Here is a 72,089-nt window from a genome sequence, read left to right on the forward strand (position 1 = left end):
CCTCGTGAAGCATGGCAAGCCGCACATATCTTCGTCATTAAGCTCCGGAGATTGCCGATGATCCCGTCTGCTTTGCCGCGCTCTGTCGACCCTTGCTTGTGCTGCTGTGTCTCTTGCTCCACTTGTTCCTTCAGGTGCTGCCGCTGTTGCTGCTGCAGGTCGTGGACTATTTTGCCGTGCCGCTCCTTCGGGAGGCGTTGATACAAACGCTGTCCCCATAGCTCCAACTCCTGCTACCGCCATATTGTATAGTGTCTCCCTTGGATCACCTGGAGGTGGTTTAGATGCGAGGATAAAAGCATGTGTCGCCATATACCCAGCCTCTGGTGTCTTAGGGATGATGTTTCCTCTTGTATCTATCGACATGAAGGACATGTTGAGGTTTTGGACCAAGTGTTCTCTTTCTGCTTCGGGTATATGTTGCAACCTTGATCTTGCTCTGTTCCGCGCCTCTCTGTGGCTATCACCCGAAGTTCTAGATTGTCGACTTAGATCTGCCCTCCTCCTGCTAGATGCAGAAGCTGCTTCCTTTCTTCTGTTTAACTCAGCTGTCTGTTTTTCCAATTCTCTTGCAGCTCGTGCGAGTCTATATTGATATGCTTGCAATTCCTCTGGTGTGGCTGTGGTGGCCATTGGTTCTGAACCGTTCATAGCTCTCGTGGCTCTATCCCACGCTGCTTGCGAAAGCTGAACTCTGTCTCGCGGCTGCGGCCCGACGTATTTATTGCCCAGGCCTTGTCGCAGATTGGAGGGATCGACGTATGGATTTCCCAGATCGTCGAAAGCCTCAGATGTTTCCTCTTGATCTTCAATGGCATAAATCTGATGATACTTTGTACTCAGATCTATGTTGGGTTTGGTGACATCATCGTTGAGATTGATGAAGACCTTGCCCACTGTGATAGATTTGTCGATGAAGTCGTAACTGTCGACATCGCTTGAGCCATCGCTTATATATGAGTCCGCAGATGACTCAAACGACATGTCGTTGAAGATCTTGGCGAGTTTCTCTCTTGCTCTGGTGCTGACGTAGCGTGTCGACGAAGTTTCTTCTTCTCCTGACTCGGTTGACGATGTATAGCTTGAAAAATCGGAATCGACCGCCGATGATCCCGATGAAATCGGAATTTCGACACGATACGATCCTTCCTTCTCGACGCGAAAGTGAAACCTTCCGAACGTCATCTCCATGGGTTCCGCCAGATACGCATATGCATCCAAACGGGAGGGTGGGTGAGGAACAAAATCGACAGGACCAGCAGCGATCTGTTTACCTCGATCCATAGCGTTGCTTGCGGTTGACGATGTCGAAGATCTTGAACGTGCCATCGAGATCAGATCCTTACGCCTCTAGTTCCCACAGACGGCGCCAATTGACAAGGTATCAACTTGTCAATGCCTATGGATTGTAGGCTAGGGTTTAGTTAGAAGTAGAGGGCAAGTAGATCTCGAAGGTTTCAGCCGAAAAGTACTCGACGATTATGAAAACTAGGGTTTGTAACAATGATTCGATGATCTCTTCGTGCCTCGACTCCCCCTTTATATAGGAGGCGGAGCCGAGGGTTTCGTTTTGTACAAGTTACAGAGTCCGGGACGGTTTCTAACTCATCCCGCCAGATTACAAATAACACTTCCTATTACAACTCTAATTTCCTTAATATATCTTGGGCTCCCGAATCTTCTTATTCGTCGGGTAGTGGGCCTTTAATAAACCCCGGGTACTATCTTTGGCAGGCCCATTTGGGATGCCTATGTCACCAACCTTCCATGGTGATTTCTTCCGGAAGGTTCTAGAACATTCTAGCGCCTTCCATAAATGCACCGGATCATTTCCAAACTTGGAAAGTGACTTCCTATATATGAATCTTATTCTCCGGACCATTCCGAACCTCCTCGTGATGTCCTGGATCCCATCCGAGACTCCGAACAAACATTCAAACTCCATTCCATATTCCATATCTACTTAAACGACATCAAACCTTAAGTGTGTCACCCTACGGTTCGTGAACTATGCAGACATGGCCGAGACTCTTCTCCGACCAATAACAAATAGCGGGATCTGGAGATCCATAATGGCTCCCACATATTCAACGATAACTTAGTGATCGATTGAACCATCTACATACGATACCAATTCCCTTTGTCACGCGATATTTTACTTGTCCGAGGTTTGATCATCTGTATCTCCATACCTAGTTCAACCTCGTTACCGATAAGTACTCTTTACTCGTACCGTGGTATGTCATCTCTTGTGAACTAGTCACATGCTTGCAAGCTAATCAGATGACATTCCACCGAGAGGGCCCAGAGTATATCTATCCGTCATCAGGATGGACAAATCCCACTATTGATCCATATGCTTCAACTCACACTTTCCGAATACTTAATCCCACCTTTATAACCACCCATTTACACAGTGGCGTTTGATGTAATCAAAGTACCCTTCCGGTGTAAGTGATTTACATGATCTCATGGTCGAAGGATTAAGTAACTATGTATCGAAAGCTTATAGCAAGTTGAACTAAATGACTTGATCTTATGCTACGCTTATTTGGGTGTGTGTCCATTATATCATTCAACCAATGACATAACCTTGTTATTAATAACATCCAATGTTCATGATCACGAAACCATGATCATCTATTAATCAACAAGCTAGTTATACAAGAGGCTTACTAGGGACTCCTTGTTGTTTACATAACACACATGTATCAATGTTTCGGTTAATACAATTATAGCATGGTATGCAAACATTTATCATAAACACAAAGATATATTATAATAACCACTTTATTATTGCCTCTTAGGCATATCTCCAACAATTTTACTTATCCGAAGTTTGATCATCGGTATCTCCATACCTAGTTCAACCTCGTTACTGATAAGTACTCTTTACTCGTACCGTGATATGATATCCCTTGTGAACCAGTCACATGCTTGCAAGCTAATTGGATGTCATTCCACCGAGAGGGCCCAGAGTATATCTATCCGTCATTAGGATGGACAAATCCCACTATTGATACAAGTGCCTCAACCCTATACTTTCCGAACACTTAATGCCACCTTTATAACAACCTATTTACGTAGTAGTGTTTGGTGTCATCAAAGCATCCATCCTGTGTAGGTGATTTAACAAGATCTCATGGTCGAAGGATTAAGTTACTATGCATATTAAAGCTTGAAGCATAAAGAACTAAATGACTTGATCATATGCTATGCTTACTATGGGTGTATGTCCATCACATCATTCACCTAATGATATGATCTTGTTATTAATAACATCCAATGTTCATGATCAGGAAACCATGATCATCTATTAATCAACAAGCTAGTTTAACAAGAGGCTTACTAGGGACTCCTTTATGTTTACAAAACACACAAGTATTAATGTTTCCGGTTAATACAATTATAGCATGGGATGTAAACATTTATCATGAACACTAAGATATAACAATAAACACTTTTATTATTGCCTCTTGGGCATATCTCCAACAGTATTCAAGGGGCACTAGAGTCAATAATCTAGTTTACATTTGTAAAGATATAACACCTTCGCCTTCTGGTGCTTATCATGTTTGCTTATGGGAGAGGTTTCAGTCAACGAATCTAACATTCTCAGAAACATATGTATTTTGTAATTCATTTGCGTCTCCACGCATCACTCATTTTCCAAATGAGTCGGCATTAATCGTATATGTTTAGTCTTCTGGTGGAACCTTAATTCCGCGGTCTGAAATATGTCACCAATATTGTCACATACAATATAGCTTCATAGTTCTGACACTACCGGAACTATACCAAGTTCTCAAAGAACTTCTCGACTAAAACATCCTCGGTCATTGTCAAAACAATGAAATACTCTACCTTCATTTGTAGAATCCGTCACAATATTTAGAACTTATCTAAATCTAGCATAGACTCTTTCTAGCCCATTGTGCTACCTTTTAATGAACACATTAGCCTAATTGAGATTGAAATTTATTTTATATGTGACCAAACTAATATCGGTGTAACACTTTACAGCAATTCGTTTGTCATTACGCCATATAAAACTATATATATATCCTCGGCTCTGACAAAGCACTCAGGGATATTCTTACTGTTTGTCCAATGATCATCATATGAATCATTCTAATATATGCTCGGACACCTTAGAGCATAGGACATCTGATTGTGTACATATTATTTGTGATCTAAAATCACTCATGTGTTTTTACTCATTGAGTGTCAAATACACTCAAGTCTTGTTTAAACCTCCACATGGAAAAGAACACTTTCTTAACATTTTATATTGAACTACTTCAATATTCATTCTATGTACTTTGACTTAAACTTATTATGCGTTTCAATATATCTTCATAGATCTTGACGCTAAATATGTTTTTAGTCCAGATCCTTTCATTGAAGTTAATTTTCAATAAAATCATCTAATCACATCAAGTACATGATTACATTATTTATAATCAACGATATGTCATCTACATAAAGTATTATTAATATGTCTCAGCGCTCCCACTTAATTTCTTGCAAATGCAAGCATCTTCATCGTTTCTGATGAAATCAAAAACTCTTTGATTATTTCATCCGGTGAAGATTCCAACTCCGTGATACTTACTTCACCCAGTGAAGTTTGTATACCTTTCTAGTATTCTACGGACTAGCAAAACTCTCAGCTGTAACTTGTATACATCTTTAATACACACTTCTGTTAAGGAATGTATTTTGCCATCCTACTAACATATCTCATGAAAGAAATATGTAGTGATTACTAGAACAATCCGCATAGATTATAAGCATCGCTGCTGAAGATCTAATCTTATCGCAGTCAACTCTTTGAACTTTTTCGTAAACAATCTTTTGACAAGTCGAGCTTCTTCAAGGATATTATATCCAAGTCTATTAATTTTATAGATCCATTTACTTTCTAAAAGTATTTATTCCTTCAAAAGGTTTACCAAGCTCCAAGCTTGATTTTAGATACTATCTTGGATTTCATAGCTCTTAGCCATTTTAACGGAGTTAGGGCCCATCATAGCTTCTTTGTATGTAGTTGGTTTATCATTGTTCAAAATCAATCATTTGTTCACAAATCATTTATTTGATCATAAATTAAACCATACCTACAAGGTTTAATAGGTACTTCGATCTCCATGACTATAACACTTTGTAGACATGGGAGCCATGATCATCGTGGTCGCTTATGGAACCATTTCCGATGATGCGCTACTCTGATCATCATGCTCAAGTTTATCAAACTTATCAAGTTCCATTGTCGTCCCACTCAAATACTTCACTAGAAACAATTTCTCGGAAATAAGCAAGTAACATCGACAAACACTTTTGTCTTTGACTTCATAGTGGAAAGAATTCCCATTTTGTTCTCTGGGATAACCAACAAAGACATTCATCCGATTTTGGTTGTAAACTCATTTACTTATGCTATACATACCAACATTTAAGAAAGGACTATTAGGGTTTATACCCATGCCATAACTCATATGGTGTCATTCCAACGGATTTATGATGACGCTCTATTTAGTGTAAAAGTGGTAGTCTCTAAAGCATAATCCACAAAATATAATGGCATTATTTTATTTTATCTCATCATTAATCCAACAAAGTTTGGATACGTCTTTCGAATACTCCATCATGACTATGGTGTTCCAAGAAACGTGAGTTGTGGAACAATTTCGTAACTCTCTTAGATGTTCGCTAAAACTCGTAATTCAAATATTTCCACCATGATCCAATCATAGATATTTGACTTTTCTATTACAATGATTTCCACTTCATGCTGAAATTTATTTGAATCTATTCAAATGTTTCAAACTTCTTCCTTATCGAATAAGTATATCCATATATATACACTCAATTCATTGTTGGAAGTTTTCATGAAGTAGAAGAATCTTCCGCACACAACTATGCCCAATGAACCACATACATCATCATGTATGTTTCCACTAAGTTAGTTGCCCGTTCAACTCTTGGCCTATGAACGGTATTTCAGTCATTTTATTTAGAAAAGATTTGCAAGTGCCAAACGATTCAAAAATCAAATGACTCCAAAAATCCATTTGCATGGAGTTTCTTCATGCGTTCCTTTCTAACATGACCTAAATGGCGGTTCCACAAATAAGTGGAATTCAAATCATTTGCCTTATGGCATTTTAGCGTCAGTGTTATGCATGTGTGTTTCACCATTAAGATTTATAATAACTTATCCATCGTACATGGAGTACGGTCATAACTTTGAACAACTCATTGTTTTTACTTGACCAGAGCTAAATAACAATTATTAAGTTATTTATTATATATCTGAAGGGCTAGGTAGAATGCCAACGACGAACATAATAACACTTTATTTTGTTCCAGACATGCATTATTACCACATTCCTTATCAGTCACTTAGGCCATTGTATTCTTGTATTGCGTTGTGTTGTATGACATCTCATACCAACCAATATGGTACAAATACCCAAGAACTTCATTCTGTGACCTGATACGTCTCAAACGTATCTATAATTTCTTATGTTCCATGCTGGTTTTATGACAATACTCACATGTTTTATATACACTTTATATCATTTTTATGCATTTTCCGGTACTAACCTATTAACAAGATGCCGAAGCGCCAGTTCCTGTTTTCTGCTGTTTTTGGTTTCAGAAATCCTACACAGGAAATATTCTCGGAATTGGACGAAACAAAAGCCCACGGAGCTTCCAGAAGACCGAAGAGGATACGAAGTGGGGCCACGAGGGGCCGACACCACAAGGCGGCGCGGCCAAGGTGGGGCCCGCGCCGCCCTATGGTGTGGGGCCCCCGTGCCTCCTCCGACTCTGCCCTTCCGCCTACTTATACTCTCCGTCGCGAAAACCCTAGGACCGAGAGCCACGATACGAGAAAAGTTCCAGAGACGCCGTCGCCGCCAATCCCATCTCGGGGGATTCAGGAGATCACCTCCGGCACCCTGCCGGAGAGGGGAATCATCACCGGAGGACTCTACATCATCATGCCCGCCTCCGGATTGATGCGTGAGTAGTTCATCCTTGGACTATGGGTCCATAGCAGTAGCTAGATGGTTGTCTTCTCCTCTTGTGCTATCATGTTTAGATCTTGTGAGCTGCCTATCATGATCAAGATCATCTATTTGTAATGCTACATGTTGTGTTTGGTGGGATCCGATGAATATGGAATACTATGTCAAGTTGATTATTGATCTATCATATATGTGTTGTTTATGATCTTGCATGCTCTCTGTTGCTAGTAGAGGCTCTGGCCAAGTTGATACTTGTAACTCCAAGAGGGAGTATTTATGCTCGATAGTGGGTTCATGCCTCCATTGAATCTGGGACAGTGACAGAAAGTTCTAAGGTTGTGGATGTGCTGTTGCCACTAGGGATAAAACATCGATGCTTTGTCTAAGGATATTTGTGTTGATTACATTACGCACCATACTTAATGCAATTCTGTTGTTTGCAACTTAATACTGGAAGGGGTGCGGATGCTAACCCGAAGGTGGACTTTTTAGGCATAGATGCATGCTGGATAGCGGTCTATGTTCTTTGTCGTAATGCCCTAAGTAAATCTCATATTAGTCATCATGATATGTATGTGCATTGTTATGCCCTCTCTATTTGTCAATTGCCCACCTGTAATTTGTTCACCCAATATGCTATTTATCTTATTGGAGAGACACCACTAGTGAACTGTGGACCCCGGTTCATTCTTTTACATCTGAAATACAACCTACTACAATCATTGTTCTCTGCTGTTCTTTGCAAACAAACATCATTCTCCACACCATACGTTTAATCCTTTGTTTTCAGCAAGCCGGTGAGATTGACAACCTCACTGTTAAGTTGGGGCAAAGTATCTTGATTGTGTTGTGCAGGTTCCACGTTGGCGCCAGAATCCCTGGTGTTGCGCCGCACTATACTCCTTCACCAACAACCTTCACGTGGCCTTCATCTCCTACTGGTTCGATAAACCTTGGTTTCTTACTGAGGGAAAACTTGCTGCTGTACGCATCACACATTCCTCTTGGGGTTCCCAACGGACGAGTACTTTACCGTCACAAGGAAGCTACTGTCACACGTCAGAAGCTATATTTTCTGGCGCCGTTGCCGGGGAGATCAAGACACGCTGCAAGGGGAGTCTCTCACATCCAATCTCTTTACTTTGTTTATTGTCTTGCTTTACTTTATTTTATTTTCTGCTTTGTTTGTTTTCTCTATATCAAAAACACAAAAAAAATTAGTTACTTGCTTTACTTTATTTAATTCAGTTTGCTTTACTTATTTACTACTGTTAAAATGAATACTCCTGAGAACACTAAGTTGTGTGATTTCACTAGCACCAATAATAATGATTTCATATGCACACCTATTGCTCCACCTGCTACTACAGCAGAATTTTATGAAATTAAACCTGCTTTACTAAATCTTGTTATGAGAGAGCAATTTTCTGGTGTTAGTACTGATGATGCTGCTGCCCATCTTAATAATTTTGTTGAACTTTGTGAAATGCAAAAGTATAAAGATGTGGATGGGGATATTATAAAACTGAAATTGTTTCCTTTCTCCTTAAGAGGAAGAGCTAAAGATTGGTTGCTATCTTTGCCTAAGAATAGTATTGATTCATGGACTAAATGTAAAGATGCTTTCATTGGTAGATATTATCCTCCTGCTAAAATTATATCTTTGAGAAGTAGCACAATGAATTTTAAGCAATTGGATAATGAACATGTTGCCCAAGCATGGGAAAGAATGAAATCTTTGGTAAAGAATTGCCCTACCCATGGACTGACTACTTGGATGATCATCCAAACCTTTTATGCAGGATTGAATTTTTCTTCAAGGAACCTATTGGATTCAGCTGCTGGAGGTACTTTTATGTCCATCACTTTGGGTGCCGCAACAAAACTTCTTGATGATATGATGATCAACTACTCTGAATGGCACACTGAAAGGACTCCACAAGGTAAGAAGGTAAATTCTGTTGAAGAAACCTCTTCCTTGAGTGATAAGATTGATGTTATTATGTCTATGCTTGTTAATGGTAGATCTAATGTTGATCCTAATAATGTTCCTTTAGCTTCATTGGTTGCTCAAGAAGAGCATGTTGATGTGAACTTCATTAAAAGTAATAATTTCAACAACAATGCTTATAGGAATAATTTTGGTAACAACTATAGGCCATATCCTTCTAATAATAGTAATGGTTATGGTAATTCTTATGGTAATTCTTACAACAATAATAGGAGTGTACCCTCTGGTCTTGAAGCCATGCTTAAAGAATTTATTAGTACACAAACTGCTTTTAACAAATCTGTTGAAGAAAAGCTTGGTAAAATTGATGTTCTTGCTTCTAAGGTTGATAGTCTTGCTGCTGATGTTGATCTTTTAAAATTGAAAGTTATGCCTAATGAAACTAAAGATATTAAGTCATTTGCTACAGCAAACGCTATCCAAGTTCGAATTAATGAAAATATTAGATTGATGGCTGAATTGCATGCTAGGTGGGAAAGAGAAGAAAAACTAGCTAAAGAGAATAATGTAGCTAAAGTTTGGACTATTACCACCACTAGTAATGTTGATGCTTCACATGTTGCTAAACCCCCTACTATCAATGGTAAAATAATTGGTGTTAGCAATGTTTCTACTCCTAATGCAAAGCGTGCAAAACTGCCTGAAACTGCTAAAACCGCTGAAACTGTTTGTGATAAAACTGCTGAAATTTTTCAGAGTATTGGGGACAATGATCCCATTGCTTTAGATCATAATGGTTTAGATTTTGATGATTGTCACATCTCTGAAGTTATAAAGTTCTTGCAAAAACTTGCTAGAAGTCCTAATGCTAGTGCTATAAATTTGGCCTTTATAAAACATATTACAAATGCTCTCATTAAAGCTAGAGAAGAGAAATTAAAACTTGAAACTTCCATTCCTAGGAAGTTAGGAGATGGTTGGGAGCCCATCATTAAGATGAAGGTCAATGATTTTGATTGTAATGCTTTATGTGATCTTGGTGCAAGTATTTCTGTTATGCCTAAGAAACATTATGATATGCTTGACTTGCCACCATTGAAAAACTGTTATTTGGATGTTAATCTTGCTGATAATTCTGTAAAGAAACCTTTGGGGAGGATTGATAATGTTCACATTACGGTTAATAATAACCTTGTCCCCGTTGATTTTGTTGTTTTGGATATTGAATGCAATGCATCTTGTCCTATTGTTTTGGGAAGACCCTTTCTTCGAACTGTTGGTGCTATTATTGATATGAAAGAAGGAAATATTAAATATCAATTCCCTCTTAAGAAATGTATGGAACACTTCCCTAGAAAGAGAATGAAGTTGCCTTTTGATTCTATTATTAGAACAAATTATGATGTTGATGCTTCTTCTCTTGATAATACTTGATTTACACTTTCTGCGCCTAGCTGAAAGGCGTTAAAGAAAAGCGCTTATGGGAGACAACCCATTATTTTATTTCTGCAATTTTTGTTTTATATTTGTGTCTTGGAAGTTGTTACTACTGTAGCAACCTCTCCTTATCTTTACTTTATTGCATTGTTGTGCCAAGTAAAGTCTTTGATAGTAGAGTTGATACTAGATTTGGATTACTGCGCAGAAATAGATTTCTTGCTGTCACGAATTTGAGTAGCCCCTTCTGTAGGTAACTCAGAAAAATCTGCCAATTTACGTGAATGATCCTCAGATATGTACGCAACTTTCATTAAATTTGAGCTTCTTCATCTGAGCCTGTTAAGTGCCTCGGAAAAATTCGTCTTTACGGACTGTTCTGTTTTGACAGATTCTGCTTTTTATTTCACATTGCCTCTTTTGCTATGTTGGATGGATTTCTTTGTTCCACTAACTTTCAGTAGCTTTGTGCAATGTCCAGAAGTGTTAAGAATGATTATGTTACCTCTGAATATGTGAATTTTTGATTATGCACTAACCCTCTAATGAGATTGTTTTGAGTTTGGTGTGGAGGAAGTTTTCAAGGGTCAAGAGAGGAGGATGATATAATACGATCAAGAAGAGTGAAAAGTCTAAGCTTGGGGATGCCCCCGTGGTTCATCCCTGCATATTTCAAGAAGACTCAAGCATCTAAGCTTGGGGATGCCCAAGGCATCCCCTTCTTCATCAACAACTTATCAGGTCACCTCTAGTGAAACTATATTTTTATTCCATCACATCTTATGTGCTTTACTTGGAGAGTCTGTGTGCTTTTATTTTTGTTTTTGTTTGAATAAAATCGGATCCTAGCATTCTTTGTGTGGGAGAGAGACACGCTCCGCTGTTGCATATGAACACAGGTGTTCTTAGCTTTACTTTTAATGTTCATGGCGAAGGTTGAAACTGCTTCGTTCATTGCTATTTGGTTGGAAACAGAAAATGCTTCATGTGGTAATTGGTATATTGTCTTGAATAATTTGATACTTGGCAATTGTTGTGCTCAAATAGATCATGTTTAAGCTCTTGCATCATGTACTTTGCACCCATTAATGAAGAACTACCATAGAGCTTGTTGAAATTTGGTTTGCATGATTGGTCTCTCTAAAGTCTAGATATTTTCTGGTTAAGGTGTTTGAACAACAAGGAAGACAGTGTAGAGTCTTATAATGCTTGCAATATGTTCTTATGTAAGTTTTGTTGTACCGGTTCATACTTGTGTTTGCTTCAAACAACCTTGCTAGCCAAAGCCTTGTACTGAGAGGGAATGCTTCTCGTGCATCCAAAATCCTTGAGCCAAAAACTATGCCATTTGTGTCCACCATACCTACCTACTACATGGTATTTCTCTGCCATTCCAAAGTAAATTGCTTGAGTGCTACCTTTAAAATTCCATTCCTTGTCTTTGCAATATATAGCTCATGGGAAAGTAGCTTAAAAACTATTGTGGTAAAGAATATGTCGCTTATGTATCTTATTTCTTATAAGTTGCTTGTTGAGCGGTAACCATGTTTCTGGGGACGCCATCAACTGTTACACTTTTGTTGAATATCATGTGAGTTGCTGTGCATGTTCGTCTTGTCTGAAGTAAGGGTGATTTGCCATGAGTTGTATGGTTTGAGTATGCATATTGTTAGAGAAGAACATTGGGCCGCTAACCAAAGCCATGTATCATGGTGGAAGTTTCAGTTTGGACATTAATCCTCAATCTCTTATGAGAATATTACATGTTGTTGAATGCTTAAGCATTAAAAGAGGAGTCCATTATCTGTTTTTTATGTTGTCCTGGTATGGATGTCCTCAAGTTGAGATCTATCAAAAACGAGAAATCAAATGCGATCTATCTCCTTGGACCTTTGTACAGGTGACATAGAGGTACCCCTTTGTGACACTTGGTTGAAACATATGTAATGCAATGAGAATCCATGGAAATCCAAGCTAATTAGGACAAGGTGCGAGCACTATTGGTATTCTATGCATGAGGCTTGCAACTTATAGGATGTCTTATGCATAACACATATGAATTATTACTACCGTTGACAAAATTGTTTCTATGTTTTCAAAATAAAAGCTCTAGCACAAAAATAGTAATCCATGCTTCCCTCTGCGAAGGGTCTTTCTTTTACTTTATGTTGAGTCAGTTTACCTACTTCTTTCCATCTTAGAAGCAAACACTTGTGTCAACTGTGTGCATTGATTCTTACATACTTACTTATTTGCATTCATCATATTACTTTGTGTTGATAATTATCCATGAGATACACATGTTGAAGTTGAAAGCAACTGCTGAAACTTATATCTTCCTTTGTGTTGCTTCAAAACTTTCTACTAAGAATTTATTGCTTTATGAGTTAACTCTTATGCAAGACTTATTGATGCTTGTCTTGAAAGTACTATTCATGAAAAGTCTTTGCTATATGATTCAGTTGTTTAGTCATTATCTTTACCATTGCTTTGAATCACTTCATTCATCTCATATGCTTTACAATAGTATTGATCAAGATTATGATAGTAGCATGTCACTTCAGAAATTATCCTTGTTATCGTTTACCTACTCGAGGGCGAGTAGGAACTAAGCTTGGGGATGCTTGATACGTCTCAAACGTATCTATAATTTCTTATGTTCCATGCTGGTTTTATGACAATACTCACATGTTTTATATACACTTTATATCATTTTTATGCATTTTCCGGTACTAACCTATTAACAAGATGCCGAAGCGCCAGTTCCTGTTTTCTGCTGTTTTTGGTTTCAGAAATCCTACACAGGAAATATTCTCGGAATTGGACGAAACAAAAGCCCACGGTCTTATTTTTCCACGGAGCTTCCAGAAGACCGAAGAGGATACGAAGTGGGGCCACGAGGGGCCGACACCACAAGGCGGCGCGGCCAAGGTGGGGCCCGCGCCGCCCTATGGTGTGGGGCCCCCGTGCCTCCTCCGACTCTGCCCTTCCGCCTACTTATACTCTCCGTCGCGAAAACCCTAGGACCGAGAGCCACGATACGAGAAAAGTTCCAGAGACGCCGTCGCCGCCAATCCCATCTCGGGGGATTCAGGAGATCACCTCCGGCACCCTGCCGGAGAGGGGAATCATCACCGGAGGACTCTACATCATCATGCCCGCCTCCGGATTGATGCGTGAGTAGTTCATCCTTGGACTATGGGTCCATAGCAGTAGCTAGATGGTTGTCTTCTCCTCTTGTGCTATCATGTTTAGATCTTGTGAGCTGCCTATCATGATCAAGATCATCTATTTGTAATGCTACATGTTGTGTTTGGTGGGATCCGATGAATATGGAATACTATGTCAAGTTGATTATTGATCTATCATATATGTGTTGTTTATGATCTTGCATGCTCTCCGTTGCTAGTAGAGGCTCTGGCCAAGTTGATACTTGTAACTCCAAGAGGGAGTATTTATGCTCGATAGTGGGTTCATGCCTCCATTGAATGCGGGACGGATGAGAAAGTTCTAAGGTTGTGGATGTGCTGTTGCCACTAGGGATAAAACATCGATGCTTTGTCTAAGGATATTTGTGTTGATTACATTACGCACCATACTTAATGCAATTGTCTGTTGTTTGCAACTTAATACTGGAAGGGGTGCGGATGCTAACCCGAAGGTGGACTTTTTAGGCATAGATGCATGCTGGATAGCGGTCTATGTTCTTTGTCGTAATGCCCTAAGTAAATCTCATATTAGTCATCATGATATGTATGTGCATTGTTATGCCCTCTCTATTTGTCAATTGCCCACCTGTAATTTGTTCACCCAACATGCTATTTATCTTATTGGAGAGACACCACTAGTGAACTGTGGACCCCGGTCCATTCTTTTACATCTGAAATACAACCTACTGCAATCATTGTTCTCTGCTGTTTTTTGCAAACAAACATCATTCTCCACACCATACGTTTAATCCTTTGTTTTCAGCAAGCCGGTGAGATTGACAACCTCACTGTTAAGTTGGGGCAAAGTATCTTGATTGTGTTGTGGAGGTTCCACGTTGGCGCTGGAATCCCTGGTGTTGCGCCGCACTATACTCCTTCACCAACAACCTTCACGTGGCATTCATCTCCTACTGGTTCGATAAACCTTGGTTTCTTACTGAGGGAAAACTTGCTGCTGTACGCATCACACCTTCCTCTTGGGGTTCCCAACGGACGAGTACTTTACCGTCACAAGGAAGCTACTGTCACATGTCAGCATGACCAATCAAAGAATACATTCATAACATGTATATCATCTATATACACCTGAGCTAGACTTTCTAGTCTTTTCTTTCTTTCTGCCAAAATCCATTTGTAGTTTCTCTTTCGACTTCCTCATATTTCTGAAAACACTTCAACATCCATAACTTCTAGGCTTGTTGGCAAATACCAATAACCTTGAGGTTCGCACTTTGAAGTTGATCATCACATGACAAGTGTTCCGGATTTCACTATTAATAACTTTTTAATGTGATGAACAATTTCACTCATAATTTTACCCATCAAATCATGACAACTTCATCATGAAGCTACTATGGCTTACATGGATATGCGAATAACGTTAGTGCCCAACTAGTTGGAGGATCAGGACGCATAGCATCTTCAACCTTCGTACATTCCCATAAAACTTATGAGTTTATGTAGTCTCACTAAATAATATTCTATTATCTTGTAATAAGGTCTTAGATATCACATATATCTCACACCTTGCTTATTTCTGAAAACAAACTTTTCAGCTCCTTACTTTTCAAACGGATTTGAACATCAAGTTTCATGGAGACAAGATAATTTTAGATACTAATTGAAACCATTGCTTTCGAATAAGCAATTTAAGGATTACCAAAAGTTTGAAATAGGACTTAATCATTTCTTGATTCTTTAACGATACGGTACTAGTCCGTAAAGTTACTTGTCAGATTTAACAGTATTTCTATCTCAATTACAAGACTAGCGCAAAGTAGAAAACGGATGCCAATTCTATAAAATTTAATTCAAATACAATTTAGACTATGTTCAGGATAAATTGAGTTTACTATTAATTCTTAAATTAACTAGGTGAACTCCCACTCAAAACAATATCCCTCGCATTGTCTTAGTGATTACACAAACCAAATCCACTACACCAAGTCCGATCATCACGTGAGATGATGTAGTTTCAATGGCGACCATCAACATGTTCATCATATCATCTATATGATTCATGCTTAACCTTTCGGTCTGTCATGTTCCAAGGCCATGTCTGTACATGCTAGGCTCATCAAGTCAAACCCTAGTTTCCGCATGTGCAAATCTGGCTTGCACCCGTTGTATGCACACGTTGAGTCTATCACACCCGATCATCACGTGATGCTTCGAAACAACGAGTCTTAGCAACGGTGCTAACTAAGGACGAACACTTTATTATCTTGATTTTTAGTGAGAGGGATCATCTTATAATGCTACCGTCGTGATCTAAGCAATATAAGATGCATAAAAAGGATTAACATCACATGCAATTCATAATGTGATATGATATGGCCCTTTTGTCTTTGCGCCTTTGATCTTCATCTCCAAAGCACGGACATGATCTCCATCATCAACGGACATGATCTCCATCATCGTCGGCATAGCGTCAAGGTCAATGGCGCCGTAATCATGGTTGTCCACCACGTTTAGCAACTATTACAACTACTTTGAAATAATACTACTACATGAAATATAAAGACAACCATAAGGCTCCTGCCGGTTGCCACAATACAATAATGATCATCTCATACATATTCATCATCACATCATGGCCATATCACATCACCAAACCCTGCAAAAACAAGTTAGACGCCTCTAATTTGGTTTGCATATTTTACGTGGTTTAGAGTTTTCGAGTAAGATCCAATCTACCTACGAACATGAACCACAACGCTGATACAAGTGTTGTCAATTGAAATAGTAAATTGAATCTTAACTATGGTGAGAGAGATAGACACCCGCAAAGCCACTTATGCAATACAAGTTGCATGTCAAGCGTGGAGCAAGTCTCATGAACGCGGTCATGTAAAGTTAGCCCGGGCCGCTTCATCCCACCATCCCGCAAGATGCAAAGTACACATAACAAGAGACAACAAAAGCATCAACTCCCACAAAACCATTGTGTTCTACTAGTGCAACCAATCTATGCATAGACACGGCTCTGATACCACTGTAGGGATTCGTATCATAGAAAACAAAAAAATTCCTACCGCAAGAACGAATAATAAGCCAAGATCTAATCTAGTAGATGGTAGCAACGAGGTGAAGATCAACATACCCTCGAAGATCGCTAAGCGTTAACGATATAAATCTCGTGGTGGATATAGTCGATCACTTGCCGCTTTCAAAAGCGCGTAGAAGATCTTGACGGTGCCACAATCGGGCAGCACCTCCGCACTCGGTCACACGTACGGTGTTGATGACGATGTCCTTCTCCCCGTTCCAGCGGGCAGCGGATGTAGTAGATCTCCGTGGAATCCAGCAGCACGACAGCGTGGTGGTTGTGGAGGAGAAATTTCTGCAGGGCTTCGCCAAGCCGGCGCAGATTGAGGAGGGAGGAGAGGGGCGGCTAGGGTTTGGGCGCAGGGTGGTGCTGCGACTTGGGGAGCTAGGGCTGCAACTTGAGGTGCCCTTGGGGTGCCCCTTGGTCCCTTTAAATAGGTGGCCAAGCCCCTTGGGTCGTCCATAAACCTGCCCCCAAGTTTGACGGAGTTCCGATAGGTTTCCGGTTCCGAAAACCTAGTCCTACTCGGACTCTTTTGCCAATTCCGAAATTGCATTAAGGAAAGACTCCTTTTCCCTTAAGGCAACGTGGTTGCATCTATTATGGAACCCTCCGGACTTCCTTAGACATCCCGGGTCGTCCCGGACACTTCCGAAACCTTCCATAATATTCCGAACTATTCCGGTCCTTCCAAAACCTTCTAGAAGCTCCGGTCAAAACACCGGACTTTTTCCGAACCCCGGAAAATGACTTCCCATATATGAATCTTATTCCCCGGACCATTCCGAACCTCCTCGTGATGTCTCGGATCCCATTCGAGACTCCGAACAACATTCGAGCTACATTCCATATTCCATATCTACTTATAACGACATCAAACCTTAAGTGTGTCACCCTACGGTTCGAGAACTATGCGGACATGATCGAGACTCCTCTCCGATCAATAACTAATAGCGGGACCTGGAGATCCATAATAGCTCCCACATATTCAACGATGACTTCGTGATCGAAATAACCATTCACATAAAATAACAATTCCCTTTATCTCGCGATATTTTACTTATCCGAAGTTTGATCATCGGTATCTCCATACCTAGTTCAACCTCGTTACTGATAAGTACTCTTTACTCGTACCGTGATATGATATCCCTTGTGAACCAGTCACATGTTTGCAAGCTAATTGGATGTCATTCCACCGAGAGGGCCCAGAGTATATCTATCCGTCATTAGGATGGACAAATCCCACTATTGATACAAGTGCCTCAACCCTATACTTTCCGAACACTTAATGCCACCTTTATAACAACCCATTTACGCAGTAGTGTTTGGTGTCATCAAAGCATCCATCCGGTGTAGGTGATTTAACAAGATCTCATGGTCGAAGGATTAAGTTACTATGCATATTAAAGCTTGAAGCATAAAGAACTAAATGACTTGATCATATGCTACGCTTACTATGGGTGTATGTCCATCACATCATTCACCTAATTATATGATCTTGTTATTAATAACATCCAATGTTCATGATTAGGAAACCATGATCATCTATTAATCAACAAGCTAGTTTAACAAGAGGCTTACTAGGGACTCCTTATGTTTACAAAACACACAAGTATTAATGTTTCCGGTTAATACAATTATAGCATGGGATGTGAACATTTATCATGAACACTAAGATATAACAATAAACACTTTTATTATTGCCTCTTGGGCATATCTCCAACAGTATTCAAGGGGCACGAGATTTTCAACTTGTGATTTGTCAGGCATATAACTCATATTTTCCTTCATTAACTTTAACCATTCAAGATGCTTATGATAGGGGCAATGAGAGCTCAAATCTAATGAGTATCATACTTTTTGGAAGGTTTATAAAACTTGTTAATCTCGCTTACTCTACAAAGAGTCTTTATTTTACTTTTATGTTGAGTCTTCATCTTCTTCTTTATGCACCAATTAAGAGAGCATAGTTGTAATTCTTAGTGCAATGTGGATAGTCCCAAATTATTATTGATTGATTCATGATTATGCTATTGCTTATTCTTAAATTATTTGTATCTAGTCACCCTTTGAACTTTGAAGGTGTCAACCTAGCATTTATGTTTTGCTACTTCATAAAGGACATGATGAGTACCACTTTGCTATGTTTTCTCTATGCTCATAAACAAACAATTGCTTTCAATGCACTATTATTCATGATCCTTTGTTTGAGTTACTTCTCATGTTATAACATAGTTGCTAAGTTCTATTGTTAGAATTATATCTATCATGCCTATGTTTAGAGTACTTTGATCCCAGCTCACAATGCTTTACAATAACTTGATCAAGATTGTGTTGGCTTCATGTCACCTCAAAAATTATTTTGTTATCACTTACCTACTCGAGGACGAGCAAGAGTTAAGCTTGGGATGCTTGATACGTCTCAAATGTATCTATAATTTTTGATGCTCCATGCTTGTTTTACACCAATTTATATATGTTTTGCTCATACTTCATTGCACTTTTATATATTTTCCAGCACTAACCTATTAACAAGATCCCACAGTGCCAGTTCCCTGTTTTCTGCTGTTTTGTATTTCAGAAAAGTTGTACAGGAAATATTCTCAGAATTGGACGAAACAAAAGCCGAAGTCAATATTTTTCCGTAACGAAGAACGGGTCCAGAGGGGGGTCGAAGAGGAGCCATAGGGCGGCCATGCCATGCCTTGGCGCGGCCAGGCCTGGGCCCACGCCAAGGGGTGGTGTGGGTCCCCCTAGCCTCCACCGAACTCGCCCTTCCGCCTATTTATTCACGATCTCGGGAAAACCTAAATACCCGAGCCTCCATCCACGAAAAGTTCCGTCGCGGCCGCCATCACAGACCCTAGCTCGGGAGGGTTCTGAAGATCTTCCCGGCACCTTGCCGGAGGGGGAGATCATCACCGGAGGCCTCTACATCGCCATGCCCGCCTCCGAAGTGATCCGTGAGTAGTTCATCCATGGACTATGGGTCCATAGCAGTAGCTAGATGGTTGTCTTCTCCAATTTGTGCCTCATGTTTAGATCTTGTGAGCTGCCTATCATGATCAAGATCATATTTATGTAATGCTACACGTTGTGTTTGCTGGGATCCGATGAATATTGAATACTATGTTGAGATCGATTATATACTTGTCATATGTTATTTGTGATCTTGCATGCTCTCCTTTGCTAGTAGTTGCTCTGTCCAAGTAAATGCTTGTGACTCCAAGAGGGAGTATTTATGCTCGATAGTAGGTTCATGCCTCTAGTTTTCTGGAAGAGTGACAATAACTTCTAAGATTGTAGATGTGTTGTTGCTACTAGGGAGAAAACAACAATGTTTTATCTAAGGGTAGTTCTATTGTTTACTTTACACACATTGGTTAATGCGATAATCTGTTGCTTGCAACTTAATATTGGAAGGGGTTCGGACGATAACCGGAAGGTGGATTATTAGTCATAGACGCCGTTGGATTACGGTCTATGTATTATGTTGTAATGCCCAAACGAATCTCATAGTAATCATCTTGTCATGTATGTTCTTTATTCTCTCAATTGCCCAGCTGTAATTTGTTCACCCAGTATGTTATTTATCTTTATGGAGAGACACCTCTAGTGAACTGTGGACCCCGGTCCTTTCTTTACACTGATAAATTCATCTACTGCAATCATGTTCTGTTTACTTTCCGCAAGCACTGTTCTCTTTAATTACTGCAAACATCCCTTTCCACTCGATACGTTTAATCCTTTGTGTTCAGCAAAATCGGTGAGATTGACAACCACACTATAAGTTGGGGCAAAGTATTTTGGTTGTGTTGTGTGCAGGTTCCACATTGTTGCTGACGCCGGTAGTGCGCTCTGCCACAAGTCAGCTAGCAACACCTTCAGAAGTCACATCTTTCTCCTACTAGTTGATTAAACCTTGGTTTCTTACTGAGGAAAAACTTGCTGCTGTGCTCATCATACCTTTCTCTTGGGGTTCGCCAACGGTGTGAAATCTACGCTACGTCAAGCACCATCAATTATTCACAATGGACTTATTCCAATTTTGCATACAACCCCCCACCTCTTAATAATTAAGTTGGGATTGCCTTCTTCTCGCCTTGTTCTATCGAACACGGTGTATCTAGTTGTCAATCCCAACCTAATTATTAAGCTGTGTGAATAAATAGCACGCAAAACTATATTGTGTCGAAAGCCGGGAGCATCATGCTAGTACACCTCCTATATTGAGTCACCTTGTAGATATACCAACAAGTGCATCACTACTATATGAGAACATCATGGCAATACATAGAAAATACACAACACTACCATATGAATTTTATCTAAACCCATGTATGATCATTAACTATCATCATGTAATCTTAGTAGAAATAACAAAGGCAAACATACTCACCAAAATTCACTAATCAAGCATAACATATCAAAACCTAAAATCTAACTAGCAATTCTCTAACACATGGAACATGCGATAGACATGAGATCCGCTTGAGAAAAAATGACATGGAATGGTAACCACCTAAACATCACTGATAAACAAAAATATTCCCTTTGTCTCCAAACATAAGGTATGCACGGTTAGGCAAAAGTAAAAAATCTTCTAAATTTGATCAAGTTTATACAAAAAATACGAACATCTAGAATAGTAAATCAATATCGATAGATTCATCATAATTTTTTTTTCAATATTATAGATTTTTGTATTTTTCTGTAAAATATTTGGTCAAACTTAGTAGGGATTGACTTTTGAATAAACTTATACGCCTTATATTTTGGGACGGTGGGAGTAATATACTAAATTATACTACAAGCATGACTTATAAATAGCAATACAAATATAATCTCATGCATAAAGCAGCTAGCTATGCAAAAAAAAATCAAAGCTATTTTTTGGCGAATGAGATGAAGCTCTATATTCATTCAATTCCAACATTACAAAAAGATCTCTCACAAAATAATAAGACACAATCTAGTTCTTGGAAGTTTTCCATGTGCTCCATCCAATACAATTCTTGCTATCGTTATTACAAAAAAAAGCCCATACTTAATAATAAATACTATTCTAAAACAATCATAAATCATGGTTTTCTATAGATAACAAAATATGACTTCAACAAGTAAATCATACTCACATGCATTTGAATTTCTTATGTAACCTAGAAAATTACAGAGACCGAACCCAGCTCACGTGAAAATTTCTATAACAAAGATAAAAATGCAATACTCTAATTAACTAAATACAGTAACAATTCTCCAAAACTAATTAAGTTATTAGCTCACGAAAAAGGAATGTATCACTGCTAAGCAAAAAAACCATTCACCACTTTTAGTTAACCTAATTCACTCATATTCATGCATGGCTAATAGCATATACTCTTTTCTGAAAGTGAAACATTTTCAAATTTGACCAAATTTTTACATAAAATAGCAACATATATGACATTAAATCACTATATTATTGTATCACATGTCAAGATGCATGTAGAGATATTAATTTAGTATCATAATTTTTTTAAGAATTTGGTCAAAATTAATAAAGTTTAACTTAGGAGATGTTAGGGCATCTCCAACGGGGCGACGCATATCGGACGCCCAAAAGTGGTCGCGCGCGTCCGTTTGCGTCGCCGCGCGGACATATTTTGACCGCGCGTCCGTTTGCGTCTGGGTGTGCTCCTAGCGGGGAGACCCATTTTTTGATTTGCAATTATATTTAAAAAGCAGGTACTACAAACTATACAAACTATAGTTGGTCCAAGCCTAGACTACTTGCTGCCCGACGGCCCGGCCCCGTCGTTGCGTCCCTTCCTCGTCTGCTTCTCCGCCGCCAGCCGTGCGGCCTCTAGAGCTCGGTGCGCCGCCGCGTCCTCAAGCAGGCACCGCCACAGCGTCTCGTTCGTGGCATCCTCGGCCTTCTTCAGTGTCTCGAAGGATTCGACTAATGCCCTCTGCTCCACCGCCTTCTCCTCCGGGGTAGGCGCATCAGGGTCATCAGAAGACCATGAGATGTCGGAGGAGTTGTCCTCTGCGGCGGCCGCCACCTTGCGGCGTTCCATCTCGGCGCCGAACGCCGCGTGGGCCGCCCGCTCCTCCTCTGTTTCCTTCTCCGCATCAGCCAGGAACTTCGCGTCCCTGACCGGGTTGAGGAGGTCGTCGGTGCTGTCATCATCTTTGCCGCAGACTGCTGAAGTGACGTCTCGGCGCCAGTACTGGCGCGCCTGAGAAGACGCATCGACCCTGGGTCACTGCTAGGCGTGCCATACGAAACGTCCGCTAGACGCGAGCGGACACTTTGCACGTCCACGCAACTTTCGCACAGACGCATCTGAGACGCATATTTGAGCCAGGTTTGCGTCGCTGCGGACGGCCCGGTCACTATGCGTCGCCCCGCTGGAGCTGGTTCCTGGCGCATTTTCGGCCCGCGCGAACGCAAACGGTCGCTCAGCGTCGAGATGCCCTTAAAGGTAGTATGGGGCCTTGTCACAATAAATAATAAACGTAGTACGGGCCGAAACCTAGGAAAAAAGAGTAGATAAGGCTTTTGTCCAAGAATCGCCCGAATTGGTTTCTTGTGATTTGTTGTTGGCGGCGGTGGTGGTGAATGGCGCGTTGCTCCATCGCGAAGCCGCTCGGCGGCACCACCACCGCGGCTCCTCACCGCTGCGGGCAGCTGCCCACTAGCGCCGCCGCCTCCCCGACCATCACAACAAGAACGCGGCGGTTGTCGGCCATATCGAAACCGCCTAAACCACCGTCACCGCCTCTCTTCCCGCGCCCAAAGCTCCCCATACCCACCACCTCCAATGACGCCCCCACCAACAGCAAGCAAGACAACAGCAAAGAACTATCGATGAATACAGTGTCCTGTCGGTCGTCCTCCGGCGCCGGCGACGTGCTCCGCCTGATGGACGTGCTCTGCGTCGCGCCCGGCGAGGACGTCTACATCTCCCTCCTCAAGGATTCCGTCGACGCCTCCGAGGTGGCCGCAGTGCACGCCCACATCAAACGCGCTGCGTTTCCCCTCCCCCTGCCGCTAGCAAACCGGCTGCTGCTCACGTACGCGAGCCGTGGGGACACAGCGGCCGCCCGCAAGGTGTTTGACGAAATGCCCGTCAAGAACGGCATCGCGTGGGCAACCATGGTATCGGCCTACTCCGACGGATCCCTTCATAACGAAGCGATAAGGCTCTTCTCCTGCATGCGTCACGAAGAGCTCGCTGCTGATTTGCGCGATTGTTCCATCGTAGCGGTGCTGCGGTCATGCGCTCGGTTGGGCGAACTAAGCTTTGGGGAGCAGGTGCATGCGCTCGCCATCAAGGCAGAGAGGGTGTGCGGCGATACCGGTAGTTCGCTGCTGCAGTTGTACTGCGAGAGTAACCGGCATGCCAGCGCGCGGCAGGTGCTTGAGACGATGATGAGGTGTTCTTCCCGGGAGCAGCCGGTGCCCGAGGCAGCCTGGACCAGCTTCATGACAGCTTGCCACCGAGACGGCTTGCTGGACGAGGCCTTCCACGTCTTCAGGGACATGGTGTCCTCCGGTGATGCCAGGAGCGGTTTCTCCCTGTCGACCATCCTCGCGGTGTGCGCAGGATCAGAGAAGCACGGGTGCTTCGGACAGCAAGTGCACGCCGACGCCGTCAAGCATGGCGTGGAGACAAACCAGTTCGTCGTTTCTGGGTTGGTCCACATGTATGCCAACCATGGGAGGCTTGCCGATGCAGCAAGGGCGTTCGAGGCAGTCGGCGGCGAGCCTGATGCGGTGTGCTGGAACGCCATGGCCATGGGGTATGCCCGTGGCGGATGGTATAGAGAGGCCGCCAGAATGATGTACCAGATGAAAGCTGCTGGAATTGATCCTCCTGGAGTAAATGTGGTCAGGATGGCCTGCTCCAGATGAGCTGAAGAATGAGATCCTTGGCTGCACATCTAAGGTGTGATCTCTGTTAAAAAGGGTGTCCCTTAGAGAGGACTTGTGACCTTACTTACTTTATTTTTATTTTTAAAGAGATATGTATAAACTAGTAGTATCAGCATAATCTCCACAAACCACCAATTAGCATTTAGTTAGCTCTTTGCATTATTTGTCTGTATATAATATAACTTCTACTTCACAAAAGTGTGTTTTGGCATTTCGTTATCCAACCATTGAAACGATAATCAGTTGCTCGTTACATAGTGTTGATAGGTCAAACACAAAATCCTTTCGCTTTCCTTTGTGTTAAAATTCTGTCTTCGCTATGATGACAGAGATTGGGGTAATAAGTTCACAAACCATGTTCAGTAGGCACCTGCCTGGTGTTCCCACCTGTCCAGTCCATATGTTGCACATTTAGCTGACACCTTCAGTCGTACTGTCACCTGAGCATACATTTCCCAAAAACATGAAGATGCTCGAAATTTGAAATAGAACCAAGTACTGCATGATACATTTCTACATTGCATTCTAGGACAAACCCTTGCACAACCCATTTACATCCCAACGAATATACATCGCCATACAAGACAACATCCAGATGAATATACCTTACCATACAAGACTTGATCATTGTTTTCTTAGATCAGGAATTGCAGAAACCTTAGAAGGGTGATCAGACAAGTCCACATTGCGCAAGTTAAAAAAGATGTATTGTTTGGCAGAGGTAATGGTTTCGTCCACAACTTGAGAGGGCATGGTTTAAAATTACAGTACATACCTTTCCTGTAATAAAGAACGCATTGGGCTTATGAAAGTCCTTACTCATATGGATCTACTTCATCATGCCTAAAGTCCCGTGAATTGGAACTGAATCCAACCATGATGGGGGAGCGTTCTACCCAAGTTATAGACAATCACAAGTTCCGTTCCTGCTGCAAAGTATTGCATACTTTTAAGTGATGTCAGCCTACTTTGCTCCAAATGCTTCTCTTATAGTGTTTTTTCTTTGTGTTGGTTTCTTGCTTTTTTGCTCTGGAACTGTAAGTTGATTTTCGTGGCTTTTAAATTGATTTTTAGGAAAGAGATTATACGATTACGTCTTGAGATGATTGTTTTTTTATGATCTAAATATTTGAAAATGTGACTGAACTTACAAAATGAGACTCCACGTACTGTATATAGCAATTCGTATTGCCAGGCGTCTACCACTGGAACAAACAAACCTACATCTAAGTGAACTGATGCAGAGTGGCCTGATAACTTTGATCACATGTCATGAAAGAACTTGTAGGTCTTGATGTCGAGCACAATTGCTCTGATGGCGCCGATGCATGCCAGAGCTCCAACGACAGAGAACAATACGGCGACGGTGGATCCAAGGGCCTTGGCAGCGTGCCGCAGCCCCGGGTTTTTGGGCAGCTTCCCAGCCTTCAGAAACGCCAAGGCTGGCAGCACAAAGTCCAGAGGGGTGAATCCAACCGCTCCACAAACTGATACAAAGTCCCCAAAGAAAGGCATTGCCGTCGCAACGAGGGTGATCGCCGCCATGTACACAGAGGTATACATCAGCCGCCACACCCATGCTTTGCGCCTCATGTTCTTCGCCTGAATGCGCTCTTCAAAGTATGCATATGTTGGCCTGCAGTATATCTTTGGAAAGAAGCACAGTCAGTTACTGGGTTGCTGCCGAGAAATTCCTGGTGGAATTTAGAGGTTCGCCAGTTACCTGAAAGCAACCTGTGATCTGAATCACTGCAAATAGGTTTGCCATTACAATTGCCCATGCTGGAGCAGTCAGGGAGGACAGGATGTATGGCTGGACTTCAGATCCGAAAGACCAATAGCCGCTGAACGCCAGTGTCCAGTAGGACATGACGATTAACAGGTACGCCGTTGAGACGCCCTTGTACATGTTCCTCCTGACCGGTTCTCGGATAGTGCTCTGTGAATGATTTCAGCCAATTTAATTTACAGAAGAATTGCTGGTGTACTAACAAGTCAATATGAAACGTCTGACGATGGAAACCTGAATTTCTGGCAGCATCGCATCACCAAATGAGAACGCTATTGTGCCCAGTGCATTGAAACCTCTGAAGATCTTAGTTGCGGTGGTTCCTTGCAGGCTGTAGCCAACTTCCTTCCGGTCAATCCGATGTCCTGCAGAAGAACATGATTTCCATATCCTCAGGAATTTCAGTACTTGATGCAAAATTATTATTTGCTGATTTTTTACCATCATATAGTGTGACGCTAATGGCTGTCACGGCAAATCCAATGGTGCTAGCGGTGCAGGTGGCATTCACCCACCGCAGCGAATGTATGTCAGGAAGCTGGGAGAGGAACATCTCGAATGCGCCAAACAGAAGGATGAAGTGTTGCAGCGTGACCGCGGCGCCATCGTCGGCGGCGTAGTAGTGCCTGTAGACAGCCTTGAGGCTGCTGCCAGCAGCAATCTGGATTGCGACGTTGTTGCCAATTGACGCCACTTGCTGGAAGAATGACACGTACCAGTAGCCCCAGGGACCTTCAACAAAGTGCAGCTTCTTGTCATCACTCAAGGTAAATCTTTCATAGACTTCTGGGATGTTAATAATCACTTGGTCGATGCATAAGGGTATCATAGGTGAGATATTACTACTAAATAAATCATAAACAAGAACTATTTTCACATACAGTATTGTCACTTGGAGAACTATTCTCTTTTAGGCAATGGAAGAAGGAGGGAGAACTATCTGATGGGAGAAAAACTGTACCCACCAAAGATGCTCTTTGCAAGAAGCCGGTAGCTGGTGTGCTTCTCTCCGTTCCACTGCCACAGCGAGGCAACAACCAAGCTAGAACACCAGGTAACTAGTGTCCCTATGACCAAGCTGCAAACACCTGTAGGTAGAAAAATTAACCGCTAATGCTAATCACTGGATCACAACAGAATCAAAGAACATACACTATAAATTGTAGACAGTATGACCCTGCTAACCGAGAGGCCAGCCGAGGGATGCAAGAGCAAAGGGCAACGGAGCATAGGCTGCCGGTGTAGCGATTGTCGTTGCCACATGGAACGCAGTGTGCCTCCAGGTCCCTTTCCCTCCCTCGGCGGCGCCGGAGATTGCCTCCCTGTCCACGCTGTCTGCTTCTCCGGCCTGGTCCTCCTGGGCACCACCTCTCGTCGGTGACATGTCCAGTGCCACCTCTCTTCACAGGACTTCAGTAAGAAGTATGAGAGAGCAAGCAATCCACTACCTTATGTCACAGGTCTTATCATGTTGACCAAGACCCTCTCTTCTGAGTTCTGAGCAAAACCGAGTGAGATGGGCGGCTCATATAGGAGTACCATGGAAATAGAATACATGCTTTGGTATGAAAAAAATCAAAAGCCAACTGGTTCTTTTCCCCAGAAGTCTTGTTTTGTGAGGAAAGTTATTATATGACTAAGACTAGACTAAGAGAAAATATTGTAACATTTTAGTGTAATTGGGCCAATGAACCCCTGCCTTTTTAGGTTTTTATCTTGTGAACGATGTTACTATCTTTAAAGTCAATATCTTGCGGGAGATTGAAGAACGCAACATACATCTTAAAGAGTTGAGCTTGGTGCATCAGGGCAGGCAGATCATAGCTAGGACTGTTCTCTGGGCTTTGCCCCTCCTTTTCAAAAAATAAAAGTGAGGAATGTCCTGCTCTAGACAGTGGACGCTATACTATTTGGTTATTGGAACCTCCAGATTTATTAACAAGCCATTCCACTTGCCTAAATAATCAATAAAGCCAGCCATGATGGCCTTTCCTACAAACAAATTTATTTACTAGTACGCTACTTGGTTATTGGGACCTCCAGATGTGTCCATTGTAAACACTGCTGTGATTAATTAACAAAGCATCCCACTTGCCTACCCAGTCATGATGGCTTTTTCTAAAAAAATAGAAATTTATTTACTAAGTTCGTAATGATAGATGTTGGTCAGCTCTTCTTTATTACTCCAACTAGTGTTTGGCTGTCTGACCACGTTTGTTGGGAACAGATACGTTCCTACTAGCCATTTACATGCCTTAATGGTAAGTGGTGGCCCATATATAATTTGCTTGGTCAATTGTAGGAGAATTTTCCAATGCGGCGCACAATGTCCAACATCGTGAAAAACTAATTAACCTAGCAACTTGGGTACTAATTAGCCTCCAAACTTGAAATTAGCAACAATAAACTAATTAAACTTGGCAACTAGGACCTACTTAATATGGCAACTAGGCACAATTGAACCTTGCACCTAGACACTATAGACCGTTTGTGATTTTGAATGGTGTATGGGTTGCATCCTTTCTGTGCTATCCTTAGGTCCTTAGCTTCTTCTGTCTATTGTTCTCTGCTGATAGATCGTAACTGTCAGAAATGATTTGGTGTTTTCCTGACAAGGAAGAAGAGGGAGCAAGTAGCGGAAGCTGATGTTTAGACTACCCACAATGGGAGTATCATAGCTAGTATCATGCATCACATGCATGCAAAAAGCTGATGTGTCACATCAATAAATGAAGAAAGAGATGGTAGTAGTATCATAGGCAGAAACTCAATTCGGCTCCCGGGTGCGTATGATCCCTCTACCATAAAAACATATTTCCAAGTGTTAAAATTTTTTGACAAAAAAGTTTACATGTACATCTCTATAATATATGTGTATTCGTCAAGTTTCACGAAAAAATAATATTTTTTGTAGTCTAAGCGAAAAAGAGAAAATTTATCTTGTGACAAGTCTTTATTTCAGCACCGAATTTTGTCTTTTTTACACACGCCACATGACATGTCGATTTTTCATGAAACGACTTTGTGAGCGCATAGCACATGAAGATGTACGTGCGAAATTTTTATTTCAATTTTTTGACATTTTAAAATGTGTCTAACATATATTTCAAAATAAAGGGAGCATATGCTCCCATGTGCCAAAACATCACTCCCCATCTATCATAGGTAGATACTATATCATAGCACGTAGAACTAGAAAAATTAATGTCAAAACAATCTTGTACACACTTTTGCATTGAGATTCTACAAATCACTAAATATAAGTAATCTATGATACTACTACATGATACTATGCATTGTGAAGATAGTATCACACACTAGTACCATATGCATGATACTACTATATGATACTCCCCATTGTGACTAGTCTTAGAGCCCAAGCAACTACAGAACGATGGATCACATGCTTGGGCCAACAAGGCTCATCAATGTGCTTGCTTACATGGGCCGAGACAGAGGAGAGACGGCCCCACGTGCCCATGAAAGTGGTTGCCCCACTGGAACGCGTGGTCCCTATCCTGTAATACAACTTATCCGACACGGTTGTTGACTGTTGACTATTTGTGATTAGGTTGCCAATCTGAAATAGTTTAGCATTGATTTTTTTTTTCTGCATGCGTGTTTTCTCCGAGGGAAAATTAGCAACGTTTGTCAAAACAATCTCTGATCGATGAAGTGAAGATGAGTCTGGAACTCTGGATGTGCTTTGCTCTGATCCTGGTTTGCACAAGGAGATAGCTGACATGTTATCAATCTTCTGCTTTACACAGCTTGCCTCCTTGCCCAGTAGCTCTCCAAGCAACCTGCTCAGCCATACACCCTTGACAGGCTGCAGGGGTTGCAACCATACACCTTGAGGCGATGCAGGTGTTTGACTTTCTGCGGGGAAAAAAAACATTGTCATGTGGAATGCAAGGCTTAATGGACTTGCTCGAAATGAGCTTCAGGAAAAGGCCACCCAAATGTTTCGGTATATGTTGAGGCTTGGACTTGAGGATGATGAGTTTACGTTTGTCAATGTACTTGGTGTGTCCGTCTACTTGGGTTCCCATTGCTCAGGAAAGCAGGTGCACTGTGTGACAATCCAGAATTGCATGGGCAAAAGCTTATTTGTTGCTAATGCAGCATTCAATCTGATTCCTTACAAGGACAGCGTATCATGGAATGCCCTTATAACTGGACTTGGGCATAATGAAGAGGAGGAAGAGCAATCCTTATGCTCGAAGAGATGAATCACCAGACTAGGTATCTTTTGCTACTGTAATTAATGCATGTTCTAACATTCCAGCTTCTCAGACTGAAAAGCAAATCCACTGCCTGGCCATGAAGTGTAGTATCCATATAGACGAGGTGTTTCTGTTTGAAGCATGGAGATGTAGAATCTTGTAAGAAGGTTTTGGCACAGGTAGATGCAAGTAGTATAGTCCCAAGAAATGCTCTAATTGCTGGCCTTGTGCAGAACACTAGAGAATATGAAGCTATAGAGTTATTTCAGCAGGTTCTTAGAGATGGTTTAAAGCCGTCCATCTTTACATTTTCAAACATTCGTTCTGGTTGCACTGGACTCTTCTGTTCAGTTGTTGGCAAACAAGTTCACTGCTACACACTGAAGTCTGGTCTTCTAAATGATTATACTTCTGTTGGGATTTCAATGGTCGGAATATATTTGAAGTCCATAATGCCGTAGGATGCCAACAAACTCTTGATAGAGATGCCAGATCACAAAAAATCTGCTCGAATGGACATCATTTCAGGGTATGCCCAAAATGGTTACAGTTATCAGTCATTCGTGTCCTTTTGGAGAATGCACAGTTATGATATTCATTGAGATGAGGCCACATTTGCAAGTATTCTCAAAGCTTGTTCCAAGATGACAGCTCTTAGCGATGGCAAAGAGATTCCTCTAGTCAATGTACTACGAACTGTCTTAAAACTTCGAGCTTTTCCTCGGATGATTAAAATTTTGACATGTTTGAAGCGGACAATCACTGTGATAATTCTTCCGGTATCCAGAAACTCTCAAGTATCTCTCAAGCACAGAGCAGAAGCTCAACAAAATCTACTTTAAGCCATTTTTCGTCATTTCCCAATTTCTACTTATTGCTGCTACTGTTACCTCATGGTTGATAGTTGGTAACTTGGCATAATCACTTTTCTGAATTAGCATATGTATTTCTCGCACCAATATCACCACAGTTGATGCAGTTGGGAAAGGTGAAGAGAAGCCATTTGTTTACTGCTTTGTGGTAGATTTTTCTTTTGATGATTGACACGTGCTAATGTGATATGCTATTTCAAAATTGCAGGATGGAACATACTATCACTGGAAGCTTGTATAGTAGTCAGGGATTTGAAAGACTTGCTTTTCCACTCCTATTTCTCTATCGGATGACCTTCTTCAGCTCCCAATGGGAAGCTATATGAGATAAGGTCCACTTCATGTTTGTGTTTAGTATCTTCATGTCTCTTCCATCTCTATTTCTCCTCTGCATATGATGGATAGATACTTGTGAAAATACTATTGCATAAGGTCATTGAATCTGCACTCATACATATATAGAGTAACATGCTATCCTGAACTCCACTTAGAGAGAAAGAGTTTTGTCTTTTCAATCCTGGTGCTAATCATACAGGCGTTCATATTTGTGTTTCGGAAAATATATGTTGAACGTGACCAAAGGAACCAAGAGATATGAATCAACGACTCCAACTGATGCTAATGATCCTAGATCACTGCTGCTAATGATCCTTAATCCTTTAGTATCAGCATTATTCAAACTACAAAAATATTCTAAGATTTTTCAAAATTTTAAGCTAAGCCCAAATTAAGATGTTTTTGTGTTGAGTTTTGATTTTCTCAACTATTTTGTATTTTTTTAGTAAGAATGCAGACAGTAAACATGCTCTATGTTTTAATTTTCAGTTAAGGTGCAAGATATTGAACATGATCTACTCTAAATGCAGTACTTCGCGTTGTTCTGTAAAAAATAAGAGATTACATTTCGTAAAATTCCACATAATTTTCTATAACAATCTCCAAATATTTTCGTTTTAACATTTGAGATCTTGTATGGCGAAACTCCACATTTGGTCATCCTCTATCCCAGAACTCCCTTCTGTGTGGCAAGGTAGGGCCACGTGGCATCCCTGGGTTAAGGTGTGACGAGTGCCACACTACCACTGATGCAATAAATAGCAAATGTTCTAGAGCGTATTGGCACTAAGAAACAAGGGGAGCGGAGATAGTTTTGTTAGCACCGTCCACGCGCACTTACTGATTAAAAAACCAACTCATGCGCTACCTATGGCCGTCAAACCAATAACCATCATGGTCATGGGTGCCTGGAGCAAGCAAGCTTAATTTGTTCTCTTGTTTCTGTTGCGTTTACTTAAATCACTGATCCCTGCAGGACATCGCCATCACTAAAGTTGATCAACATGTGAACCTGGTCACTTGTTAATGAGTTAACTAAAGGCATTGCATCACAATCAGTGGTTAGTGCAATGTTGCTAGTTTCTTGGAAGCCAACCACCACACATAAGACCTCCCAAAAGCTTGGACCCGCCTAGTATTTCTGCAGTATTATTTCAGAAATGAATTTACAGGAGTGCCTTCTGAACTACTGCGGGTTGAGAATGTTATTTCAAAGAGTATATACACGTTCGCACTGTTTTCCTTTGTTATGTATTGATGAAGTTGCATTTTGGTTGTCGAAAACCATATGGTTTATGTTACCGATCCAGTTGCATTTCTGTTGTCGAAAACCATATGATTTAGGTTACCATATGATTTTCATGTTCTGAAGTGCTCAAAAGCTGATGTAGCACTGAAGGTCAAATATTGTTAATTTAGTTATTTTCATATTGCGGGCCAGTTTCCGGTTATAACTGTGGTGTGTCAGTGATGGTAGCTATGCACGTTCTCCACTTATTTATACAATCGTGTATGCATTAAGCTGCTGAGTGGTTTTTATGTTCAACACTTTACAACTTTACAAGTAAATAACTACTCACTATGAAGGACTTTGGTTTGTTAATCATCTTAATAAATTAGCTCTCTTCTCTCCACTTCAGATGTCGCTTCAGATGATCATTGTAACTCATCAACACCAGAGCAAACAGGACATGTTGCATGGTGGGTTTCATGCATCAGTAGCTAACTTTCTGTGCCATCAATTGACAACTAATCAGTCATGTGAAAAGACAGGAAGTTGCATGCATTCTCGAAACATTCATTTCTCTGTAGATTTGAGCACAAAAGGCGTTGCAATATTCAGACTGACAGGTGCACATATGACATCCCCACATGAGTCCCTATAATTAATTAGCTTGGGCTTGGGAACATATGAATGATGGCAATTTAAAGTTATCAGCAGTACTCAAGATACCAGAGTAGTATATAGTAGTTGATTAGCAAACTAACAAGAACCTACTAATCGAAAGTAATTAGCATGTGCATCTATATGCATGACCCTTCACCAGCAAATGGCCTAGCTAGGAGCTATATCTAAGTGGTTTAGTTAGTGCTTCATTAGCTCATTCATTAGTCACCTAATCCGTCCGATTAGCACAGTGCTTGGCACGTGTTATGAGCAAATCCTTTTTGCTTGATCTGCAGCGGATCGTCGAGCAGATTAAAGGGGATCGGTCATCATAGGTTGATTGTCTATTTGGTTGGCCTGATGTTTACGTTCATGTGCCGCTTTGATCTGCTTGTTATTGTTTATGTCATCTTTTCGGTGATCATGGGGATTAAGTAAGGAAGACAAGTAAGACGGATGCGTGGTCAGCCTACTGACAGCAAAACAACACGCTAGGAATGGTACATTGTACTGCCCATCAAATCAGTTGTTAATTAGGCAATGTGGAGTCAGAAAGTGTGCGTTCAGGATTTGCTTGAAACAATGGACTCTTTTTTTTTTTTGCAAAGTTTAGTGGAAACTAACACGAAGTGTTAAGTTGTGCACTTGAGACTGACTGGTGCACACTAATCCCTATGAGTCAGGGCAGAATTAGCTAACAAGGACTTACTAATTGGCTGGGGCGCATCATTTGATCAAAATATACATTTTTACAGTTTAAACAAATCTTTCTATTATGAAAGCATTTTTCAAGAGAATATGTTTTCAAGTGTCACATCCAAAAGGTTGTAAACATATTAGTTCTAAAAAAATTAGAAGCTTGTTTCGTTTGAGATGGAAGTTTAAGTTGACTACATCCCTGCTCAAATTGACAACTTTACAGGACCACATGTAGTACAAAACTATCATGCAAAAGTGTATCCTTGTAAGTACAATATACAGTAGCGCGAAGATTTGAAGGCTTTTGCTTCAGTGTTTCCCTCTCCCAACTTTTGTATCCTATGAACGGTTAGGATCTCATGATACTTTTCTTGAGCTAACTTATTCCTTCAACCTCGGTGGTTAAGAGAGGGAGGGTACTTTATAAGAAAAACGTATTAACTACAAAATTTAAAATTTGGTGAGCCAATCAAGAGGTGGTTCTCCTACGAGCAGTGTGTGATCTTGACTGACTGCTTTATACTATGACAATTGCTCCGGTATCCTCCTCCTCCGCTCCGCGGTTCTTTTGGTACAAATACGAGGAGAACCAACTTCGCCTATTTATATCAAAAAATAGTTGGAGCAGCTCTAACTCTTCAGAACCGCAGAGCTGAGGGGGAGGACACAGTAGCATATACGATAAGACTAGGCATGAATCTGCTGCACATGCCACGACTCTTGCAGTATTAGCAGATGCCGGCATTAGTAGGTTGTTGGTTTCGGCCCTTGATTTAGTTAATTAGACGCAGTTTTGTGCACGAGCTCGCAGGAGAGATACTCAGATACATGCATTAATAAAAGGAGAGCGCACTTGATCACAATCAAACTTGCCAGATACGCGCGTACGTATGCAGTGTCTTGTCTTCTGCATCTAGCTAAACTCGACATCTTGTAAAAACTAAGGGAATTACTGTTGTAGTTGACGTTTTTTTAATCTTTGACCCTAGCTAGCTTCTGTTAGCTGCCATATATACATGCATGATGACGACGTGGGCTTAGCCCAGTGGTTGGGGTCGCAGTGGCGCACCCTAACGACCGGAGTTCGATTCCTGTCAGGGACGAATTTCGGAATTATCACGCCAAGTCCCGCTTCTACTATATCAAAAAGTGTCTAGTTCCTCCTAGACACGGTTTCATATATACATGCATGATGACTGTGCACGCTGTTAACTATTGTAAAAATGTTGTAGAGGTTACTCGGAATGAAAGCTTTGCAGATGATTAGCAAAAGATATCGAAAATTACTGGCAAGAAATGTCAAAGCTTAGTGTCTAACCCTGCTTTGATTATGTTCTTTAGTTCCTAGTGACATAGGCATGCCTAAGGGGCATGTCGCATACATATCCCTGATTTAACCTTTGAAATCTACTTGCCCTCTACTCTCGACGAAAATTCAAATTTACAACTTGTAGTCATTGACGAGTTAATCCCTCGTCACCTAGTGACATCTCATCTGTCCCTTCCACCGAGATATCTACAATGACATTGTCAATCTTAAAGCTTTTTTTATATATGAATCTTAAAGTTTCGTAACTCTAGCCTTCTTTGTTGAAGTTGTTAACATTGACCAAGCTAGCTGCCATGCGCGCTGAGTGTACTCGCCGATAACTAATGAAAAAGTGCTGTAAAAGTGACTCGGACGAAAGCGTCCCAAATGATTAGCAAAACATGCCGACTTATTCTACTCGCGAGAGACATGGAAGTTTAGTCTATTCTAAACCTAGCTGCTTGGTTTATACTAACACACAGATTATATGATCCGTCACTTTTTGATCGATCGTGATATCCTACGCCGTATTACCGAAAGGGGCAGCAGGGTAATGCGTGTATATTTATCTATGTATAAGATCATACTAGTTGCTAGCAAAATGACAGCGCGTATATTGCTATTGTATCACGGGACGGCCATGTGAGTGGTACGGTTAGTATATCGGCGAGGCACGTCGCTGCTACTAGTGCCGCACCCAGTGACCTCACATACACTGTAATGTTTACTTATGCAGCGACGGCTATTTGCTGTCGCCAAACCATTGCTAGCAAGCTAAACATGTTAGTTTGTTTAGCTCAACTCCCAAGTACTTTCCCTTTCTCTTATTTCAACCATAATACAGTACGTATATATATACCACCCACGGTCGTTGTCATGTATTGCACCAATTGTCGTGTAGAAGCTCTCGGTGCTTCTCCTGGATAATAATAGTAGAAGGGGAACTCTCTTGTTTTGCATACCGGCTCTCTCATGCATTGCACCAATTGCCATGCAAGTTTTTCCGATCTTTTTTGCAAACTAGTGCACGCTATCTTTCTCAATTTATTTTTTGTGAAGCTGAACCAACCAATTGCATTTTTCAAGAAGCTAATTATAATGGATAGTTGGTTTAATTGTGTTTTTTTATCCGTGGTCAAGTATGTTTTTCCATGCATTCGGCTAGACCAACTGTGTTTGCAGTTATGAGAGAGGTATACTTGGCAATGATGCAATAATGTTTCTGCAATAAAAGGCCGTATGCTTTAATGGAAAGTTGGCAATGATGCATTCGAGAACATATTTCTCAATTGCATCACATGTCTCAACTGCATTGCGTGTATCAAGTAGTGCAATGCGTCAAAGAATCACGTTCAATCTCAAGTGTTTAAGGGTTAAGAAATTGGTAAACCGTTACCCCAAAGTCACGTCTTTCATTTTTTGCTACAGTAGAATAAATAAATGCTGAACTACGGAAATCCACTTTAGATCATAGGACTAGATGTGAAAAAAACACATTTTTAAATGTCAAAAGAATTCGAAAGAAATTTAGGGTGTGCATCTACATATTCCATGCACTCGCATAAACTTCATGGAAAAAAGGACATCTTTTTGCAACATGCGTTAGAAGACAACTTGTAGTGTCACAAAACGACTTTTCATGAGACATTTTTGTGTTATTTGTACCTACGACACATGTGTTTTGCTTCACAAAAATTTCAGGATTTAAAATACACATAGATGTACATTCTCAAAAAAAGAAATGAAAATGTTCTGAACATTTTAAAATGCATTTTTCGTAATGAAAGCATCTAGTCACGATCGAGAGCCAAAACGCCGCGTCCAAATAACTCCCCATGTTTTTTGATAAGAGGCGCTTTATTACTCAAAATAGTTTTAAGCATTACACCCAGCCTCTGCATAACTAGATGCACGCAGCAGTTTAATACCCTAGTATCAAGCAAAAAGAGATACAAAAAATGATATAAAAAAGCCAACTACTATAAAGCTCCGTTGGCTTCAATCGTCCGACTATGCAGCCACCCATGTTAGGAAATAACTCCCCCACGTAGAAGCCGGAAATTCGAAGAACGATTATTTTGTCTACCGATCACCTCGTTCAGTCCAATGTTGCTGGCAATATGAGAACCACAAAACACAATTAGAATTAGAATATTGATTGAACTCTACTGGTTACAGCTTAGGAATACAATCACGTTTCAAATTTGCCACACTTCGAGAGTCGAGTCAGCGCCAGACTCCATGCGAACTCAATTATCGTTGCAGCTGCTGACCGGTGAACGCCCTGGGGAGCGCATGCGTAGCGGAGCAACTGCTGTACGTGACGGAACGTAGGCCCTCTCTATCACTGCTGGTGCCAGGAACCCAAAAGCATTGGGACGTCTTCAGCTCTGTCCCAGATAATAGCAATTAAATTAAGCACGAGTTTATTTTGGTTCCGTTTCAATGGCTCTCAGTGGTTCTAAGTTGTCCACTCTCACTTTGTGAGCGAATTTTTTTAAAATAATACGAATTTTTTATTTAAGTGTAGGACTAGCGCGCGATTTCAAAAAATTTCGAAAATGTGACCTGATCGGTCAGCAGCCGACCGATCGGCCAGCAGCGGGCCGATCGGCCAGCAGCGGGCCGATCGGCCAGCAGCTGACCGATTGCAGGCCGAGCGCAGGGGGGGCAGGCCGACCAGCCCTTGTCGGCCACTAGCAGGCCGATCGGCCGGTAGCCGGCCGACCGTGCATGGCACGGCTTTCCACGCCGCGGACGCTCGCCTCCCGTGTCACGTCCGTCTCCTTTTATTAGGCGCCGCAGACGCTCCCGGCTGCGCTGTGTTCTCTTCTTCCTTCCTCCTTTCTTCTTCCTTGCTCCCTGTTCGTTTGCAGCACACGAAAATAGCTCGAAGAACTCTGCGTTTTTCGCAGATCCCCAGTGATTTAGCCAATAAAACTTCACCATTTTGCTGGTATTAGTTGAGGGAAGCCCGATCTACAGATGGGTTAGGGTTTGGAGGCGTTTGGTGGTGCTGTTTAGCAGCAATGGTGATGAAGTGGTGGAGGTTGGTGGTGGTGTAAGGGGCTGAGCTGCTGCTGTGGATTGGTGGTGGTGCTGAGCTGCTGCGTGCTGTTCGTGCTGCTGCAGTTGGAGAGCCTGCTCACGCTACAAGGGTAAATCCTAATCTTTGCATATTAGTGTTAACTGTGTAGGTTTATGTGGGCTGGTTGTAGTGTTAGTGTATGTATGTGCTTTGTAGTAGTTACGTTTGTTGACGTGGGCGGAATTTTTTTAGGTGAGCAAAGATGGCAGATGTAGTGAAGATAGTATTTTACTATGGTATGGGTAGTGTCCGATCAAATGAAATGGGAGTTGATCTGAGTGAGTTCAAATATGTAGAGATGAGTATGACTGCTCCTAGAACATGGACAATTGAGCAGGTGAAGGACTGGTTGACAGAATGTTTCGGGCTTAATCCAGAAGTGCATACAGTGGGTGTGCATGCATTGTGGACAAAGTCGGTATCAAACATTTTGTGGTATCTGAGGCCTGTAGATGATACCTCTAAGTGGGTGAGCTGGTTAAAAGGGTCTGAAAGGAGAGGAACTAACCCTGTGGCATTAGTTCTTCCGGTGGCGAAGGAGGTAGCACCTCCTGAAGGCGATTCTGATGGAGGAGGTGGTTACGAATCAGGTCAGAGCAGTCAAGCACCCGGCGGTGGCGGTGATTACGAGCCTGAACAGAGCAGCCATGCGGAAGATGTTTATAGTGGTCAGGGTGATGGTTACACAGGAGAAGACGGTGAGGTTGATGGTGACGAAGGAAATGGATACAGGCAGAATCAGATGGAAGAGGAAGATACAGAAGGTGAAAGTGATGCTGATGATTCCGATGCGTCTGATGATGGGGAGGAGGTGCCTATTCCTGGCAGATGGAATAATAACTTTTCGTCTGCAATGACAATCAATGATGGTCTTGATTCTAACTGGGAGTATCACAAGAACAATATCGCCGTAGGGGCCCTGTTTCCGTCGAAGCGGCATATGCAGGATGCAATAATTAAGTGGGCAATGGCGAACCAGAGGCAGCTGAGAACAACCGTGTCATCTGGAAAATACCTGACGATGGAATGTGTGGACATCAATTGTCCCGGAAGGGTGCATGGGTATGTTCCTAAGTATGACATAACATGGCGTGTGAGCGACTTTGTGCCGCACAGTTGTGAGCTTGCAAGTATCCGCAATGATCATTGCAACCTGTCGTCCAATCTCATAGCTCGGCTGCTGTACACTGAAATAGTGGAAGGGCAAGCCATGAGAGTAAACGCCATACAGAAGAATGTTAAGAAGCATCATTTTTACACCATTTCTTATGGCAAGGCTTGGAGGGCTAAGCAGAGGGCGATGGAGATGAGGTTTGGTTCGTTTCGAGACGCATACGACGCTGTTGTTCGTTTGCTGCAGACGCTGCAGGCGAGGAATCCAGACACATATGTGAACATCCAGGACTTGTTTTTGCCGGAGTCCCCATCTTACAGTACGACACATCACACTATTTTCCCTGCGTCCACCGTGGCCATTTTCCAGACTTGTCGCCGCGTTCTTCTGCTACTTGCGCCTCAGCAGCTCTTTCCCTTAGTCTCTTCCTCTCCGCTTCACGAGCCTCCCTGCGCACCTCTTCCTCTGCAAACCTACGTGCAGCCTCATCATCCATCCTCTTCTGATTCACCTCGCGATTACGAGCTTGGTCTGCCCTTAGTTTCTGGATCTGTCTCTCTCGCTCTGCTTTAGCATTAGCACGAGCCTTTTCCTGACGCTCCTCCTCAAAGAACGTTGCCCACGCACGTCGGTGTTTCTCCTCAACCTCCTGGCGCGCCCAATCCGGCTGCTCCGTGTCTATCCAGTGAAACCATTTGCATAGGGGCGGGGGAGACTGCAACACAAACAGTAACATTAAATCACATTCATAAATTAATTTATGCCTACATAAAATTATGTCGAAACATACCGGCAGCCTGGTGGACGACGAAGCTGAACTACGGGGTGGATCATGCTCATAGCTCGCACACATGAAAAATTTCATGCCGAACGAATCGGAGAAATCCTCCACCTGCTTAACCTTAGCAAGACGGCCGCACCAACACCGCTCCGCAGTCACACCCGGGGGCAAACTTGCAGCCTTCGCCTTCACCGGCCTTAACTCCTGGTCAGAGCACGGCACACTCATGATGGCTAAGGGTGAGCCAACAGAAAAAATAGAGAGATAGAAGCACTTGTGCAGCGATGAGTGTTGATGCCTGCTTTTATAGGGAAAAATCCGAGAGCGTGGCGGGAAAATATAGCGGGAGATGGTGGCGGGATAAATTTGGCGGGAGATGGTGGCGGGAAGAAGTGGCGGGAAGGGTGGCGGGATAAATTTGGCGGGAGATGGTGGCGGGAAGAAGTGGCGGGAAGGGTGGCGGCAAAGGGCGGGAGGGAAATACGGCGGTGTGAACGGGAGCGGGAGAAGATATGGCGGGAAAATAATGGGGAGAAGTGCCAGCCCCAGAAGATATCTCTCGTAATAAACTTAAACTAAATCCATGCAGGGATGTGATTGCAGCTGGCCAATCGGTCGGTAGCTGGCCAATTGGTCTGTAGCTGACCAATTGGTCAGCTATCGACCAATTAGTTTTAGGGCTGTCAGGGACAGAGGAGCCGACTTGTAATCGGCCGGCTACTGACCGATCGGTCAGTAGCTAACCGACTGGGTCACACTTTTGCACTTTTTTGAAATCGCGCGCTATTCCTAGAATTAAATAAAAATTCGTATTATTTAAAAACAATTCGCCACTTTGGCCATGCTCGTTACAAATATCTTGCAACACAACACTTTTGCATGACACTCTATTCAAGGGAAGGGATATGTCTTTGGTTCATACTCCTTCCGTACCCTGGCTAAGGTGAAAAAAAATCTACTCGCCTAGTTTCATCCGGAACAGAATCCAAGTCCATATGATCGGGTAGGATTGCAGGAGGCACCCGCTTCCCGTCCCGCAAAAAGAAATTGTACTGCAAAACCAGTTACGAAACATAACAAAATTTAAGCTGGCTTAGTGAAAATATTTGACCGCAACCCGCGCCGCTTGCCACCCTACGATCGGGGATGGGACAAAGATGGCAACGGTGCGAGGGAGAAACGAAGAGGCAGGGCAACATCTGATAGAATTAAGGAGAAGATATGGGAGAAGGTTATGTGCGTGCATGGAGGGGCAATCTAGGAAGTCTTTTTTTTACCCTAGGCATCGCTCTTTAATCCATGCGCCGTGATTTTTACCCTTTAAGCTTGGGAATGGAGGTAGTAACATATATATATATATGCATGAAAAAGTTTAAAGAAATTTACTATGAAGCATGACCCTGAGGAAATGAAAATCAAAAGTCATGCCAACGATTGTAATTCCAATAAATACATTCACAAGCATGAAGTAGTAATATTTTGAAGCATCGCTTCTTTCCAGGCATGATAAACAAACATAGCCTTCAACTTTCGACATGATCATAAGATCCGCTAGTGAACCACATCGAGCTAATTTTTTGGCTGCATTGGTACAAAATCATGACACCAAGGATTGTAGACCTACCCTGTTATCAAGTTCGATTAGTCTACCATCGGTGGATCATTTCACGAGGAATGGCGCAGCACAGTACTCGATTATATCCAGTTCTCCCCTAGTAAGCTCCACAGATCCAACTAGTTCTGAAGCTTCTCATTTTTCTTTATGAGTTTAGCATACCGATTTGCTTTGTAAACAGTCCGCTGACCAAGATAGTTATCCGGATGATTCCCACAGAAAAGTCATCAACTTTTCAGATATTGAATGGCGGAAAACGTGAGGTATGTTCCTACAATTGCTTGGCATTGAAAAAAAAATCAACTTCTTCACTAGGACGAAAAGTTTTAATGCCAACAACACATGTATGCACAAGGAATTGTTGAATTTTTTTTTACAAGGTCTTTGGCAAGATCTGTCCCTGCTTAATGAATAATATTCTTTGCTAACATACATACAGTAAGCTGGTCAGCACAATGCTTTTGAGATGCCAGCGAATGCAATCTTGTTGTGGGTATACTTTATGGGTGTATCAACAGACAACAGCGTGGCCTAGATCCGGCAAGTCCGGGTGGCCCATAGACTGTGATGGTGGCATATGGCCCATCGGGTGGCCCAGTTGCTGTAGATCAAGATGGATGAAGTCCAGCCCAGGTAACAGGAGCCGGATCTTAACCGCCCTATGAAGTTAGTCGGATCCATGAAGGCCCATGAAGTACCCGGATCCAATACGGCGCGTAAGGCAAGGTGGATCATTGATGTGCACGGCAATGTAATATTCCGTAGTTAGGCATCTTGTATTCCGGATAGGACTCTCCGTGTAAACCCTAGATCTGAGCGCCTTTATAAGCCGGATCCTGGGAGCCCTAGGGGCACAAACACAACTCATTGTAACAACGCGAAAGCACCCAGATAATTCCAGACAAGCTGCAGTAGGCCCTGTCCTCGAGCAGGTGTTTCGAAGCTGGGTAAATCGCGTACCACCGTCCCGAGGACTCTCCGCCCAATGGCCCCTACTTCTTCTTCCCTCCATGAGGATCCCTCCTCTGGAGTATTGTCGAATAGGCAACGACAGTTGGCGCTCACCGTGGGGCCAGCGGCGTCTGGAGGCCGGAACCGGGAGGATTCCGCCATGGGAAGCTACGACGACTCCATCGCCGTGGGGCGAGTTCTTTACGCCGGAAACTTTCCGATGGTCCCTCAGGACGAGTGCTGGATTCCGGCTAAGACCGACCCCGTCAAGCTCTCCATCGTCCCAATCGGCGGCATTCACATCTTCATCGGCGAGACCGTCGACTCCGACGGAAACGCCCTGGTAAGTCACGCTGACGCGACCGCCGCTGAGCTGGACGCAGTCACGAAGTTCCGATCTGAGACGCAGGAACTTCCTAAGGAAGATTCCGCCTTAGATCTGGAAAATTCAAAACCCACCCAATCCGCCCCTGAGCAGGAAATTACGGTGGAAGACCAATGCAGATCCGCCTGGGTCTCCCAGGTGTTAGAGAAGCAAAGGTGCCACTTCGTGCACTTCCTCGCACATACCGCAGAAACCGCCATTCCTCAGGAAGGAGCCGGACCCATGCAGGTTGAGGCTACCGGAGACAACGACGCCCCGGATCAGCAGGAGGCTGCTGGAGACAGCGACGCCCCGGATCAGCAAGAGGATGCCGGAGACAAAGAAGAATCAATCCTGGGCAATTTGAGCCCAGAGTCAGATGATGTGTCCACCATGAACACAGAAGAGTACAACCGAGCCATGAAAGAATTGGAAGATGAGGAGACAGCCGAAGCAGAATCCGCTCCGCCTAAACAGGTCCTCGCAACCATAACTGGGCTAGAGCAGGAAACTGACGAAGAAACTCCGACTGACGTCGGACTCCTGGACCCGTCCACTTCGGAAACTCCGCCTTCGCGACCTCGTTACCGCGTCGTGCCGGAATCTGGAGAAGGACACATCTCCGGGCACACGGAATACTTGTCCGCAGATGAGCTCGTCGAACAGGCTGGCCGGGGTGCTATTGCGCACTCGGAAATCCTCAACAAGCCAATAACTCCGGATGAAGCCGCAGATCCTGAAGTTCTAGAAGCAAAAATAAATGAGATGCTGGCCACCGCCAAGGTATTTGCCAACACTGCAGCTGCAATGCTGGAGGAAAGGCAAGAAGCAGGAGCAGTGATGGAAAGTTTCCTCAAGAGAGAGCGCGAAGCCGCAAATCGCTTGGCCGAGGCTAAGAAACTGTAACATCCCAAATTTCAAATCAAGAAGAAAAGTGGTTTCCCATATTCAAAATTTAGAACTAACAAAAACTTTTATTTAATTATGGTGCTATGCATAGTGTTCATGCATTCTTATGTGACATGGCCATGATGTTTGTTGGTGTGCTAATCAAAGTTGCTAAAACCCTAGGGTATGATCATTTGAGATCACCAAAAAGAAGCAAATAAGAAAAAGGGAAGAAAATGAGAAAAATGCAAAAAACCTCACATATGGGCCTATGGCCATTTTTTTTAAAAAAAAATCTTTAACCTAGGCCATATAACTTTGTGCCAATGGTTTGGAAACTCAACTAAACTCAAAAGAATCCATTTTGCATCAAAGAAACCAAAATTAAATCAAAGGAAAATTCAAAACTTAATCACATATGATAATGGTCACTTTTGAGTTTCACATCAGGGTACCCACTTTGAGCCCCTGGATTAAGAGATTCTTAAACCAAACTACCCCAACTCTTTGCACCTTATCCAAGACCTCATCAAAATGAACAACTTTGATGTTGACCACTTTGACCAACTCTCTTTCTATTGCTAAATAAAAGGAGACAAAGAGGGAACATCAAATCAGATTCTAGATTGGGTTCATTTTGAAATTTCACAAACCAACTCAACTTTTCACACCACCACCACCCTTGTGTTCTAAACATTATGTGAACTAACTCCAACACAAAGTTTGGCAAAATTTGAAAATGAAATTCTCTCTGCCATTTTCACAAACACTTGGCATACACTTATTTACAATTTCAACACACCCTAAAAACCATTGGACTTTTGCATGCACTTGGAGGCCTAGGTCATCTACAGTGCCCCTGCACCTCTCCTCTACCTCACCATCCACTTGCACCCCTGATCAAGGCAGGAGATGAACCATGCCATGCCATGCCATGAGCTCATGCCCACCCCCGGCCATCTCTCTCTCTCCACGCGTTCCCTGCTGGCCGCACCATGCCTGGGAGGTCCCCCTCACTCTCCTGACTCTGCTCATCCACGCCATTGACCAAGACCCAGTCAGCCCTGGCCAGTACAGACCGTGCCCATAACCCCCAGTGACGCCAGGACGCGCATGGTTGCGACGCACGGGCGTGCCAGAGCGCTGCGTCGCCCCGCCAGCACCGACCGCGCCTCGCCATCAGCGCCCGCGCAGCGAGTCACCGTGACACCAGCAACGCTGCAGACACCCTCTCTCCCTTCCCCGCGCCTTGTCACCATCGTTTCCGTCGCCGTCGTCCGCCACGGGCATGGCCACAGACGTCAATCTCCCCGTCGCTTCCGACCGCCGTTTACTGTGCCGCCAAGCGTGTGACGACCACCAAGACGTCAGGAACAGAACCACGTCCATACCTTGCCCCTTCGCCGCTCCAAACCGCCGTCGCCATGCTCGACCTAGCCGCGCGCCTCAGACCCCGACGCCGCTATAAAAGGAGGCTCCCCGCGCCTAAGTTCTGCACGCCATTCGCCTCCCCTCTCCTTCCTGACCCTCCTCAAGCAACGCCGCTTCCCAATTCCCTCTATAGACCACCAATCGATCGCCGGAGCCCCGCAGTACTGCCGCTAGATCGCCGGAGATAGGAGCCGCCCCTGGAGCTGCCGCTGGTACCCAGAGGACCGCCGTAGTCGACAACACCGCCGTACCTCGTCGCCAAGCCTCGCCGGACCCTAGTTAGCTCCCTGACCCCCTACCCTCGCCGCCAGTGAGTTCGCTTCTCGCCGGAGAAGACGACGCTCGTGCGCCATTGGATCTCCCTCTAATCCTGCGGCTCGGAATAGAATGTACCGTTTTGGGCGTTATGACCCACTGACGCGTGGACCCTGCCGTCAGGCGGCCTGCTCGCGCTGGACGCGAAGTGGGCTGGCCCAATTTCTTTTTTCTCTGCAGCCCAAGTTATTTCCCGCGCGAGCCCAACCATTTGAATTCAAACTTTTCGATTTAACTGAAATTCAATACTGCTGCCCACTTCAGAATTTAATAAAACAAAATCTACTGATCCAAAATTGATGAATTTTATATTTCTGGAAAGCTTAGGAAATTATCTAGCAAACCCCACTGGACTCAAACCCAAATTCATGGTAGATCACTTGCACTAAAAATAACAAGGCAGTAACTTTTCAAATTTCAAACAATTTTTAAAAATCAACCATAAATGCTTTTTAGTTGTTTCCAACTCTCATAAATCACATTTTATATACTCTAATTGTTTATGCAAAAATATGACATGGTTGTTTCACATGATCATGGGCTAAATTCAAATAATGGCTATGTGGCTATTTCTAGCACATTTAAATTAATTAAGAATAGTAGTTAAATATTATGAGGGGTAGCCTCTTAGTTAAATCACTTTTCCAAGTAAGTGAATGTGAGGTAATGACCTTGGTCTACCAAACCTCATATTTTGATTGCTTGAGAATATTAAATCTTTTCCAAATAGTAATTAAATGGTATGAGATGTAGTATCTCATTTAAAGCATTTTCCCAAATGATAACTATGAAGTGGTGACTTTTGGTCAACATGATCTCATACTTATTATTTGAGGATATTAAATCTTAATATTGTTCAATGAGAGGAAATTATTTCTCCGAAATAAATAGAAACCCTAATCCATTTTTCAATGAGAGGAAATTATTTTCCTAACACTAAGTAGGAAAACCCTAGTTGTTGTTAAGTGATGATTGTGTTGATCATCTTGAGTGAGCCATTAGGGCTAACTAGTCTACTTAAGTATTGATTGGTGTTTGTTACCTCGTATCCATTTATAGACGCTAGTACCGAGGAATACCAGGAGGAGGAGGTTTACTACCAGGAAGAAGAAGAAAGCTTTGACCACTGTACCAACCAAGGCAAGCTATACTCTTGCAAGTTACCCAAGTGCAAGCTCTACTTAAGCAAGGCACCCCTACCATACTACTTGTGATTTACTTTCCAAGTCCAAGTTTTATCTCACAAAGCTTTTACTTTGATTATCAAAGCTTCCGTTTATAGTTAACTTTGGTCTAAGTATAGAGTACTACAAGAGTATCAAACTTAGCCTAGATAGCTACAAGCTAGTTAGCACCCCTCATGACTAGATGCTAGTGCTAAGCTAAAAGTGACTACTCTAGCTGGGAGCATGTGAATCTTTTGAATTTGAAAACCTTGGAATGATGAGTCATTCTAATGAAAGATTTTGAAAGTGAATATGACTTGAATGGCATGGTGATTTTGATAAACACTGATGATTGGGTTCGGATGCGATACCATTCCAATTCTTGAGTACCCCCACAATACCTGATTATGGGTAAGGCTTTAGCTGGAAATTTATGTGTCTTAGTATGGGTTCCCTCTGAACAAGCGTCATAGAGGTTATGCCGAGGCTGCCTCCGTGGAAAGTGAAATGACGTGAAAAGAGTTGAATGCCCTACCCAAGCCCTGTGCAGTTCCCAGGATAGCAGTTGGTTATCACTGGGAGGCCAAGCTCATGGGGAGAGGTGCCTATACTAGGATGTGTAAGTGAAAGGTTAATGGTTGATGATCCGCATACTGAGTTATGATTATTCAGGGTTATCCCTGACGGATGTTGTCAAATGTTGTGGCACAAGTGTGCAACCTCTGCAGAGTGTAAACCTATTCGAATAGCCGCGTCCACGGTCATGGACAGTTGGAAAGGCCATACTGTTCCGTCATCAGAACTTTTCCAAAAGGTGACTTGTGTTTTGAACTTGAAAAAGGTGACGTTGATTTGAATCACAACAGAGTGGTGGGAATGACACTAATGTTCCCACTTGAGTTAAGTTAGGCAATTGAAGAGTCTATTTACTAAATGCTTATGAAATAAAACTGGCTTTATGCAAATAACCTAGAGCCTAGAACACTTTCACTAAAACTGTTAGTACTTACACTAGTATTAGTTTGCGAGTACTTGAAAATACTCACGGCTGTGTCCATGGCTATTCAAATGGCCAGACTATGAAGAAGAGCAGCAGTATCAGGAGGACGGACAGCAGGACGTCTATGATAACTAGGATCGTCTTCTAACGTCAAGCGTTGCCTGTGGATTAGATGGACTACTACAACTTCGCTTCCGCTATGTGTTATGTATTGAACCTTAGATCAAGTGTTGTAATGAGACTGGATCATGTGATCCTTTTTGTTGTAAGACTATTATGGTGTTGTAATGAATGATGACTCTATGATATTCAACTGTTATGTCTCGCAAAAACAATCTTCCTGGGATTGTGATGTATGGCATAATAGGCATCTGGACTTAAAAATCCGGGTGTTGACAGAAACTCCGAGCACAATGGGAAACCATGATGGAGGATGCTGGTAAGGAAGCAGATAGAATCCGCCGGGAGGCCATTGGCCCCCGAAAGATCAATTTTGCAACCCCCAGAAATCAGCAGCCACTCGCCACTCCAAAGGATAATATGAAGAAAGCTGCGGAGATCTTGGCCAAGCAAGATGAGGAAATCGACATCGCACACCTCCGCACACTGGTAGCTTCAGTAATGAAGCAACAGAGTAAGGCAGATACTTCGCGCAGGTTGGAGTCCAACCCGGATCTATGTGTATCCACCGCGCAGAAGGACGCCTCCGGAAGACAGCATCGTGACGATGAATCGCGCACCGGATCCACAGAGCGCAGAAGGAGGACTAGAGAACATCCAAATCCGATCCCGGTACCCTCAAAAACACCTCCGACGGACCCAAGAAAGGGAAAGGATCCGATGTACACTGGAAGAGACAAGTACCGGAACCCATCACCTCCGCCGCGAAACCAGGCACCTCCTCCGCCCCCTCGCCATCGTAGTCCGGTCGGAAACACCAGACCCCATGGATCTGACGGAATCAACATCCGCGACAACGTCGTTCCTCAGAGGAATCGGAACACGGAGCGTACGCCGGAACCTCGTCGGAGCCGGAATGAAGAACGCGAGCCGGAGCCCCGCAGAAGCCGGAATTGTGGAGGCGACTGCCATCATGGGGAAGGTAGCCACCGAAGCCGGAGTCAGCAGCGTGAAGGGCGCGGCGAATCCGAAGGCGGAAGCAAAAGGTCCCACAGGCCCCCTCGCAAATCTCCCTCCCCGCCACCCAGTGGAGGAGGTGGAGACGGAGGCGGAGGCCGAAGATCTCGTTCTCGCTCGAAGTCTCCCCGCACCAGCCCACACGACGCAAGGGAACGTCTCAATGAGTACGGGTCTGAATACATTGGCCCAAAATGCTTTGGCAGGATGATCCGAGAGGAGCCATATCCAAAAGGCTTGAACCTTAAGTTACCCGAAAATCTGAAGCACTATGATGGCAGCGAAAGGCCCGACACCTGGATCGAAGACTACTTCAATGCAGTAAGCTTCACCGGAGAAAACCAGAGAATAGCCTGCCGCATGCTTCAGTTGTACCTTATTGGTCCAGCCCGCTCCTGGCTAGGCGACCTCCCGGAGAACACCATCTTTTGTTGGTTTGACATGAAGATCGCCTTTGAGAAGCACTTCAGGGGCACCTACAAAAGACCTGCCACAACAAGCGACCTGCAAGCCTGTATCCAGAAGAAAGGCGAAACATCACAGAGTTTCCTCACACGATGGTTAGCAACCAGGAACGAGTGTGAGAACGTGGATAATCGCACAGCTATGCACGCCTTCATCGGTGGACTGCAGAGGGGAGGACTGCTCCGGCACAAGCTTACTTGCCTGATCAATGAAAACAAGTTAACGTTGGATGACATGATCGGCATTGCAAGTACTCACTCCGCCGCCGATGACGACGCAGGAGGAGAACTTACTGCTACAGCCATACCCCTGCACCAACAGAAGAAGAACCGTGATAATGGCGGTAGCAGCAACAGCAACAAGCGGAAGAATCCCCCCGACGACCAGAACAGCGGCGGATCCGACATGGTAGCCATGGCGTTCCAACGCGGAGGTCAAGGAGGCGGAAGAGGCCGCGGACGTGGAGGCGGAGCCGGCAAGGGCCAACAGCGTACTGACGAGGTCACGGCTTCTGGATTCCGCGCTCCCCAAACGTACGAGGAGTATAGGGATATGCCATGCCTGGCTCACATGGATCCGGCTATAGGCAAATCCTCTCATACTAATCGTAACTGCAAATGGGTGAATGACCTAAAAGGCGACCCGGAAGCAGGATACAAGCAAGCCCGGAAGCACCGCCCACGCGGCAAAGGAGGCAAGGGCAAGAACAAGGAAAATGACGATGATAGTTCCGAGGCGATGGACGAGGATGATGCTTCGCCGGATCCCAAAGAGGCTTCCGCGACAAACAAATCCAACCCCTTCATCAAAAAGAGCGCTGGTGCATACCACACCTTCCTCGGAACACCCACAGTCCTGTAGGGATTCGTAGCATAGAAAACAAAAAATTTCCTACCGCAAGAACGAATAACAAGCCATGATCTAATCTAGTAGATGGTAGCAACGAGATGAAGATCATGAGACTAACCCTCGAAGATTCCAAAACCTACGAGATTAGATCTCGTTGTTGATGTAGTCGATCACTTGCCGCTTTTAAAAGCGCGTAGAAGATCTTGACGGTGCCACAATCGGGCAGCACCTCCGTACTCGGTCACACGTTCGGTGTTGATGATGACGTCCTTCTCCCCATTCCAGCAGGCAGCGGATGTAGTAGATCCTCCTCGGAATCCCGACAGCACGACGGCGTGGTGGCGGTGGTGGTGGAGATCTCCGGCGGGAGAGCCGCGCCGTAGCGGCTAACGGGAGAAGAAGGAGGAGGGAGTAGCTAGGGTTTGGGAGAGAGGGGGGCTTGGGGCGCCGGCTTGGGTGCCCCCTGGTGGTGCGGCCAAGGTGTGTTCAGCCCCTCCCCTCTCCTCCCCTTTAAATAGGTGGAAATCCCTAGGGTTTACCCCAAAACCACATTGGAGTCCAACTCCAAAACTTACCAAATTTGGGAAACCTAGACAAGGTGGGATTCCTCCCCTTCCTTGTGGTGTGGCCCGCCACCTTGGTGGAGTCCACCATGGACTCCACCTTCCCACTTGGTGGGTTGGCTAGGGCTGGTGGAGTCCCTCCGGGACTCCTCCTTCCATAGTGATTTATTCCGGATGATTCTAGAAACTTCTACAACCTTCCATAAATTCACCGGACCACTCCCAAACTTGGAATGTGACTTCCTATATATGAATCTTATTCTCCGGACCATTCCGGAACTCCTCGTGATGTCCTGGATCCCATCCGAGACTCCGAACAACATTCGAACTCCATTCCATATTCCATATCTACTTAAAACGACATCAAACCTTAAGTGTGTCACCCTACGGTTCGAGAACTATGCGGACATGATCGAGACTCCTCTCCGATCAATAACTAATTGCGGGACCTGGAGATCCATAATAGCTCCCACATATTCAACGATGACTTCGTGATCGAAAGAACCATTCACATAAAATAACAATTCCCTTTGTCTCGCGATATTTTACTTATCCGAAGTTTGATCGTCGGTATCTCCATACCTAGTTCAACCTCGTTACTGATAAGTACTCTTTACTCATACCGTGATATGATATCCCTTGTGAACCAGTCACATGCTTGCAAGCTAATTAGATATCATTCCACCGAGAGGGCCCAGAGTATATCTATCCATCATCGGGATGGACAAATCCCACTCTTGATCCATATGCCTCAACTCATACTTTCCGAATACTTAATCCCATCTTTATAACCACCCATTTACGCAGTGGCGTTTGATGTAATCAAAGTACCCTTCCGGTATAAGTGATTTACATGATCTCATGGTCAAAGGACTAGGTTACTATGTATCTGAAAGCTTATAGCAAGTTGAACTTGATGACGTGATCTCATGCTATGCTTACTATGGGTGTGTGTCCATCACATCATTCACCTAATGATATGATCTTGTTATTAATAACATCCAATGTTCATGATTAGGAAACCATGATCATCTATTAATCAACAAGCTAGTTAAACGAGAGGCTTACTAGGGACTCTGGTTGTTTACACAACACACATGTATCAATGTTTCCGGTTAATACAATTATAGCATGGGGTGTAAACATTTATCATGAACACTAACATATAACAATAACTATTTTATTATTGCCTCTCGGGCATATCTCCAACAGTCTCCCACTTGCACTAGAGTCAATAATCTAGTTTACATTTGTAAAGATATAACACCTTGGCCTTTTGGTGCTTACCATGTTTTGCTCACGGGAGAGCTTTCAGTCAACGAATCTGACACGCTCAGAAACGTATGTATTTTGCAATTCATTTGCGTCTTCACGCATCACTCATTTCCAAATGAGTCGGCATTAATCGTATATGTTTGGTCTTCTGGTGGAACCTTAATTCCGTGGTCTGAAATATGTCACTAATATTATCACACACAATATAGCTTCAAAGTTCTGACACTATCGGAACTACACCAAGTTCTCAAAGAACTTCTCGACTTTAACATCCTCAGTCATTGTCAAAACAATGACATACTCTGCCTTCGTTTGTAGAATCCGTCACAATATTTAGAACTCATCTAAATCTAGCATTGTGCTACCTTTTAATGAACACTTAGCTTAACTGAGATTTGAAATTCATTTTTATATGTGACCAAACTAATATCGGTGCAACACCTTACAGCGATTTGTTTGTTATTTCCCCATACAAAACTAATATCCTTGGTTCTTCTAAAGCACTTAGGTATATTCTTACTGTTGTCCAATGATCATCACATGAATCATTCTGTTATATGCTCCTAACTCTTTAGAGCATAGGACATCTGATTGTGTACATATTATACGTGATCTAAAATCACTCATGTGTTTTTACTCATTGAGTGTCAGATACACTCAAGTCTTGTTAAACCTTCACATGAAAAGAACACCTTCTTAATATTTTTATATTGAACTACTTCAATATTCATTTTATGTACTTTGACTTAAACTTATTATGCGTTTCAATATATCTTCATAGATCTTGACGCTAAATATGTTTCAGTCCATATCCTTTCATTGAAGTTAATTCTCAATGAAACCTTTTATTCACATCAAGTACATAATTACATCATTTATAATCAATGATATGTCATCTACATAAAATATTATAAACATGTCTCAGCGCTCCCACTTAATTTCTTGCAAATGCAAGTATCTTCATCATTTCTGATGAAATCAAAAATCTTTGATTATTTCATCTGGTGAAGATTCCAACTCCGTGATACTCACTTTATTCAGTGAAGTTTGTATATCTTTCTAGTATTCTACGGACTAGCAAAACTCTCAGCTGTATCTTGTATACACCTTTAATACACACTTCTGTTAAGGAATGTATTTTGCCATCCTACTAACATATCTCATAAAAGAAATATGTAGTGATTACTAGAACAATCCGTATAGACTATAAGCATCGCTGCTGAAGATCTAATCTTATCGCAGTCAACTCTTTGAACTTTGTCATAAACAAACTTTCAACAAGTCGAGCTTGTTCAAGGATATTCTATCCAAGTCTATCAATATTATAGATCCATTTACTTTCAAAAAGTATTCATCTATCTTGGATTTAATGGCGCTTAGCCATTTTAACGGAGTCAGGGCCCAACATAGTTTGTTTGTTTGTAGTTGGTTTATCATTGTTCAAAATCAATCCTTTGTCCACAAATCATTTATTTGAACACAAAGTAAACCATACCTACAAGGTTCAATAGATATTTCGATCTCCATGACTATAACACTTTGTAGACATGGGAGCCATGATCGTCGTGGCTGCTTCCGGAACCACTTCCGATGCTGCGCTACTCTGATCATCATGTTCAGATTCATAAACCTTATCAAGTTCCATTGTCCTCCCACTCAAATACTTCGCTAGAAACAATTTCTTGGAAATAAGTAAGAAACATCGACAAACACTTTTGTCTTTGTCTCCATAGTGGAAAGAATTCCCAATCAATTCTCTGGGATAACCAACAAAGACATTCATCCGATTTTGGTTGTAAACTTATTTACTTATGCTATGCATACCAAAATTTAAGAAAGGACTATTAGGGTTTATACCCATGCCATAACTCGTATGGTGTCATTTCAATGGATTATGATGATGTTCTATTTAGTGTAAAAGCGGTAGTCTCTAAAGCATAATCCACAAAAATATAATGGCATCATTTTATTTTATCTCATCATTAATCCAATAAGGTTTGGATACGTCTCTCGGATACTCCATCATCACTATGATACTCCAAGAAACGTGAGTTGTAGAACAATTTCATAACTCTCTTAGATGTTCGCTAAAACTCGTAATTCAAATATTTCCACCATGATCCAATCATAGATATTTGACTTTTCTATTACGATGATTTCCACTTCATGCTGAAATTTATTTGAATCTATTCAAATGTTTCAAACTTCTTCCTTATTGAATAAATATATCCTTATATATACACTCAATTCATTGTTGGAAGTTTTCATGAAGTAGAAGAATCTCCCGCACACAACTATGCCCAGTGAACCACATACATCATCATGTATGTTTCCACTAAGTTAGTTGCCCGTTCAACTCTTGGCCTATGAACGGTATTTTAGTCATTCTCTTTAGAAGAGATTTGCAAGCGCCAAACGATTCAAAAATCAAATGACTCCAAAAATCCATTTGCATGGAGTTTCTTCATGCGTTCCTTTCTAACATGACCTAAATGGCGGTTCCACAACTAAGTGGAATTCAAATCATTTGCCTTATGGCATTTTAGTGTCAGTGTTATGCATGTGTGTTTCACCATTAAGATTTATAATAACTTATCCATCGTACATGGAATACGGTCATAACTTTGAACAACTCATTGTTTTTATTTGACCAGAGCTAAATAACAATTATTAAGTTCTTTATTATATATCTGAAGGGCTAGGTAGAATGCCAACGACGAACATAATAACACTTTATTTTGTCCAGACGTGCATTATTACCACATTCCTTATCAGTCACTTAGGCCATTGTATTCTTGTATTGCGTTGTGTTGTATGACATCTCATACCAACCAATATGGTACAAATACCCAAGAACTTCATTGTGTGACCAATCAAAGAATACATTCATAACATGTATATCATCTATATACACCTGAGCTAGACTTTCTAGTATTTTCTTTCTTTCTGCCAAAAACTTTTGTAGTTTCTCTTTTGGCTTTCCTCATATTTCAGAAAACACTTCAACATCAATAACTTTTAGGTTTGTTGGTCAATTACCAATAACCTTGAGGTTCTTACTTTGAAGTTGATCATCTCATGATAAGTGTTCTGGATTTCACTGTTAGTAACCTTTTAATGTGATGAACAATTTCACTCATAATTTTTATCCATCAATTCATGACGTCTTTCCGAGACCATGTCTGTACATGCTAGGCTCGTAAAGTTTAACCTCAGTATTCGCATGTGCAAATCTGGCTTGCACCCATTGTATGCACACGCAGAATCTATAACACCCGATCATCACGTGATGCTTCGAAACGACGAGTCTTAGCAATGGTGCATACTAAGGATGATCACTTCATGGATATGCGAATATCGTTAGTGCCCAACTAGTTGGAGGATTGGGACGCCTAGCGTCTTCAACCTTCGTACATTCCCATAAAACTTATGAGTTTATGTAGTCTCACTAAATTATATTCTATCATCTTGTAATAAGGTCTTAGATATCACATATATCTCACACCTTGCTTATTTCTGAAAACGAACTTTCCAGCTCCTTTCTTTTCAAACGGATTTGAACTTCAAGTTTCATGGAGACAAGATGATTTTAGGTACTAATTGAAACCATTGCTCTAATGTGAGTTTTACCAAAAGTTTGCAATAGGACTTAATCATTACTTGATTCTTTAACAATACGGTACCAGTCCGTAAAGTTACTTGTCAGATTTAACAGTATTTCTACCTCAATTATAAGACTAGCGCATGGTAGATAACGGATGCCAATTCTACAAATTTAATTCAAAATACTATTCAGACTATGTTCATGATAATTAGTTCATGTTTTAATCTAATTACTAATGAACTCCCACTTAATACAACATCCCTCATAGTTGTTTAGTGGCACACGATCCATATCCACTACACCAAAACCGATCATCACGTGAGATGATGTAGCTTCAATGGTGAACATCAACATGTTGATCATATCATCCATATGACTCGTGTTCAACCTTTCGGTTTCTGTGTTAGAGGCCATGTCTGTACATGCTAGGCTCGTCAAGCAAACCCAAGTATTTCCGCGTGTGCAACATGGCTTACACCCGTTGTATGTGAACGTAGAATCTATCACATCCGATCATCACGAGATGCTTCAAAACGACGAACTGTAGCAACGGTGCATACGGGGGGAGAACACTTTATTATCTTGATATTAATGTGAGGGATCATCTTATAATGCTACCATCGCGATCTAAGCAAGATAAGATGCATAAAGGATTAACATCACACGCAATTCATAATGTGATATGATATGGCCCTTTAGTCTTTGCGCCTTTGATCTTCATCTCCAAAGCACGGACATGATCTCCATCATCAACGGGCATGATCTCCATCATCGTCGGCATAGCGTCAAGGTCCATGGCGCCGTCTTCATGGTTGTTCACCACATGTAGCAACTATTACAACTACTTTGAAATAATACTACTACATGAAATATAAAGACAACCATAAGGCTCCTGCCGGTTGCCACAATACAATAATGATCATCTCATACATATTCATCATCACATCATGGCCATATCACATCATCAAACCCTGCAAAAACAAGTTAGACGCCTCTAATTTGGTTTGCATATTTTACGTGGTTTAGGGTTTTCGAGTAAGATCCAATCTGCCCACGAACATAAACCACAACGTTGATACAAGTGTTATCAATTGAAATTGTAAATTGAATCTTAACTATGGTGAGAGAGACAGACACCCGCAAAGCCACTTATGCAATACAAGTTGCATGTCGAGCGTGGAGCAAGTCTCATGAACGCGGTCATGTAAAGTTAGCCCGGGCCGCTTCATCCCACCATCCCGCAAGATGCAAAGTACACATAACAAGAGACAACAAAAGCATCAACGCCCACAAAACCATTGTGTTCTACTCGTGCAACCAATCTATGCATAGACACGGCTCTGATACCACTGTAGGGATTCGTAGCATAGAAAACAAAAAATTTCCTACTGCAAGAACGAATAACAAGCCAAGATCTAATCTAGTAGATGGTAGCAACGAGATGAAGATCATGAGACTAACCCTCGAAGATTCCAAAACCTACGAGATTAGATCTCGTTGCTGATGTAGTCGATCACTTGCCGCTTTCAAAAGCGCGTAGAAGATCTTGACGGTGCCACAATCGGGCAGCACCTCCGTACTCGGTCACACGTTCGGTGTTGATGACGACGTCCTTCTCCCCGTTCCAGCAGGCAGCGGATGTAGTAGATCCTCCTCGAAATCCTGACAGCACGACGGCGTGGTGGCGGTGGTGGTGGAGATCTCCGGCAGGGCTTCGCCGTAAGCGCTGCGGGAGAAGAAGGAGGAGGGAGTAGCTAGGGTTTGGGAGAGAGGGGGGCTTGGGGCGCCGACTTGGGTGCCCCCTGGTGGTGCGGCCAAGGTGTGTTCAGCCCCTCCCCTCTCCTCCCCTTTAAATAGGTGGAAATCCCTAGGGTTTACTCCAAAACCACATTGGAGTCCAACTCCAAAACTTACCAAATTTGGGAAACCTAGACAAGGTGGGATTCCTCCCCTTCCTTGTGGTGTGGCCGGCCACCTTGGTGGAGTCCACCATGGACTCCACCTTCCCACTTGGTGGGTTGGCTAGGGCTGGTGGAGTCCCTCTGGGACTCCTCCTTCCATAGTGATTTATTCCGGATGATTCTAGAAACTTCTACAACCTTCCATAAATTCACCGGACCACTCCCAAACTTGGAATGTGACTTCCTATATATGAATCTTATTCTCCGGACCATTCCGGAACTCCTCGTGATGTCCTGGATCCCATCCGAGACTCCGAACAACATTCGAACTCCATTCCATATTCCATATCTACTTAAAACGACATCAAACCGTAAGTGTGTCACCCTACGGTTCGAGAACTATGCGGACATGATCGAGACTCCTCTCCGATCAATAACTAATAGCGGGACCTGGAGATCCATAATAGCTCCCACATATTCAGTGATGACTTCGTGATTGAAAGAACCATTCACATAAAATAACAATTCCCTTTGTCTCGCGATATTTTACTTATCCGAAGTTTGATCGTCGGTATCTCCATACCTAGTTCAACCACGTTACTGATAAGTACTCTTTACTCGTACCGTGATATGATATCCCTTGTGAACCAGTCACATGCTTGCAAGCTAATTAGATATCATTCCACCGAGAGGGCCCAGAGTATATCTATCCATCATCGGGATGGACAAATCCAACTCTTGATCCATATGCCTCAACTCATACTTTCCGAATACTTAATCCCATCTTTATAACCACCCATTTACGCAGTGGTGTTTGATGTAATCAAAGTACCCTTCCGGTATAAGTGATTTACATGATCTCATGGTCAAAGGACTAGGTTACTATGTATCTGAAAGCTTATAGCAAGTTGAACTTGATGACTTGATCTCATGGTATGCTTACTATGGGTGTGTGTCCATCACATCATTCACCTAATGATATGATCTTGTTATTAATAACATCCAATGTTCATGATCAGGAAACCATGATCATCTATTAATCAACAAGCTAGTTAAACGAGAGGCTTACTAGGGACTCTGGTTGTTTACACAACACACATGTATCAATGTTTCCGGTTAATACAATTATAGCATGGGGTGTAAACATTTATCATGAACACTAAGATATAACAATAACTATTTTATTATTGCCTCTCGGGCATATCTCCAACAAGTCCGTGCCAACAAATCAGCTCTCCGGATCCTGAACGCCACAGTTCCGGCTGTGCCGCAGTATGTCAGGTGGTCGGAAAATCCCTGCACGTTTGACAGGGCGGACCATCCGACCATCATTCCAAAAGAGTGCTACGCCTTGGTTGTGAGTCCCCGCATTGATGGGTTCGACTTCTCCAAGTGCCTTATGGATGGTGGAGCCAGCTTGAATATCATGTACCTGGAGACTCTGGAGAAGATGCAGCTTACCAAGGAACAGCTCAAGCACAGCAACACTGAGTTTCATGGTGTCGTTCCGGGTAAAAAAGAAAATTCTCTTGGCAACATCAGACTCACCGTGGCCTTCGGCGATGTTAATAATTTCCGTGAAGAAATGATCACGTTCGAAGTCGTGCCCTTCAAGAGCTCCTACCACGTCATGTTCGGCAGGCCCACCTACCACAAGTTTCACGCAAGGGCGTGCTACATCTGCAATAAGCTCAAGATTCCAGGTCCTAACGGTATCATTACTGTATCCGGAGATTACAAGAAAACTCGAGAGTACGAAATAGGCGAAGCCGCCTTCGCAGAATCTGTAATATCCGGAGAGGAGCTACAAGGCTACAGAGCCGCGGTGGATCCGACTGAGATGCATACCACCAAGAAACAGATCTCCGAGCAGAAAAACTCGTTCAAGGCCGCGATAGACACCAAGAAGGTCGACCTCAAGCCAGGAGACAGCTCCAAACAGGTGTTGGTCGGAGCCAACATGGACCCCAAATAGGAAAGCGCGCTCGTCGAATTCCTCCGAGCTAACATGGATATCTTCGCATGGCAACCTTCTGACATGTCCGGAGTACCAAGAGAACTCGCCGAGCACTACCTCAACATAAATCCGGGTGCCAAACCGGTGAAGCAAGCTATGCGACGCTTTGGAGACAAGAAGCTCCGCGCCATAGGGATGGAATTAGCAAAGTTACTAGAGGCAGGTTTTGTAGTAGAAGTTATCCATACTGATTGGGTCGCAAATCCCGTCCTTGTACCCAAAAAGAATTCTGAAATACTTAGAATGTGCATCGATTACTCCGGCTTGAATAAGCATTATCCGAAGGATCCGTTCCCCTTGCCGCGCATTGACCAAGTCATTGATTCGACGGCTGGGGCGGAACTTCTGTGTTTTCTTGACACATATTCCGGGTATCACCAGATCCGGATGAAGAAGTCCGACCAAAAGGCGGCCTCGTTCATCACACCCTTTGGCACTTACTGCTACGTCACCATGCCCTTTGGTTTGAAAAAATGCAGGTGCCACCTACCAACGTACGACGCAGCGATGCCTGAAGGACCAAATTGGCCGGAACGTGCACGCATACGTCGACGACATCGCGGTCATGACCCGGAAAGGATCCGATCTGATCAGCGACCTCACAGAAACCTTTGAAAATCTCCGACGGTACAAGATGATGTTAAATCCGCTGAAGTGCGTCTTTGGCGTACCAGCCGGAAAACTCCTTGGCTTCATCGTGTCTCACAGAGGCATTGAAGTAAACCCGGAGAAAATCAAGGCTATCCTGTATATCAAAAGACCAACTTGTCTCAAAGATGTGCAACGGCTAACTGGTTGCGTTGCTGCAATTAGTAGGTTTGTTAGCCGTCTTGGCGAGAAGGCACTACCTCTCTACAAACTGCTGAAGAAAATGGACAAATTTGTCTGGGACGACGCAGCAGATGCAGCACTTCAGGGGTTGAAGGATTTACTTACTTCCCCACCTATTTTGGCAGCTCCGGCTGAGTCAGAGCCTATGCTCCTCTACCTGGCAGCCTCCAACAAGGTCATCAGTCTCGTTATCGTGGTGGAGCGAAAGGAAGAAGGTCATGAATACGGAGTCCAACGGCCAGTCTATTACATTAGCGAGGTCCTGACAGAATCCAAACAACGATACCCTCACTTTCAGAAGCTAGCCTATGGCGTGTTCCTAGGTAGCCGGAAGCTGAGGCACTACTTCCAGGAGCATCCAATGACAGTTGTGAGCAAAGCTCCATTGTCAACCATTCTTAACAACGCTGACGCAACAGGACGCACAGCAAAATGGGGCATAGAACTATCCGCCTTCGACATCAACTACAAAGCCAGAACCGCGATCAAGTCCCAGATTTTGGCGGATTTCGTCGCTGATTGGACCCTCTGAATGCCGAACTTGAGGGAACCTGAAACTTGGGTCATGCACTTCGACGGATCCAAGCAACATCAAGGCTCGGGGGCTGGAGTTACCCTGAAGTCCCCAACCGGAGAAGAACTGCAGTACGTTCTGCAGATCCACTTCGAAGCTACAAACAATATGGCGGAATACGAGGCTCTACTACACGGTCTGCGCATCGCTAAGGAAATTGGGATCAAACACATCATATGCTGTGGAGATTCCGACCTGGTGGCACAACAAGTAGCCGGAACCTGGAACGCCAGAAACTCCATCATGGTGGCTTACAGAGACGAAGTTGATGAGATCGCCAAGTGCTTCCTCAGATATGAAGTCAAGTACGTCAGGAGAGACGATAACACAGCGGCAGATATGCTATCCAAGCTCGGATCCGGCAGGAAACCCATTCCTCCCGGAATTTTCCTTGAGCACCTACGGATACCCTCAGTAAAGGGCGCTAATCCGGAAAACCTAGATGTGGCAGTGTCTCCGGCTAAGGAGATGATGATTATCATTCCGACTTGGACGCAGCCTTTCCTGGATTACCTCATTGATCAGAAGTTGCCGGAGGACGAAGTCCTCGCACGACAGATCATCAGACGAGCAAGATCCTACAAAATAGTTATTGGAGAGCTCTACAAACGAAGCGCAAACGGGGTATTTCTGAAATGCGTCTCAAACCAAGATGGCATTGAAATCATCAGAGAGATCCACGCAGGTGATTGCGGGCATCACGCCGCTCCCAGGTCCCTCGTTGCAAAAGCTTTTCGGCAAGGATTTTACTGGCTCACAGCTAAAGAAGATGCTGAGAAACTTGTGAAAACCTGCCGAGGTTGTCAGTACTACGCTACTCAACCTAATGCTCCGGTTGAGGAGCTGAAGACCATCCCTATCACTTGGTCGTTCGCGGTCTGGGGGCTAGATATGGTCGAAAAACTGAAAAAATCATCTCCTGGTGGTTTTGAGTACCTCTTGGTCGCTATTGACAAGTTCAGTAAGTGGATCGAGGCAAAGCCAGTGAGAAAAGCCGATGGTGCTACGGCACTAAAATTCGTCTGCAGCCTCGTTGTGAGATACGGCATCCCACACAGCATAATCACAGACAATGGCACGAACTTCGCACAAGGAGAACTAAAGGATTATTGCAATGACGTCGGGATCCGGCTTGACCTGGCATCTGTGGCACATCCACATTCCAATGGGCAGGTCGAACTGTTGGAGATATGCCCAAGAGGCAATAATAAAGTGGTTATTATAATATATCTTTGTGTTTATGATAAATGTTTGCATACCATTCTATAATTGTATTAACCGAAACATTGATACATGTGTGTTATGTAAACAACAAGGAGTCCGTAGTAAGCCTCTTGTATAACTAGCTTGTTGATTAATAGATGATTATGGTTTCGTGATCATGAACATTGGATGTTATTAATAACAAGGTTATGTCATTGGTTGAATGATATAATGGACACACACCCAAATAAGCGTAGCATAAGATCAAATCATTTAGTTCAACTTGCTATAAGCTTTCGATAAATAGTTACCTAAGTCCTTCGACCATGAGATCATGTAAATCACTTACACCAGAAGGATGCTTTGATTACATCAAACGCCACTGCGTAAATGGGTGGTTATAAAGATGGGATTAAGTATTCGGAAAGTGTGAGTTGAAGCATATGGATCAAGAGTGGGATTTGTCCATCCCGATGACGGATAGATATACTCTGGGCCCTCTCGGTGGAATGTCGTCTAATTAGCTTGCAAGCATGTGAATAGTTCACAAGAGATGACATACCATGGTATGAGTAAAGAGTACTTGTCGGTAACGAGGTTGAACAAGGTATGGAGATACCGATGATCGAACCTCGGATAAGTAAAGTATCGCGTGACAAAGGGAATCGGTATCGTATGTAAATGGTTCATTCGATCACTAAGTTATCGTTGAATGTGTGGGAGCCATTATGGATCTCCAAATCCCGCTATTGATTATTGGTCGGAGAGGAGTCTCGACCATGTCTGCATAGTTCACGAACCGTACGGTGACACACTTAAGGTTTGATGTCGTTTTAAGTAGATATGGAATATGGAATGGAGTTCGAATGTTGTTCGGAGTCTCGGATGGGATCCAGGACATCACGAAGAGGTCCGGAATGGTCCGGAGAATAAGATTCATATATAGGAAGTCACTTTCCAAGTTTGGAAATGATCCGGTGCATTTATGGAAGGCACTAGAATGTTCTAGAATCTTCCGGAAGAAATCACCATGGAAGGTGGAGTCCCGGAAGGACTCCACCAAACCTAACCAGCCAACCAAGTGGGAAGGTGGAGTCCATGGTGGACTCCACCTCCTTGGCCGGCCATGAGGAAAGGAAGGGGAGAAGTCCCACTCCCCCTAGGTTTCGTCCATATGGAAGGTTTTGAATTGGGGTCTTATTCGAATCTTTGGGCAAACCCTAGGGGTTCCACCTATATAATGAGGAGGAGAGGGAGGGGGCCGGCCACACAAAAAATCCAGCCGCACCACCCAAGGGATTCCAGGCCGGCGCCCCCTCTCCCAAACCCTAGCCGCCTCCCCTCCTCCCACTTCTCCCGTAGCGCTTAGGCGAAGCCCTGCCGGAGATCTCCACCACCACCGCCACCACGCTGTCGTGCTGTCGGGATTCCGAGGAGGATCTACTACTTCCGCTGCCCGCTGGAACGGGGAGAAGGACGTCATCATCAACACCGAACGTGTGACCGAGTACGGAGGTGCTGCCCGACTGTGGCACCGTCAAGATCTTCTACGCGCTTTTGAAAGCGGCAAGTGATCGACTACATCAACAACGAGATCTAATCTCATAGGCTTTGGAATCTTCGAGGGTTAGTCTCATGATCTTCTCGTTGCTACCATCTTCTTGATTGGATCTTGGCTTGTTATTCGTTCTTGCGGTAGGAAATTTTTTGTTTTCTATGCTACGAATCCCATCAGTGGTATCAAAGCCATGTCTATACATAGACTGGTTGCATGAGTAGAACACAATGGTTTTGTGGGCGTTGATGCTTTTGTTGTCTTTAGTTAGTGTACTTTGCATCTTGCGGGATGGTGGGATGAAGCGGCTCGGGCTAACTTTACATGACCGCGTTCATGAGATTTGCTCCACGCTCGACATGCAACTTGTATTGCATAAGTGGCTTTGCGGGTGTCTGTCTCTCTCACCATAGTGAAGATTCAATTTACTCTTTCTATTGACAACACTAGTATCACCGTTGTGGTTCATGTTCGTAGGTAGATTGGATCTTACTCGAAAACCCTAAACCATGTAAAATATGCAAACCAAATTAGAGGCGTCTAACTTGTTTTTGCAGGGTTTGGTGATGTGATATGGCCATGATATGATGATGAATATGTATGAGATGATCATTATTGTATTGTGACAACCGGCAGGAGCCTTATGGTTGTCTTTATATTTCATGTTGAGGTATTATTTCAAAGTAGTTGTAATAGTTGCTACATGGGAGAACAACCATGAAGACGGCGCCATTGACCTTGACGCTACGCCGACGATGATGGAGATCATGCCCGATGATGATGGAGATCATGTCCGTGCTTTGGAGATGAAGATCAAAGGCGCAAAGACTAAAGGGCCATATCATATCACATATGAATTGCATGTGATGTTAATCCTTTTATGCATCTTATATTGCTTAGATCGCAACGGTAGCATTATAAGATGATCCCTCTCAATAAATATTAAGATAATAAAGTGTTCATCCTTAGTATGCACCGTTGCTAAGACTTGTCGTTTCGAAGCATCACGTGATGATCGGGTGTGATAGATTCTACATGTGCATACAACGGGTGCAAGCCAGTTTTGCACACGCGGATACTAAGGTTGCCTTGACGAGCCTAGCATGTACAGACATGGTCTCGGAACACGGGATACCGAAAGGTAGAGCATGAATCATATGAATGATATGATAAACACTTGGAGTGTTTGCCTTTGAAGCTACATCTTTTCTCGTGATGATCGGACTTGGTGTAGTGGATTTGGTTCGTGTGATCACTTAGACAATGCGAGGGATGTTGTTTTGAGTGGGAGTTCACCTAGTTAATTTAAGAATTAAAATTGAACTCAATTTATCATAAACTTAGTCTAAACTCTTTGCAAATATATTGTAGATCATGGCGGCCCCCACCATCAATTTTAACCAGTTCCTAGAGAAAGAAAAGCTTAAAAACAATGGTAGCGACTTCACCGACTGGTTCCGTCATGTGAGGATTTTCCTCACTGGTGGAAATCTGCAATATGTGCTCGAAGCACCGCTAGGTCCCCCACCACCACCTGCAGTATCTGAGGATGTAAAGAATGTTTACGAGACTCGGGTAACTCGGTACTCTCAAGTTCAGTGTGCCATCCTGTGCAGCCTAGAGGCAGAGCTCCAAAAGCATTTTGAGCACCACGATCCTTATGAGCTGGTCCGTGAGCTAAAAACTATTTTTGAAACTCATGCGGCCGTGGAAAGCTATGAGGTCTCGAAACACTTCTTTGGCTGTATGATGGAAGAGGGTAGCTCCGTTAGTGAGCACGTGCTCGCTATGTCCGGGCATGCGAAGAAGCTCAGTGACTTGGGGATAGTGATTCCTAACCACCTGGGTATTCATCGTGTACTCCAATCACTGCCACCTAGTTACAAGAACTTTGTGATGAACTACAACATGCAGAACATGAACAAAGAGTTACCTGAACTCTTCTCCATGCTGAAATCTGCTGAGGTAGAGATACGAAAAGAGAACCAAGTGTTGATGGTCAACAAGACCACCAGTTTCAAGAAACAAGGCAAACCTAAGAAGGGCAACTTCAAGAAGGGCGACAAGAAAGTTGCTGTGCCTCCTGAGAAGCCTAAGGCTGGCCCTAAACCTGATACTGTGTGCTATTACTGCAAGGAGAAGGGGCACTGGAAGCGTAATTGCCCCAAGTACTTGGCTGATCTGAAGAGCGGCCTTGTCAAAAAGAAGGGTATATCTGATATACATGTTATTGATGTCTATCTTACTGGTTCTCGTAGTAGTGCCTGGGTATTTGATACTGGTTCGGTTGCTCACATTTGTAACTCGAAACAGGAACTACGGAATAAACGAAGCCTAGCGAGGGACGAGGTGACGATGCACGTTGGAAATGGATCCAAGGTCGATGTGATCGCCGTCGGCACGCTCCCTCTACATCTACCTTCGGGATTAGTTTTAAACCTTAATAATTGTTATTTGGTGCCTGCGTTGAGCATGAACATTATATCTGGATCTTGTTTAATGCAAGACGGTTATTCGTTTAAGTCAGAGAATAATGGTTGTTCTATTTATATGAATAATATCTTTTATGGTCATGCACCTGAGATGAATGGTTTATTCTTGTTAAATCTCGATAGTAGTGATACACATGTTCATAACATTGATGCTAAGCGTATTAAATTGAATGATAATTCTACTTATATGTGGCACTGTCGTCTTGGTCATATTGGAGTGAAGCGCATGAAGAAACTCCATTCCGATGGACTTCTTGAGTCACTTGACTTTGAGTCACTTGATAGATGCGAAGCATGTCTAATGGGAAAAATGACTAGGACTCCATTCTCTGGTACAAAGGAGCGAGCTACAGACTTGTTGGAAATCATACATACCGATGTATGCGGACCAATGAGTGTAGCATCGCGCGGTGGTTATCGTTATGTTCTAACCTTCACGGATGATCTGAGTAGATATGGGTATATTTACTTTATGAAACATAAGTCCGAAACTTTCGAGAAGTTTAAGGAATTTCAAAGTGAAGTAGAAAATCAACGTAAGAAGAAGATTAAGTTTCTGCATTCTGATCGCGGAGGCGAATATCTGAGTTATAAGTTTAGCATGCATTTAAAGAAATGCGGAATACTTTCACAGTTGACACCGCCGGGAACACCACAGCGCAATGGTGTGTCCGAACGTCGTAATCGAACTCTCTTGGATATGGTTCGATCTATGATGTCTCTTACCGATTTACCGTTATCGTTTTGGGGTTATGCATTAGAGACAGCCGCATTCACTTTAAATATGGCACCATCTAAATCCGTTGAAATGACACCATATGAATTATGGTTTGGGAAGAAACCTAAGCTGTCGTTCCTTAAAGTTTGGGGTTGCGAAGCTTATGTAAAGAAGTTACAACCTGACAAGCTAGAACCCAAAGCAGAGAAATGCGTCTTCATAGGATACCCTAAAGAAACAATTGGGTACACTTTCTATCACAGATCCGAAGGCAAAATCTTTGTTGCCAAGAACGGATCCTTTCTTGAGAAGGAGTTTCTCACTAAAGAAGTGACTGGAAGGAAAGTAGAACTCGGCGAGGTTGTTGAACCTTCTCTCATAGATCAGAGTAGCACAGTGCCGGAAGATGTTCCAGTATGGCCTACACCGATAGGAGAGGAAGCAAATGATAATGATCATAAAACTTCGAACGAGGAAGCTACTGAACCTCGCAGATCGACGAGGGAGCGTACCACTCCTGATTGGTATGATCCCTGTCTAAATGTCATGATTGTGGATAACAATGATGAAGACCCTGCGACGTATGAGGAAGCAATGATGAGCCCAGATTCCAACAAATGGCAAGAAGCCATGAAATCCGAAATGGGATCCATGTATGATAACCAACTATGGACTTTGGTAGACTTACCTGATAGCCGCAAGGCTATCGAGAATAAATGGATCTTCAAGAGAAAAACAGATGCTGATGGTAATATTACTGTCTATAAAGCTCGACTTGTCGTGAAGGGGTTCCGACAAATTCAAGGAGTTGACTACGATGAGACTTTCTCACCTGTAGCGAAGCTAAAGTCTGTGAGGATTTTGTTAGCAATAGCTGCATTTTTCGATTATGAGATTTGGCAGATGGATATCAAAACGGCGTTCCTTAATGGTGACATTGAGGAAGAGTTGTATATGGTACAACCCAAAGGTTTTGTCGATCCTAAAAATGCTGACAAGGTATGTAAACTTCAGCGATCCATTTATGGACTGAAGCAAGCATCTCGAGTTGGAACCGACGCTTTGATAAGGTGACCAAAGACTTCGGGTTTATACAGACTCATGGTGAGGCCTGTATTTACAAGAAAGTGAGTGGGAGCTCTGTAGCATTCCTGATATTATATGTAGATGACATATTATTGATTGGGAATGATATAGAACTACTAAGCAGTGTTAAAGGTTATTTGAATAAATGTTTTTCAATGAAAGACCTTGGTGAAGCAGCGTACATTTTAGGCATCAAGATTTATAGAGATAGATAAAGACGCCTAATAGGGCTTTCACAGAGTACATACCTGGACAAGATTCTAAAGAAGTTTAGAATGGATGAAAGCAAGAAAGGGTTCTTGCTTATGTTGCCAGGTAAGGTCTTGAGTAAAACTCAAGGTCCGGCTACGGCAGAAGAAAGAGAGAGGATGAACAAGATCCCCTATGCCTCGGCAGTAGGCTCTATCATGTATGCCATGCTGTCTACTAGACCGGATATCGCACATGCTGTTAGTTTGACCAGCAGATATCAAAGTGATCCAGGAATGGAACACTGGACAGCGGTCAAGAATATCCTGAAGTACTTGAAAAGGACTAAGGATATGTTTCTTTGTTATGGCGGTGACCAAGAGCTCGTTGTAACCAGTTACACCGATGCAAGTTGGAACACTGATCCTGATGACTCTAAGTCTCAGTCTGGGTACGTGTTTATATTAAATGGTGCTGCAGTAAGCTGGATGAGTTCCAAGCAGTGCACGGTGGCGAAGTCTTCAACTAAATCTGAATACATAGAGGCTTCGGAGGCTTCATCGGAAGCGGTATGGATGAAGAGGTTCATTGTTGAGCTTGGTGTGGTTCCTAGTGCATTGGACCCATTAGTCATCTATTGTGACAACATGGGTGCCATCGCCAATGCACAAGAACCAAGGTTACACAAGAAGCTGAAGCATATCAAGCTGCGTTTTCATTCGATTCGCGAGTACATCGAAGATAGTGAAGTAAAGATTTGCAAAGTACACACAGATCTGAATGTGGCAGATCCGTTGACTAAAGCTCTCCCTAGGGCAAAGCATGACCAACACCAAAATACCATGGGTGTTAGGTACCTTACAATGTAATCTAGATTATTGACTCTAGTGCAAGTGGGAGACTATTGGAGATATGCCCAAGAGGCAATAATAAAATGGTTATTATAATATATCTTTGTGTTTATGATAAATGTTTGCATACCATGCTATAATTGTATTAACCGAAACATTGATACATGTGTGTTATGTAAACAACAAGGAGTCCCTAGTAAGCCTCTTGTATAACTAGCTTGTTGATTAATAGATGATTATGGTTTCGTGATCATGAACATTGGATGTAATTAATAACAAGGTTATGTCATTGGTTGAATGATATAATGGACACACACCCAAATAAGCGTAGCATAAGATCAAGTCATTTAGTTCAACTTTCTATAAGCTTTCGATACATAGTTACCTAAGTCCTTCGACCCTGAGATCGTGTAAATCACTTACACCGGAAGGATGCTTTGATTACATCAAACGCCACTGCGTAAATGGGTGGTTATAAAGATGGGATTAAGTATTCGGAAAGTGTGAGTTGAAGCATATGGATCAAGAGTGGGATTTGTCCATCCCGATGACGGATAGATATACTCTGGGCCCTCTCGGTGGAATGTCGTCTAATTAGCTTGCAAGCATGTGAATAGTTCACAAGAGATGACATACCACGGTACGAGTAAAGAGTACTTGTCGGTAACGAGGTTGAACAAGGTATGGAGATACCGATGATCGAACCTCGGACAAGTAAAGTATCGCGTGACAAAGGGAATCGGTATCGTATGTAAATGGTTCATTCGATCACTAAGTTATCGTTGAATGTGTGGGAGCCATTATGGATCTCCAGATCCCGCTATTGGTTATTGGTCGGAGAGGAATCTCGACCATGTCTGCATAGTTCACGAACCGTAGGGTGACACACTTAAGGTTTGATGTCGTTTTAAGTAGATATGGAATATGGAATGGAGTTCGAATGTTGTTCGGAGTCTCGGATGGGATCCAGGACATCACGAGGAGGTCCGGAATGGTCCGGAGAATAAGATTCATATATAGGAAGTCACTTTCCAAGTTTGGAAATGATCCGGTGCATTTATGGAAGGCGCTAGAATGTTCTAGAACCTTCCGAAAGAAATCACCATGGAAGGTGGAGTCCCGGAAGGACTCCACCAAACCTAACCAGCCAACCAAGTGGGAAGGTGGAGTCCATGGTGGACTCCACCTCCTTGGCCGGCCATGAGGAAAGGAAGGGGAGAAGTCCCACTCCCCCTAGGTTTCGTCCATATGGAAGGTTTTGAATTGGGGTCTTATTCGAATCTTTGGGCAAACCCTAGGGGTTCCACCTATATAATGAGGAGGAGAGGGAGGGGGCCGGCCACACAAAAAAGCCAGCCGCACCACCCAAGGGCTCCCAGGCCGGCGCCCCCTCTCCCAAACCCTAGCCGCCTCCCCTCCTCCCACTTCTCCCGTAGCGCTTAGGCGAAGCCCTGCTGGAGATCTCCACCACCACCGCCACCACGCCGTCGTGCTGTCGGGATTCCGAGGAGGATCTACTACTTCTGCTGCCCGCTGGAACGGGGAGAAGGACATCGTCATCAACACCGAACGTGTGACCGAGTACGGAGGTGCTGCCCGACTGTGGCACCGTCAAGATCTTCTACGCGCTTTTGAAAGCGGCAAGTGATCGACTATATCAACAACGAGATCTAATCTCGTAGGCTTTGGAATCTTCGAGGGTTAGTCTCATGATCTTCTCGTTGCTACCATCTTCTTGATTGGATCTTGGCTTGTTATTCGTTCTCGCGGTAGGAAATTTTTTTGTTTTCTATGCTACGAATCCCATCACGAACGAGCCAATGGCCTCATACTAGCTGGAGTCAAACTTCGCCTTGAAGAACCGCTGCGCCGCGCAGCCGGAGCTTGGGTTGAGGAGTTAGATTCTGTTCTGTGGAGTTTACGAACTACCCCTAACAGATCAACAGGGTTTACCCCTTTCTTCCTAGTATACGGATCTGAAGCTATGCTTCCCTCCGACATCATCCATGATTCCCCGCGAGTTTCCGCCTACAACGAAGATACCGCTGACGAGGCTAGACAGCTATCTGTGGACCTGATCGAAGAAGCTCGGAACTTAGCTGACCAGCGCTCCACCATTTACCAGCAGAAACTCCGACGCTATCATAGTCGTCGAGTTCGGAATCACTCGTTTAAAGAAGGTGACCTGGTCCTCCACCTTCGACAGGTAAAAGAGCATAAGTTGCAATCTCCATGGGAAGGACCTTTCGTCATCAGCAAAGTGCTACACAACGGATCTTACTACCTCGTTGATTTTCGCGAGTTAAAAGACAGACCTGCCAATTGGGATCGGAAACGAAAGCGAGA

At 43.1% G+C, this 72,089-nt stretch overlaps 2 protein-coding genes across 4 annotated transcripts; one reads left to right on the forward strand and one right to left on the reverse strand.

The window, feature by feature from the left end:
- The first annotated feature begins 23,197 nt into the window (after window positions 1-23,197).
- Window positions 23,198-31,955, forward strand: LOC127320864 (pentatricopeptide repeat-containing protein At1g31790). Of its 3 annotated transcripts, XM_071826154.1 has the most exons (8): window positions 23,198-24,614; window positions 25,241-25,322; window positions 25,881-26,156; window positions 26,244-26,483; window positions 26,573-27,157; window positions 27,305-27,444; window positions 30,161-31,604; window positions 31,697-31,955. In XM_071826154.1, the coding sequence occupies exon 1, from the start codon at window positions 23,285-23,287 to the stop codon at window positions 24,578-24,580; it is 1,296 nt and encodes a 431-aa protein (XP_071682255.1). In that variant the 5' UTR covers window positions 23,198-23,284; the 3' UTR covers window positions 24,581-24,614; window positions 25,241-25,322; window positions 25,881-26,156; window positions 26,244-26,483; window positions 26,573-27,157; window positions 27,305-27,444; window positions 30,161-31,604; window positions 31,697-31,955. The 3 variants fall into 3 exon arrangements, with proteins under 3 accessions (XP_071682255.1, XP_071682258.1, XP_071682256.1); XM_071826157.1 differs by lacking the exon at window positions 30,161-31,604 and having other exon boundaries at window positions 25,890-26,156; XM_071826155.1 differs by lacking the exon at window positions 25,241-25,322 and having other exon boundaries at window positions 25,890-26,156.
- Window positions 25,730-27,869, reverse strand: LOC127320862 (GABA transporter 1). The gene is made up of 6 exons (XM_051349949.2): window positions 27,576-27,869; window positions 27,356-27,478; window positions 26,832-27,122; window positions 26,625-26,755; window positions 26,325-26,540; window positions 25,730-26,248 (listed from the first exon to the last, which is right to left on the reverse strand). Exons 1-6 carry the CDS (start codon window positions 27,772-27,774, stop codon window positions 25,865-25,867), a joined length of 1,344 nt encoding a protein of 447 aa, XP_051205909.1. The 5' UTR covers window positions 27,775-27,869; the 3' UTR covers window positions 25,730-25,864.
- Window positions 31,956-72,089: the final 40,134 nt, after the last annotated feature.

This window comes from Lolium perenne, chromosome 1 (genome assembly GCF_019359855.2).
Source record: "Lolium perenne isolate Kyuss_39 chromosome 1, Kyuss_2.0, whole genome shotgun sequence".
NCBI classification, from domain to species: Eukaryota; Viridiplantae; Streptophyta; class Magnoliopsida; order Poales; family Poaceae; genus Lolium; species Lolium perenne.

Excerpts from the sequence above, each read along its gene's own strand:
- LOC127320862 (XM_051349949.2), bottom strand. The coding sequence starts at position 27,774 with ATGTCACCGACGAGAGGTGGTGCCCAGGAGGACCAGGCCGGAGAAGCA. Across the intron at positions 27,123-27,355 it reads TCTTGCAAAGAGCATCTTTG|GTCCCTGGGGCTACTGGTAC; the intron begins GTGGGTACAGTT and ends ACTTTGTTGAAG. Across the intron at positions 26,756-26,831 it reads TAGCGTCACACTATATGATG|GACATCGGATTGACCGGAAG; the intron begins GTAAAAAATCAG and ends GTTCTTCTGCAG.
- LOC127320864 (XM_071826154.1), top strand. The coding sequence starts at position 23,285 with ATGGCGCGTTGCTCCATCGCGAAGCCGCTCGGCGGCACCACCACCGCG.